This window comes from Paramormyrops kingsleyae, chromosome 13, assembly GCF_048594095.1.
Source record: "Paramormyrops kingsleyae isolate MSU_618 chromosome 13, PKINGS_0.4, whole genome shotgun sequence".
In the NCBI taxonomy this organism is placed as follows: domain Eukaryota; kingdom Metazoa; phylum Chordata; class Actinopteri; order Osteoglossiformes; family Mormyridae; genus Paramormyrops; species Paramormyrops kingsleyae.
This window is the reverse complement of record NC_132809.1, coordinates 504,346-576,434: the sequence shown is the minus strand read 5'-3', so window position 1 is coordinate 576,434 and position 72,089 is coordinate 504,346. Positions and strand designations below refer to the sequence as shown.

The following is a 72,089-nucleotide window of genomic DNA, read 5'->3' as shown; positions in this document are numbered from 1 at the left end:
GCCTAGACGGTGTGTTCAGATGCCCATGCTGCACTTATGCAACTGACCAACAATTCAAATTTACAACACACATTCAGAGCCACGTGAGACATGCAGTACAGCATAGAGGTAATTCCTAATGATGTTTATTGGTCTATTGATTTTGGTGGTTTTAAAACATACACATGCTTAAATGTAGAATGCACTTCTTACAATCAAGATAGACAAAATGATGTGGAGTTCCTTAGTGGGAGTCCCTGAAGTCATGTGAATATTGGTAAGCTAATTTACCTATGTTTGTGTTTTGTTTGACACTGTAACTTTCTGATCAGCTACTCCTGACCTCACTCCCCCAGTCCCGTTCTGTGTATACCTTTCTTTTCTGTTGATAGCTTTGGTCTTCATGTTGCCGTCTTGCAGGTTTCTTCATCAGCAAATGCAACAATTATTGCAGACCCACAGGACACTTTCATTGTCTTTATTGCAGCCAAACAATAATACGCAAAGACCAGTTTAAACATCATGTATCCCAATGCATCAGTGAAACCAAGCCAACCACAACGGAAGCGCATCAGTCACCTCCCGCCTCTCCTGCTCCCTCCTTTACTGCTTCTGAAGCTGCATGTCCCCCTCCCCCAGTCCCCATCCTCCACCCCTCACTTTATTCATGTTCCTCTGATCCTGGCTCCTCAGCAGCACCAGCACTACCACCCTCTCACCCAAAGAAAGCAGAAAACAGTGAAGTGTACTAGCTGTGGCCTAATCCTTAATAGACGGAACCTACGGATACATCTTCGAAGACGTCACACTCCCATCAAAATGGACATTACGGCACAGAACCACCTCAGTGCTCAGTGTGTTGATTACACAAATGGAGTGTTTGCAGTAGCAAAGTCTTTTATAGCACCCAGCACACCAGTACGTGTCATTAAAAGGACATGGGGTCCTGAACAAAAAACAATGTGTGAGCTGGATATCTGCAGAATTAATGCAGAGTTTGCAGAGAGGTCAAACCTTCGTCCATTTGAGTGCCACCACATTCAGTCCCTCGTGTACTGCCCTCCAGCCAGAATGGACACTCCATCACTTACAGAGGATGTTTTGCAGGTGATGGTACATGACAAGTGGTTTGGGGAAGACAAAAAGGAAAGGTGTTTGGTACGTCAGAGAGAAGCAAATGATGCAGGAGTCCCGTTGTCCTGTCTGGTGACTGTGTGTGGACCCCCCTACAAAAAGCACATTTCTGTATACGAGTCAACTATCTCCTATTACAGCCGGCTTGGCAGAGTGGTGGTAAGGTACAATTCTAAAATCATTTCATGGCATTGTCCTTGCGCGAACCCAAGGCAGTCATGCATACCTAAATATGTTGCCAAGTGGCATTTATTTGAAACAGACCAGGCACTCTTCAGAAAAACCAGAAGTGTGGAGGAGAACATCACAGAACATTTTCCAATTGACATGGAAAGTTTTGACCTAGAAGAAGGAGCTCCATACTCACCTGAAGGCAAAAATCTGTCGCGGATGGTTCAATACATTTTTCATAAGAAGAAACTGCCTGCGATTTTCCCCTCAGACGTGGTCAAGACCATTCATTTCCCTGTGCACTTCATACCATCAGAAACCTTTTGCTCAGAATGTTTAGAGCCCACTCCTCTAAGCGAACCTGTGCTGATTACATCTAAGGCTAAAATCCTAACAATCACTGATGTCATAGAAGGTATGTTCTCTCTTTATTTAAATATTTATTATCGATATTTTAACATTTCATTACTCACTACATGTACTGTAAATGTCAGTGTAGCCATGACTTCCACTATCAGCAGCTTAGCCTCCTTCCCAGCAATTCACACTTGTATGCTTACTGAGATAATTTCATACACTGGCTTTTAGTACTGTGCAAAGTATAGAGACATGTCACAGTGTAAAATGGTGAAAGATAAATGTGTAACATTTACTGGTGCTTGTGTCCATTAGGAATTTCAGTGTACAGAAAATGGTGCTACAGGTGTGGTATGGCATATCGATACCAGGAGTGGACTGATGGTGTCCACAATTTCGATGACCACACACTTCTGTCCATATACATGTGCCATTTTCTACGCAATACACTTCAGGTAGGAACCATGTTCTGTTGTTTTAATCATTTAAAACAATTACGAATACTTTATCAAAATAATATATTGTAAAGCCTTTAAATGTCATACATCAATTTCACAGACTCATCAGGCAGTAGGGAGTGCCATGGATGTGTTGGAGAAGACCTCTGGTAAAACCTATCCATCCAGGGAAAGGGTCCTGCAGGCTTATTTAAGCTTTGAAGCACTGTCAGACCTCGGTTACACATATGCTTGTGTATCGTGTGGTTATCATCCAGTATCTGTTGTGATGGACCTTCATGAGAAGGGCGTTTTTAGCATGCCTGGTAAGTGAACACATTTATTCATTTTCTTAGTCTTACATTGTTTCAAGCACCACATATCCAGCTATGACTGTTTGGAACATGCTTACTTAAGTCTTGCTTTCCTTAGTGAGCAGCATTGAGGAACCATCTCAGACTTTTGATGGAAAGGTAAGTGTTGAAAATTTCTGGGAGATGGTTTCCCTTGAAATGATCAGCCGTGGGTTGGTCCCAAGTAAGTACAGTCCGCACAATGTTCTAGGTGGGATGACAGTATTCTAGCATTTACTTTGTTTATCGTGGAATAATGTACTGTTATGTTAATAATATTTTCTAACATCATTTAAAGGCAACAAGTCAAACCCATTTGTCGTCCATCCCAGTTACCATAGTTGGGCTCCGTGGATTGGTCCTCACACAAGAGATAGGGATGTTGTACTCAACACTGAATACAAAGAAGTGTATTCTGCTTGTAGTGCAAAGGAGGAATCTGAGTTTAACCTCACAGAGGACCGACTGACTGATGAACTTCTTAAGCTCAAGGTACTGAACTTAAGTCAATTTTTGTCAGTTTTGTCAAAGATGTGTGTTTTTGAACCACGCCAGACCAACTATACTAATGTTCATTATAGATGGAAGCTGTGCGTGCTCTGTGCCGACAGTGTGGCATAGACCCCAAAGGCTCACGGATGGACCTGGTAACGAGACTTCAACAAGAAATGAAGAACAGAGCGAGCTATGATAAGGTGTTTTCACAGATCTGGGGAGCTTCTGGTAAGTTGTGTTCTATTACTGAGAGACCGTTTTTACAGACAGTTCTTAGTTTCATTACTTGGAATGGTTGCACTCTGATTTACAGTTTCCTTAAACAGGTGGATGGGCTGTGGTCACCTGTCCTTGTGCTGTGGTGTATGGTGTTAAGTTCAACATAAGGGCTGAGAGCCCCCGGGACTTTGCTGACCTTTTATTGTCGATGAAACATTTTCCAAACATTGTATTATATGATTTTGCGAGAGGGTTGGCAACACATACCAACCTAAGAGATCCAGAATCATTACCCTTCAAACCTCATGGGGGTAGGTTACTTGAGCCTACTGAAGATAACATCAGATGTGCCACTACTGGACAGATAAAAGTGAGCTTGCCATGGCTAGTCACCAAGAAGCCAGTTCCTGATGAAAATGGCCACCCTATAACTGGATCGTCTGAGCATTATGCTCTTTATGATAGATTTCATGAGGCAAACTCAAAAGATGCCAGGGATGTCTTGCGAAAGGTGGAACTGGTCCCAGAGTTACGTGGTTGGATCAACAGCCCGTGTGCTGAACAGCTCTTTGCTGGAATGAGGAAAAACAATCATTTTCTCAACATGATGACTCCCTCATCGCATGTCTTTTTGATGCGAAATATTTTGTGTCACTACAACAATGCTAGAAATTCAAGAACCATAGAAAGCATGAAGAAGAGATTGGGCAAAGGAGTGGACATACAGTTAAATTCCAATGGTCAGACAGTTTTGGGTATGTATTCCACCCTCATTCTAAATTATTAGTGGTAATGTCATGTTTATGTCATGTTTATGTAATTTTGCTGTCCGGTGCCGTGAAGTTATATTTGTCTTTTAATTGTAGGTGATTCCTCATGTTTATTTTGCAATTTGAAAGATCATAAAGCTATAACTTACAAATCTGTCAGAAATGCTAGACAGCATAGCGTTGATGAGAAATGCATGCAGTACAACCGATTTAACTCATTCTAAATCATTTGGTTTAAAATGTGCTTTTTTGCAGCACCAGCTGAAGCACCAGCCGAACAAGCACAAACAACAACAGCAGCACCAGCTCATGGTATGACAACTGCAGCATCCCCTGGTATGAAGACAATATATATTTTTTGAGGGCCTGGTTGTACAACTTAATAAAAACCTTAACACATCCATGTTTTTTAGAATATGTATACTTATGTATGTTTGCAGTGGGTACTTGATCTGCAGCTAAATGTATACCAACCTTCAGCCACCCTAAGAAAGTGTTATATGCTTCATAAGATGGCTCAGTATCACAGAAATGTGGTGAAACACTTATTTGGTTAATATTTTCATGCATGGTCTGATATGTATGACAGGAGATCTACCAGTGTGCAGTGATGACTGCTGGGGACTACCACATCTGGAGCACACAAGTGCCCGATCGGAAATCAGAGACTCAGAGGTGCATGTTTTATGTTTTGTTCCTCCGTATTTGTTTGTTTGTTTATATATTGATTGACTCATTTGATTGATTGCCGCATGGGCTCTCTTAGTCGCAAATTTGGAAACCATTTAACAATTGGCAACCATTTCATGTAATACAGTTGTCATTGTTTATGGGTGTTATAACTTTTAACATCTAATGTATCGGTTATTATATTATTTATAACTTGGAAACAAACTATTCATTAATCAGTAATACAATTCCTTTTGTGTCATACTTTTTAAATATTTTCTGTGATGCCTCGTAGTGCATGGCATATAAGTGAAGTGATTAGTTGTCATTGACACACCACAGCACACAGTGCACAACAACAAAATGTGTACTCTGCATTTAACCTATATGACACCATGACATTGCAGAGGAGAGCAGTGCTTGGGGGTGGTACCTTGCTCAGGGTACTTCAGTGGCACCTTTCGATTACAAGTGCACTTCCCTATCCATTAGGCCACCACTGACCCTATTACAAACAGCAGCATAATTTAATGGAGTCAGATTAATTGGTCTTAGTGATCTGATCTGAAGGTGGGGATTAGGGTTGTAACGGTATGAGATTTTCACGGTATGATAATCGTCTCAGAAAATATCACGGTTTCGTGGTATACGGTATTAAACTATCATTATTATTAGTATAATCATCAGCTACAATGACCCTTAAATGAATAAAAAGAGATATGGTTTTTGGATGAACATGGTTTATTGTAACAAACTTTTTTTTAATGAAAATAAAAAAAACTTATGGAAGTATGAGTCTAACTTTTGGGGGAAAAATAAATAAAATAAAGCTGCGCATCTCCCATTTGAACAAAATAAGGAATAAGTTATTTCTCTTTATATTAGACAAGAATAAATCAAACTGTCCTTCCTCTTTAACAGCATATATGGGAGAGCAATATGTGCAGGGTCATGTTTGTTAATATTTTCCTGAGATTATCATAGCAGCATGCATTTCTTTGCTTTTTTTCAGGTCAGATTATGATGAAGAAATGTAAGCATGTTGAGATTTTCAGGGCTCAATCTTGACCGCTGAGGTGAGAGAATGTGTCCACTTGTACTAAACACCTATGAGTTTTCAGTTAGTGTATTTGATGATTATTCTTTTAAATAAAATTATAAAATGATCATTAAGTGTTCTCTTGAGAGTAGCTCTGGATATGTTCATGTGTTCACGTCTTCACATAGTGAATGAGACAGCAGACGCTTTAAAAACCATGACCATCATGCAGTGGCGGTTTTAGGCATGGGCGAACGGGGCAGCCGCCCGGGGCGGCACTTTTTCATGTCACGTGGGGGGCGGCACACGAACTTGGAGGAAAACAAAAATAATCTAAATAAAGCGTTTTTCTAGAGGATGGGCGAGCGGGGACGATAAGGGATGAAGTTGGGAGGGCGCCGGGAGGGATTCTATGGGGGGCGGCACACGAACCTGGAGGACAAAATAATCATCTGTGCCGCTGTGTGTGTGTGTGTGTGTGTGTGGTGGGGGGGGGGGGGTAGTTGGTTAATGAGCAAGCGGCAGCCTTTTTGCGCTGTATATTCACAGACGCACATCGCGATTTAATTTGCTGCACAGCTATATTTTGATTTATTCATCCATCTATCTATCAAATCGGACATTTTACGTGGCATCTGAATTATACTGTAATTGACTCCAATTACATGACTGGATTCCGGGATTCCCTCTGCATCACAGAAATAATACGGCTTTAAGTTATAAATGGAACTTACCTTTATCTTCACGGAGGGATGGTGTTCGCGAATATGGGAGAACATGTTCGACGTATTTCCTCCTTTTGCGGCCACTGTTCGTCCACATTTCTTGCAAACTGGATATCCACCCCACGATCATTTTTCGGATACCCAAAATATTCCCATACTGCAGATTTTAATTTTTTTTTCGGCGGGAAATAGAGATTAGAATTTGCAGCCACTATCGGACATTTTCGCCGCTGTGCATTTATGGGTGGAGTCTAAGCAGTAAAGCGGAAAGAAGTTGCATATACACAGCAGCGCAGGTGAGATCTGGTTTCTTTTTTTTTTTTCCAAACCGCGGATAGGCAAATGTGCATGATATGATAATCGTACATGTCAATATCACAATAAACCGCCATACCGGTATACCGTTACAACCCTAGTGGGGATTGATACACCTTACAAAGTTGATGCTGTAATATTTATCACTCTGATGCATTGTTCTGACCCATATGCATATAAGCCTTTCAGTCTGACAAGCTGGTAGTATCATGACTGCCTTTTTCCAGGTCTGGTGCCCAACGTGATCAAATTGTTTTACACCTGTGCCCTCAGGTGGAGTCAACTCTATGTGATACCATTACAATATGTCATAGTTTTACAATAGTTGTGACAATATAATTTCTTTTAGGAAAATTCAATGTGTTGAAAGCACAGATGGTAGAGGAGGAGGAATGGGTTCCATCTCCATTGAACAGGTATTTATGTAGCTGATCTTACAGCTGAACCTGCTGTTTTTCTCTTTTTTTCTCTGTGCTTACTGTGCTGTACCCTACAAAAATGTGAAAACAATGAGCTTCATTTTAAGCAGTTGGAGTTGGAATGTAGAAGTCATGCTATTTTTGTCTGTTTTTGTTATATTACAGAACTATTGTAAAATAATATTTGCGTGCTTGTATGATTTCTTTCACAGATCCCCCTCGACGTCCTGGAGGATATCCTTTTAGAAGTAGTCCTGTTCGAGGGTGACAAAGCTTTTTTAAAGCTGTCACTTGTTTGTCACCTTTTTTTGGGACTTAGTCGGAAGGGAAACATTCCGTGCCCGAGCGCATTTTCAGTGGCTTGACAGTAGGTATAAAACATATTATGATATTTGAATACCCTTTGAGTTAGGATGTTTGTATTCCCATTAACAAGGGATTTTACTCTAATGAATCATTCTTAAATTTGAAACCTACAGGTGTAGTCCCATGGAAACTGTACAGTGCGGCCTATCAAGCACAATTCCGACGATTGTATCGCCTGGAATGCTGCCAGCACTGTCTAGAGACTTATAAGAACAGCTTACCAGGTATGCATACTGTGTAAGAATGTTGACAATTGTTGCTGAAGTCAGTGGTTGCAAAAAGAAAGTCACCAGAACAATTTATTGTGTGTCAGGTCCTGAATATTTTCTTGAAAGTATGCAATGAAAAACATTGTTGCTCTGTTTTGATACTAAGTATGCTTGCTTATTATTTATTGTCCCATAGGCTACATTGGGCGTGGAAGACGAGGGGAACTTCACACAGCCTGGGTTCTGCAGCGAGTTCTGCAAACACCTTACGGAAGACTTGGGTGTGTGAATGGGTGGGTGGGTCAGTGAGTGAGTGAGTGAATGGGTGGGTATGTAAGGAAAATAGCAAATTGGATGACTTTGGAATAAAAAAATAACAGCTACTATGCCTCTGTTTCCTTGTCTACACACAGACTACACACATGACCGAACCACATTTTAAGTTTTATCAGCTTTTCATTAAAAAGCACAGTGGCACCCAATTGTGATGAGTTACTGTATGTGGAAATGAGTGGCACCTCTGTATCATTTGTGAATAATTTGTCATCTCATATCGACATTAAATCATAAGTTTATTTAATTTTAATGTTGGCACAGAAATAAGTTACAGTGCCTTTGGAAATGCAATAAAATGCTCATTTGGAAAACGTTTAACTATCCTTTGTAATTGAGTAAAATTATGATAACTGAATACTTTTATAAGGCACTGTATACTTGATTGCAATGGGTTTTATTACTTTCCGGCTATATTAATACACCAATCAATATGTTAACCAATCATCACAGACAAGCATTACATCGATATCGGATTGAAACTATATTATGGCCATCCTACAGCTACATAAACAAGGGTAAATAGTCCTACTTTCACTGTCCTGGAGAGAGAGAGCGAGAGAGACAGAGATGTAAACATGTAAGCAGCAGCAGAATAAAATAGAAATATGATTTCAGAATGTTTTACTTACTGTATGCAAATGTCATTTTCGAGAAATGTTTGGCTCGCATTATCACCAAATTGATGACAATATCACCATTTACTACAAAACTTTGAACTCAATAATTAACAAAATAATATATAAGAAATAAATTGAGAAACTAAATTTCCTGTTACAGACAATTTATCTTAAAATAGTTTGATGTTCAGAATGCTCCTCACTCCACTTCACGCAACTTTAAAACACGCAAGGACCATGTTAGGCCAAAAGCTGAACAATGTTTGTGGGCAACACTCTTGATTTCCCCAGGAGATCTAGACATAGCATATATGCTCACCTAAAGGATTATTAGGAACACCTGTTCAATTTCTCATTAATGCAATTATCTAATCAACCAATCACATGGCAGTTGCTTCAATGCATTTAGGGGTGTGGTCCTGGTCAAGACAATCTCCTGAACTCCAAACTGAATGTCAGAATGGGAAAGAAAGGTGATTTAAGCAATTTTGAGCGTGGCATAGTTGTTGGTGCCAGACGGGCCGGTCTGAGTATTTCACAATCTGCTCAGTTACTGGGATTTTCACGCACAACCATTTCTAGGGTTTACAAAGAATGGTGTGCAAAGGGAAAAACATCCAGTATGCGGCAGTCCCGTTGGGCGAAAATGCCTTGTTGATGCTAGAGGTCAGAGGAGAATGGTCCGACTGATTCAAGCTGATAGAAGAGCAACTTTGGCTGAAATAACCACTCGTTACAACCGAGGTATGCAGCAAAGCATTTGTGAAGCCACAACACGCACAACCTTGCGGCGGATGGGCTACAACAGCAGAAGACCCCACCGGGTACCACTCATCTCCACTACAAATAGGAAAAAGAGGCTACAATTTGCACGAGCTCACCAAAATTGGACAGTTGAAGACTGGAAAAATGTTGCCTGGTCTGATGAGTCTCGATTTCTGTTGAGACATTCAAATGGTAGAGTCAGAATTTGGCGTAAACAGAATGAGAACATGGATCCATCATGCCTTGTTACCACTGTGCAGGCTGCTGGTGGTGGTGTAATGGTGTGGGGGATGTTTTCTTGGCACACTTTAGGCCCCTTAGTGCCAATTGGGCATCGTTTAAATGCCACGGCCTACCTGAGCATTGTTTCTGACCATGTCCATCCCTTTATGACCACCATGTACCCATCCTCTGATGGCTACTTCCAGCAGGATAATGCACCATGTCACAAAGCTCGAATCATTTCAAATTGATTTCTTGAACATGACAATGAGTTCACTGTACTACAATGGCCCCAACAGTCACCAGATCTCAACCCAATAGAGCATCTTCGGGATGTGGTGGAACGGGAGCTTCGTGCCCTGGATGTGCATCCCACAAATCTCCATCAACTGCAAGATGCTATCCTATCAATATGGGCCAACATTTCTAAAGAATGCTTTCAGCACCTTGTTGAATCAATGCCACGTAGAATTAAGGCAGTTCTGAAGGCGAAAGGGGGTCAAACACCATATTAGTATGGTGTTCCTAATAATCCTTTAGGTGAGTGTATGTGTGTATGTGCACAATGAATGAATGGAATAAGCTGCTACAGTTACATTGAACCATGTGCTTGTGCTCATGTGCACAAGCACACACACACACACACACACACACGCCGATGGGCTTTAGAGTTTAACTTTAGGTCTGTGAAAGCAGACATAATTATTTCTGTCAGGACCTCGATGTGTATCCAAGCCCCCAAAACACACTAACTCAGGCGTTCACGCAACTTATCGCGAAAAACCAGACAGAAATAGACTTGAAAATTTTAAAGAAAAGACATTAGCGGTTTTTGTTAATGTTTAAAGGTATAAAAAACCTTTGCTGCCTTTCTTAAATGGCTAGAGAACATTGGCTCAACACTATTAATAGTTTATATGAGGATGGGGTCTTTGCAACAGTCACAATCCTATCAGTCAAGTATAGCCTGCCAAAGAAACATCTGTTTCATTTATTTCAAAGCAGACACTTTGTGCAAAAGCTGTTTCCTCATTTCCCTAACGGCAACCAGAATTGGAGGGTCCTTAAAGACCTTTCATAAGACTTGGGGCCCTATCCTGAGGTTTATCAAAGACCAGGTTCTAACACTAGCGGAGACTGTTGCTGTTTAAGTACTAGATGGGAAGACCCCAGCAATGAAATTCGTAACATTTCAAGATGTATAGGTCGTAAAACTGCTTGTATTTTATACTTTTAAAGACTATTGACCAGCTTTGGTGCCTCCTTTAAAATGTACATGTGGTGAGCCAATTTTTGCCCATTTATGAATGGCAGCTAAAGTTTTTTATACCCATAAATATTTACAAAATCAGTTAATATCTTTTCTTTAAAATTTACAAGTCTATTTCTGTCTGGTTTTTCGCGATAAGTTGCGTGAACGCCTGAGTTAGTGTGTTATGGGGCTTGGACATACATCGCGGTCCTGTACTTTCACAGACCTGAAGTTAAACTCTAAAGCCCTGATAACAAAATACAACTAAATACGTCTTTTAAGTTATTTACTCGTTTTGATTAGCTATCCGTTGGTGAAATTAGCTAAATGTTGCTAAACAGTCGGGAGTTGTGGTGTGAGTCTGACTTTTATTTAAATTAGAAATTGCCATCATTAAAATGATGGTCCTGCCTAAAATCAATTACTTGTTCTCAATGATCCCTAATAAACCCTCTATGGCTTGGTTTAAATCACTAGACTCAAGCATCTCGTCATTTTTATGGAAGAACAAACCATCATGGATAAGCTTGAAAACTCTGCAAAAAGCCAAAGGTAATGGTGGTCTAGAACTACCAAGTTTCTATCACTACTTCTTAGCCAACAGACTGCAGTATATATCAAATTGGATCAAATCAAGCCCGGTAGATAGTCCATGGATGGACTTAGATCAAGCAATCTGCAGAGAAGTAAAATTGTCTGATTTGCCTTTTATAAGTCCTACTATTAAGCGGTATAAATGTTTTAAGAGCCTTAGTATTACCACCTCATTAATAGCCTGGTGGGAATTTTTAAAAATTACTAGGTCTCCACTTATTCCCTGCAAACTAACACCCATTTGGAACAATCCAGATATTTGCCAAAAAAAGATAACATTGAACTTTCCCTTATGGCATGATAAAGGGATTAGAAATCTTGAACATGATATTCAAAACAGGAAATTTATTTCATTCGACGAACTAGTCTCAAAATACGGAATTAGCAACAGTAAATTTCTTGAGTACCAGCAACTGAAGTCCATTATTCAGGCAAGGTTCAATCTTAATCAGTTTAACTTAGAAATACCTCCATGGCTGCTAGAATTTTTAAATCTTTCTAGCCCCAAATTATTGACAAAAATGTATAAGTTATTGTCAAAAATGGATGACTCAATTTCCCTTCCAATCTCAAAATGGGAGAAAGATCTATCCATCGATTCAGATCAAAACTTTTGGAAAGAAATATGTTTAAACACCTTCAAAATGACTAAAAACCCAAACTTACAGCTTATACAATACAAAACTCTGCATAGAACTCATTATACAGGACAAAGGATGTTCCAAATGGGCCTTATCCACTCAAACCTATGCACCCACTGCTCAGGTGAATTTGCGGAGAACTACATGCATGCCATATGGTACTGCACCCCAGTTCAGAAGTTCTGGCAAAGGATATGTGAGGATCTATCAATTTGGTTTAATTGCTATATCCCAACCTCACCTACATTGTGCATTTTAGGTGATGCAAGTGTATTAGATATGGAAGAAAATAAAGTGCACATGATCCTTACTGCCTTAGGCATTGCAAAGAAAACTATCTTCATGAACTGGAAATCAAAAAATAATTTATGTGTTACTCAGTATAGAAATTTAATTCTAGACCACATAAGTCTGCAGAGAATGTCTGATTCCCTCCAAAAAAATCAATTGGGCAAATTGGATTCTCTCTGGTCCATTCTGACCAATTCCATTACATAGGGGGGGTGGTCGGCTGTGGTCTCGTCTCCTCGGGGTTCTGGCGGGTGGCGGGGTTGGGCCCCCGGGCTATGGGCGGCTAGTGGCTTCTTGGAGCTGGGGGGGCTGTGGCTGCCGTCCTGTGATGTCTGGTTGTCTGCCCTGGCTGGTGGTGGTGGGGGGGGCTTGGACGGGTGCTGCTCGGCAGTCATGGGGCGTGGGGTCTGGGGCGCCGGTGGTAGCGGGGGCTGGCCCTGGGATGGGTGGTTGGCCTCTTCGGTGCGGGCTTGGGTGGGGGGGTCTGGGGCTCTGGTGCCTGGGGCCTGGCCGTTTCCTCGGTGGGTGCCTTCCTGCGCGGGGGTGGCCTGTGGTCCCTCCGGGGCGCTGCCAGGGGGGGTGGGTCGGTCCATGTCTGGGGGGCCAGCCTGCGCTGTTTGGGGGGTGGCATGTCTCGAGCCCGGGCTGGTCTGCCACTTTTTTGTCGTCGAATGAGTGGGTGACTGAGTGCGGGCTGCCCTTCGGGGTGGGGGTGGGGGGGGGCTAGCTCTTGGCGTCGGCACTGCTCCGGGGCATTGTCGCCGGGGGCTCCGGGTCCGCTCCATCCCATGCCGCGGTGGGGGGCTGGGGTGCCTAATGAGCCAGCTGGTTAGCTGGCTCTCTTCTGCCAGGGGGTAGTAAGCTCCCCCCTGGTATCATGAATCCCAGCCCCTCTCCCCCCTCACTCACATAACATGCCACGCACACATGTAGGATCTCGGGGTGGGAATGTGCCGCGCACGCTGCGGTGAGGGGGCCATCCACATGGCCTTACTCGCTGTGCTGTGCGGCCCTCTGCCTCCCCTTGTTTTAATTGTACTTTAGTCACCACATATCAGTATACACACAGGGCCTTGGGGGGTGGGGGCACTACTCAGAGGTTGGTGGGTGGGGCCGCTTAGGTGGTCTCACTTACCTCTTCACTGCTGCCCGCCCCTCAATTTTACTTACACCATATACATTGAGGGTCTTGGCGGGTGGGGGGGGGGTAATGGGGAGGAGAGCTGTGTGCAAGCAGCGCTCCTCCTCGCTTCCCCCGTCAATTTTAAATCCATCTTAAGTTTCTCAACAGTCATACTCATCCGGTACACCACATACACTCACAATCACCAACACATGCATCCAACACTTCACCTCTCACACAGGGGAGGAGAGTGGGCGGGTCTTCCTACACCCCTGCTCCCTGCCCGCGATGGTGGGGGGGCACTCGGGTAGTCGTCCGGCTGGCGGCGCCCTGGGGTTGCGGCTGGCGCTGGGGGGTGGCATCCGTTCCCCCGCATGGCGGAGGGCGGTCCAGAGTGGATGGGCTTATGTCTTTTTGTCTCTGTGTATGTGTCTGTTGTGTGAGTGGGTGTATGGTCTATGTGTATGGCTGAGAAGTGTGTCTGCGAGGTGTCTGTGTGGGCGGTGTGGGCCTGGGTCCGGGGCTAGCTGCTCCTTCCTGGGCGCGGCTGCCTCCTTGGCATGGTTGCTGTCCCTCCTCCCCGGGTGGTGGCCTGGGGGGGGCTCGGGCCTCTCCGGCGCGGGTGGGGCTCTCTGCCGGGGGCCGGTCGGCTCCCAGCCGCCTGGGGTCCTGGCCCGTGCGGGAGCGGCCGTCACCCTCGCGGGGTCGGCTGCCTGTTGCCTATGGTTCTCTGGGGCTCGTGCCCTTTTGGCTGCGGGGGCTGTGCCTGGGTCCTCCCTCCTCCTCCTGCTGGGGTGGGGACCCGGATGTCGTGGGCACGTGGGGCCTTGGCTCTTCCGTGCTCATGGGGGGCTGCGGACGCCTTGGGTCTCCTGGGCCTGTCTCCGCCGGCCTCTGGTTCTTGTGGGGTGTGGTTGCGGCCCCCCACCCTCGCTATCAAGTGCATTCCATGGAGAATTTCACATGCACCCAACACACGAATACATGTTCAAACACCTCCCCAAAACAGATGAACACACATGCTCCCTTCCAAGCACATGCTACAATTTTGTATGTCTGTATATCTGTTTTATTTTCTTTATTTCTGGTTGTGTCTTTGTATTTATGCTTTTTTGGTTGTATTTCAAATGCGTTTTTTTTTCTTTCTTTTTTTTCTTGCCTTATGTGCTTTTTACGTTACTCCTGTCTTTCTTAGCCTCTCTGTCCCACTGTTGTCTCCGCCTTTGTTCGTGTTTGTTCGTCCTTATGTTTTTTTTTTTGTTTTTTTTCTCTCTCTCTCTCTCTCTCTCTTTCCTTCTTTCTCTTTCATTTCTCTCCCTACCCCTTTTCTTCACTCATTTTCCTAATCTATCACTTCCTTCCGGGCAGCACGGCAACTGTAATATTTTACATGTATTAAATAAGATACAATGAAATATACGAATAAAAAGAAATTGACCAACATGAAGGGCCTATACAGAGTTTATAGAGCCCCTCATGGTAAAGCAAATATGTCTGACACAGCAGTGCATTCAGACCATTATTCTGCTTGCAAAAGCTGCCGGACAGGACACATTAAAAAAAAAAAAAAACATTTAATTATTATAATATATTTGCTTTACATGGTAAAGTCTAAATATGACCTCACTAAATAAGTCAATTCTGAAAGGGTTGCATGAAGAAATCAGATAACATTGCAGTAGAGTATTATAGAAAAAAATGATAATTTAGACATATTCAAAAAACAGTAAGGATAACAAGGTGTGCAACTCTAAACCCAAAAACCTTACCACATAATAACCACATCCTCTTGCCAGATTGATTAATTAAAAAGAACACGACGACAATATTGTTTCTGGAACCTTACTGGGTATTACTAATAGACGGAATCTGAGACCGAAGACTTGAAAAATACTCCAGGAAGGGCCCCCATACCTTCTGAAATTCTTTGGTGGTATCACTAATCGAGTAGCGTATCTTTTCGAGGCTTAAACAGGACATAAGGTCCCTCATCCATTGAGCATGGGTGGGTGGAGCAGCACCTTTCCATCTGAGTAAGACTGCACGTCTGGCTAGAAGGGAAGCAAATGATAGTGTCCGGCGTTTCACCGGGGTCAGACATGTATCAGCATCACTGAGGCCAAAGAGCGCGATCAAAGGGTCGGGGTGTATAGGCTGTTTGAGGACTAAGGACAGGGTTTGAAATATCCCCCTCCAGTATTCTTCAAGACTAGGACATGGCCAGTACATGTGAATAAGCGAAGCATCCTCATTTCCACACTTGTCACAGCGGGGATCCAGATTCGGGTAAATACGCGATAGTTTGACTTTGGACATATGAACTCTGTGCACAACTTTAAACTGTAAAAGACAATGGCGGGCACATAAAGATGTTGAATTAACCAACTTAAATATTGAGTCCCAAGTGTCCTCACTCAATGAGCAGTTTTGATTCTATTAATAGAAGGACATTTCATACCAGCCAGTTTGTCATAAATAACGGATATTAACCCTTTGCGCGTTGGTTGCAAAGTAAGAAACATATCAGCTGCATTCATAACTGGTGACTCAGGGAAAGTCCGAATTAGAGATTTGAGAAAGTGTCTAATCTGCATATATCTAAAAAAAATGAGTATTTGGGAGATCAAATTTATCAGAAAGTTGAGTAAAAGATGCGAAGCTATTGTTGAAAAACAAATCATTAAAACACACAATTCCCTTTCTATGCCAGTCATAAAATACAGGGTCGGATAAAGAGGGCTGAAAAAGATGATTTGATAAAATTGGACTCAAAAGAGAAAAACCAGTTAAATTGAAGTGTTTTCTCATCTGAGCCCATACTCTCACAGTATGCCAGACAACCGGATTATCAATTGACTTGTTTCGGGCTAAAGGAAGTGAGGATCCAAGAAGTGCCAAAACAGAAGATTCTTTAGCTGAATTCAATTCCAATGACACCCAGGATGGACAATTATCTTTGTTTTGGGAATAGAACCAAAACGCAATACAGTGTATATTAGCTGCCCAATAGTAATAACAGAAATTAGGCAAAGCCAGGCCTCCATAACGCCTAGATTTCTGGAGATGAGCTTTATTCAAACGGGGATGCCTTCCTCTCCATATATAAGAGGATATATCTGAATCTAAAGAAACAAAAAAAGATTTAGGGAATAAAGGTAGGTATTGACTGGAACAGATACAAAAATTAAGGTAGTACGTTCATTTTAACAGAATTTATTCTCCCCACTAAAGATACTTTAAAATGTTTTTAAATGAAAAATTCATACAAATTCATAAGATGACAGGCAGACTACAGTCACTCAGTGTCTCCACCCTCCGTTACTGCTTTTCCGCTACAGGATGTTGGGGAGCCTGTAACTGGGAACTGTGTATGTTTGCGCTGAAACTGGGCACTGTGTGTGTCTATGTGTGTGCGCTGAAACTGGGCACTGTAACAAACACTGGTTTGTTACCAGATGTCTGCAATTATACTCCTGTCCTCTAAGGGTCAGTATAATTTAATAGAGGACTATAAGGACCAAGAGCCTATATAAGGGCAAGGGCAGCCATGTTTGTTGAGGCTCAGAATAAAGGAAGTAAGTCCTTATTTGAGGAACGGGAAGCGTTCATGGCTCAATGTAAGATGATTTTCTGAATGATATGGATGTATTGTTTGTTAAATTTAGTAACAATTATTTGAATGATATACATGTGTATTTGTTGGGTTTAGCAAAAAGTGGGATGTATGATTTTTTATTTTCAGAAAGGCCTTTTTTTCCCCCCCTGATTTACTTGCAACTGCCAACCTTCTCTTTCCGACTTCACATCCTACCATTGTTTGGACCATCCTCACCTGGAAGAGGACGTTTGGTGTCCACTTTGGACTGTGCTATTCATTTCAGTTGTATGGTTATCCATCTCAACACCAGTTTTCTTGAGTTATTGTTAATTCATTATTTACATGTACATTTGCTGCTCACCTTTGTTAGTAAATATTCTTTGGTCTGTGAACTGATGGTGTATTTCTCTTTACGCCACCCTGAAATGTCCCTCCCTACGTATAGTGTGTAATAGGTTGGTTCTGAGGCAGGAATCAGCAGTGTTACATAAGTGGTGCCTGAACAGGGACCAGGGTTTAACAATTCATTGTATCTTGCATTAGTAGTGGTGTTGCCATGACTAGCAGCAGCCCTCAAGTAGAACATAAGAAAGAACATAAGAAATTTACAAACGAGAGGAGGCCATTCGGTCCATCAAGCTCGTTTGAGGATAACTTAACTAATAGCTCAGAGTTATTAAAATCTTATCTAGCTCAGATTTAAAGGAGCCCAGGGTTTTAGCTTCCGCTACACTAGCAGGAAGACTATTACATACTCTAACTACACGCTGTGTAAAGTAGGGCTGTCGCGATAACCGCAATATTGTAATATCGCGCTATTGACAAGCCAACCGCAGAGGAAGGAAAGCAACCGCAGAAACCGCGGCAACCGCAGGGACAAGGTTAATTTTTTTTTCTTCTTCTTCATGAGGCTGTGGCCTTATTGTTTTACAATTCATCACCTGTATTGAATGTTAAATAAATTAATAATGATACCAGAGTGTTACGAGTGTCATTTTCCCGCGAACTGTTAATATCCGGGGTTTCGTTGATTTTGAATATTGAAACGATGGCAGGCGCTCTCATCCCAAAACCTAATGTCACGTCGCCAGTTTGGGAACATTTCGGCTTTCAACCCAATGAAAAGGGTGAGCCGGCAAATTTAGATGAACCGATTTGCAAAATTTGTGGCAAAAAGGTCCCTGTGACACGCGGCAATACATCTAATTTGCGGTGTCATCTCGCTAACTGTCATCCAGCCATTGAAGCGCAGCTGCCTCTTCCAGCATCAGGTCGCGGAGCAACATCAAAAAGAACAGCTGAGGCCGGTACTAGCCGACAGTTAGGAGTAGCTGAAGCCTTTGCGAAATCGGTCAAATACAACCGTGAAAGTAACCGGTATAAATGTCTTACAGCCGCTGTTACACAGTATCTAGTTGAGGAGATGGTTCCATTCAATACAGTGGAGAAACCTTTTTTCGTTTTTCAAATTGGAAAAAATAATTTCTTATTGTTTGTTTATTGTTAGCCTACTATAGAATGATTTGATTTCGTTTTTTAAATTGGAAAAGGCATGTTCTTATTGCTGTTTGGCATTAAAAAAATAAACAAAAAATGTTTTGTCTCTCTGTCAGTTAAAAAGCAACAATATATGCTACATAACTCAGCAATAGAGCTTTGTATGCAGTAAAATCAAGATTTTTATTTATTTATTTATTTTTAAACGGCGGTAATACCGCATACCGCGCTATTGAGCCACCCATAAAAACCGCAAGGGAAATTTCCTAACCGCGACAGCCCTAGTGTAAAGAAGTGCTTCCTCAAATTTAATTTAAAATGTTCTCCCGCTAATTTCCACTTATGGCCACGAGTTCTAGTATTTAAACAAATATTGAAGTAGCCATTCGGCTGAACAGCATCCAGACCCGTTAGAATCTTATAGACCTGGATCATGTCCCCCCCTTAGTCTCCTTTGCTCAAGGCTAAACAGATTCAGCTCAGCTAACCTCTCCTCATAAGACATTCCTCTAAGACCAGGAATCATTCCCGTAGCCCTCCATTGCACCTTTTCTAAGGCAGCAATGTCCTTCTTAAGGTATGGTGACCAAACCTGTACACAATATTCTAGGTGGGGTCTTACCAAGGAATTATATAAATGTGACATCACCTTCCTTGACTTAAACTCCACACACCTAGATATATAACCCAACATTCTGTTTATCTGTGTTAGAGACACGGGATCAGTTCCATGACTCAGACTTCACAGCTGGTCCATTTGTGACTCGACGAGAACCTTTGCAGAGGAGCATGCACAAGTGCCTCCTAAGGGAAAAGCACCTCTTGCTCCTTTTTCTCCAGAGCAGTTACAGGAGATGTTAACCCGGTTGCAGGTAGTGGAATCGTTGGTGGAGAAAATCAACTCTGACTTCAGCACTTTTCAAACTTCTCTAGACACTTGCCAGGTATATGTACAAGGAGTGGAGGACAAGGCAAAGGCAATGGAAGAAAGATTTCAGTAGAGATTGAGTACAGAGGTAGATAGAATAAAACAACTTGTGGACTTACAGATGCAAGAGCTAGGTCAGTCAGTCTATGGATTGTTTGCAGAGGAGAGATGGACAATTGAAGGCTTTAATACAGACACGTGTTCTGCCATCTTCTACACCTGTCCAGGTTTACCCATCTTTTTGTCATTCCCATCCATCTGGCTGCCAAGGGCGTCATTTTAAAACGGCCATTAAGATTGAGTTTCCACATTTTGGCCAGGAATCAGATGAAGATCCAGTGGCATATATTAAGAGGTGTGAAGAATTCTTAGCTGTTAGACCAATGAGCGATGTGGAAGTACTAGCTACAATGTCATCTGTTCTGTCAGGTACTGCTAAAGATTGGTGGTTGGCAGAGAGAAGAGCCATTGGAACATGGAGTCAATTTAAGGATGCTTTCCTAAGATCTTTTCTTTCTGAGGATTATGAAGCAGAAGCAGAGAGAAGAATCCATGAGAGGAAACAAGGACCCCAAGAGACCATCCATAACTTTGCTTTCCAGTACAGGGCACTGTGTCTGCGATGGAAGAATGACATGACAGAGAAGGATGTGGTACATGCTATTCTGCGTAATTATAATCCCTGTCTGGCAAGCCTACTGAGAGGTACTGCTAAAACTGTGGAAGAGTTAGTGAGAGTGGGAACACTGATTGAACAGGATTGGCAGGAAGTCAAATGCTATCTTAATCAGTTCAACCACCCAAGAGCTGACCAACAACATAAACAAACTTCGAGTAAGGTTAGCCATACAAACACCTTACAGATGCAAGGAAGGGTGTCCATTACTTTCAAAGCACTCACATTACCAATCACCATCAGGGGGCAGCAGTTTTTGGCAATGGTAGATACAGGCAGTTCTCTTTCATTAATACAGTGTGTGTGTTTGTGTGTGTGTGTGTGCGCGCTGTAACTGGGCACTGGGTGTGTGTGTGCTGTAATGGGGCACTGTGTTAGTGTGCGTGAGCTCTAACCGGGGGCTCTGTGTGTTTGTGTGTGTATGCTGTAATGGGGCTCTGTGTCAGTGTGTGTGAGCTCTGACCGGGGGCTCTGTGTATGTGTGTGTGCTCTAAGTGGGCGCTGTGTGTGTGTGTGTGTGTGTGTGTGTGTGTGTTCGTGTTCTAAGTGGGCGCTGTGTGCATGTATGTGCTGTAACAGGGCTCTATGTGGGTAGTGTGTGTTTGTGTGTGCTGTAACAGGGCACTGTGTGTGTATGTGTGCACGCTCTGTAACAGGGCACTGTGTGTGTGTGTGTACTACATGTGGGGACTGTGTGTGTGTGCACGCGCTGTAACTGGGCACTCTGTGTGTGTGTGGGTTTGCATAGGTCGCATTTGATAAAATTGTCCCCAAAGTGTAGTGAAACACACACATACACACAGACAAACAAATACACAATAAATTTACCTTGTGAATTATCCTGGCCGAATATAAGTATTGCAATTACCAGAAAATATCATTTTGATGTTTTTAAATGGTAGTACTCAATTTTGGCCACCAGACGGCAGCATAAAATGTGCCTGTGCTGTAACAGGGCACTGTGTCTGTGTGTATGCACTATAACAGGGCACTGTGTGTGCGTGCGTGCGTGCGTGCGCTAGCTGGGGGCTCTGTGTGTGTGTGTGTGTGTGCTGTAACAGGGCACTGTGTGAATGTGTGTGAGCTCTGACCGGGGACTGTGTGTGTAACTGGGCACTGTGTGTGTGCTGTAACTGAGTCCTGTATGTGTGTGTGTGCTGTAACAGGGCACTGTGTGTGTGTGTGTGTGTGCGCGTGAGCTGTGACCGGGGGCGTTCTGTTTGTTTGTGTGTGTGTGCGTGCATGTGTGTGCTGTAACAGGCCTCTGTGTCTGTGTGTGTGGGCTGTAACAGTGCACAGTGTGTGTGTGTGCGCTGTAACTTGGCACAGTGTGTGTGTGTGTGTGCGCTGTAACTTGGCACAGTGTGTGTGTGTGTGCGCGTGAGCTGTGACCGGGGGCGTTCTGTTTGTTTGTGTGTGTGTGTGTGCGTGCATGTGTGTGCTGTAACAGGCCTCTGTGTCTGTGTGTGTGGGCTGTAACAGTGCACAGTTTGTGTGTGTGCGCTGTAACTGGGCACTGTGTGTGTGTGTGTGTGTGTTTGTGTGTGTGTGTGTGTGCTGTAACAGGGCACTGTGTGAATGTGTGTGAGCTCTGACCGGGGGCTCTGTGTGTGTGTGTGTGTGTGTGTGCTCTAAGTGGGCGTTGTGTGTGTGTGTGCTGTAACTGGGCACTGTGTGTGTGTGTGGGTTTGCATAGATCACATTTGATAAAATTGTCCACTATGTGCAGTAAAACACACACATAAACACACACACATACACAATAAATGTGCCTTGTGAATTATCATAATAACCGTGGGAAAATTATTTTTCTATTTTCTTGCTGCCATCTCCTGGCCGAATGCAAGTATTGCAATTACCAGAAAATATCATTTTAATGTTTTTAAATGGTAGTACTCAATTTTGGCCACCAGACGGCAGCATAATATGTGTGTGTGCAGTAACAGGGCACTGTGTCTGTGTGTGTGAGCTCTAGCCGGGGGCTGTGTGTGTGTGTGTGTGTGTGCTGTAACAGGGAACTGTGTGAATGTGTGTGAGCGCTGACCGGGGGCTCTGTGTGTGTGTGTGTGTGTGTGCTCTAACTGGGCGCTGTGTGTGTGTGCGTGTGTGTGTGCTGTAACAGGGCACTGTGTCTGTGTGTGTGTGTGTGTGGGCTGTATCAGCACACAGTGTGTCAGTGTGTGTGCTGTAACTCAGTCCTGTATGTGTGTATGTGTGTGTTCCCTGTAACTGGGCATTGTCTGTGTGTGTGTGTGTGTGTGTGTTTGTGTGTGTGTGTGTGTGTGAGCTCTAGCCGGGGGCTGTGTGTGCTGTAACAGGGCACTGTGTGAATGTGTGTGAGCTCTGACCGGGGGCTCTGTGTGTATGTGTGTGTGTGTGTGTGTGCTCTAAGTAGGCGTTGTGTGTGTGTGCGCTGTAACTGGGCACTGTGTGTGTGTGTGGGTTTGCATAGATCACATTTGATAAAATTGTCCCCAAAGTGCAGTAAAACACACACATACACACACACACAATAAATGTACCTTGTGAATTATCGTAATAACCGTGGGAAAATTATTTTTCTATTTTCTTGCTGCCATCTCCTGGCCGAATGCAAGTATTGCAATTACCAGAAATGATCATTTTTAATGTTTTTAAATGGTAGTACTCAATTTTGGCCACCAGACGGCAGCATAAAATGTGTGTGTGCAGTAACAGGGCACTGTGTCTGTGTGTGTGAGCTCTAGCCGGGGGCTGTGTGTGTGTGTGTGTGTGTGCTGTAACAGGGAACTGTGTGAATGTGTGTGAGCTCTGACCGGGGGCTCTGTGTGTGTGTGTGTGTGTGTGTGTGTGCTGTAACAGGGCACTGTGTGTGTGTGCGTGCCGTAAGTAGGCGCTGTGTGTGTGTGTGTGTGTGCTGTAACAGGGAACTGTGTGAATGTGTGTGAGCTCTGACCGGGGGCTCTGTGTGTGTGTGTGTGTGTGCTCTAAGTAGGCGTTGTGTGTGTGTGCGCTGTAACTGGGCACTGTGTGTGTGTGTGGGTTTGCATAGATCACATTTGATAAAATTGTCCCCAAAGTGCAGTAAAACACACACATACACACACACACAATAAATGTACCTTGTGAATTATCGTAATAACCGTGGGAAAATTATTTTTCTATTTTCTTGCTGCCATCTCCTGGCCGAATGCAAGTATTGCAATTACCAGAAATGATCATTTTTAATGTTTTTAAATGGTAGTACTCAATTTTGGCCACCAGACGGCAGCATAAAATGTGTGTGTGCAGTAACAGGGCACTGTGACTGTGTGTGTGAGCTCTAGCCGGGGGCTGTGTGTGCTGTAACAGGGAACTGTGTGAATGTGTGTCAGCTCTGACCGGGGGCTCTGTGTGTGTGTGTGCTGTAACAGGGAACTGTGTGAATGTGTGTGAGCTCTGACCGGGGGCTCTGTGTGTATGTGTGTGTGTGTGTGTGCTCTAAGTAGGCGTTGTGTGTGTGTGCGCTGTAACTGGGCACTGTGTGTGTGTGTGGGTTTGCATAGATCACATTTGATAAAATTGTCCCCAAAGTGCAGTAAAACACACACATACACACACACACAATAAATGTACCTTGTGAATTATCGTAATAACCGTGGGAAAATTATTTTTCTATTTTCTTGCTGCCATCTCCTGGCCGAATGCAAGTATTGCAATTACCAGAAATGATCATTTTTAATGTTTTTAAATGGTAGTACTCAATTTTGGCCACCAGACGGCAGCATAAAATGTGTGTGTGCAGTAACAGGGCACTGTGTCTGTGTGTGTGAGCTCTAGCCGGGGGCTGTGTGTGTGTGTGTGTGTGTGTGTGTGTGCTGTAACAGGGAACTGTGTGAATGTGTGTGAGCTCTGACCGGGGGCTCTGTGTGTGTGTGTGTGTGTGCTGTAACAGGGCACTGTGTGTGTGTGCGTGCCGTAAGTAGGCGCTGTGTGTGTGTGTGTGTGTGTGCTGTAACAGGGAACTGTGTGAATGTGTGTGAGCTCTGACCGGGGGCTCTGTGTGTGTGTGTGTGTGTGTGTGCTCTAAGTAGGCGTTGTGTGTGTGTGCGCTGTAACTGGGCACTGTGTGTGTGTGTGGGTTTGCATAGATCACATTTGATAAAATTGTCCCCAAAGTGCAGTAAAACACAAACATACACACACACACAATAAATGTACCTTGTGAATTATCGTAATAACCGTGGGAAAATTATTTTTCTATTTTCTTGCTGCCATCTCCTGGCCGAATGCAAGTATTGCAATTACCAGAAATGATCATTTTTAATGTTTTTAAATGGTAGTACTCAATTTTGGCCACCAGACGGCAGCATAAAATGTGTGTGTGCAGTAACAGGGCACTGTGACTGTGTGTGTGAGCTCTAGCCGGGGGCTGTGTGTGCTGTAACAGGGAACTGTGTGAATGTGTGTGAGCTCTGACCGGGGGCTCTGTGTGTGTGTGTGCTGTAACAGGGAACTGTGTGAATGTGTGTGAGCTCTGACCGGGGGCTCTGTGTGTATGTGTGTGTGTGTGTGTGTGTGTGCTCTAAGTAGGCGTTGTGTGTGTGTGCGCTGTAACTGGGCACTGTGTGTGTGTGTGGGTTTGCATAGATCACATTTGATAAAATTGTCCCCAAAGTGCAGTAAAACACACACATACACACACACACAATAAATGTACCTTGTGAATTATCGTAATAACCGTGGGAAAATTATTTTTCTATTTTCTTGCTGCCATCTCCTGGCCGAATGCAAGTATTGCAATTACCAGAAATTATCATTTTTAATGTTTTTAAATGGTAGTACTCAATTTTGGCCACCAGACGGCAGCATAAAATGTGTGTGTGCAGTAACAGGGCACTGTGTCTGTGTGTGTGAGCTCTAGCCGGGGGCTGTGTGTGTGTGTGTGTGTGTGTGTGTGTGCTGTAACAGGGAACTGTGTGAATGTGTGTGAGCTCTGACCGGGGGCTCTGTGTGTGTGTGTGTGTGTGTGTGTGCTGTAACTGGGCACTGTGTGTGTGTGCGTGCCGTAAGTAGGCGCTGTGTGTGTGTGTGTGTGTGTGTGCGTGCCGTAAGTAGGCGCTGTGTGTGTGTGTGTGTGTGTGTGCCGTAAGTAGGCGCTGTGTGTGTGTGTGTGTGTGCGTGCCGTAAGTAGGCGCTGTGTGTGTGTGTGTGTGTGCGTGCCGTAAGTAGGCGCTGTGTGTGTGTGTGTGTGTGTGTGCACTGTAACAGTGCCCTGAGTGTGTGTGAGCTCTAACCGGGGACTCTGTGTCTGTGCTGTAACTGGGCACTGTGTGTGTGTGTGGGTTTGCATAGGTCGCATTTGATAAAATTGTCCCCAAAGTGCAGTAAAACACACACATACACAGACATACACAATAAATTTACCTTGTGAATTATAATAACCGTGGGGAAATTATTGTTCTATTTTCTTGCTGCCATCTCCTGGCCGAATGTAAGTATTGCAATTACCAGGCATTACTTAAAGCTTCTGCAACCTGAGAAATGCTTCCACAGGTGGCTGGGGCTTGAGTGTGGACCAATACGGGGGTGAGGTTCAGCTAGGGTAGCATAATGCAGGTAGGTAACTATCACAGAAGTGTAACAGGACCGTTGCAAAACCATAACACACCGGTTAGAGGTCAGTCTTCCTCCTCTGTTGTGGCAGTCATTGTATTTGTATTTCTGTGAGGCATTTCTATGGATCAGCTGAGAAACAATAGACTTTGAGGTGTATCACAGGGACTGACTAATAGCAGTGCCCCAAAGCCCTAGGTTGTTTTTACGGTTGACAAGATTGAAAACGTTCCTGTTCTCTATCCATGAATGTAATGACTTCCTGCATGGTGACACAGGAGAAGAAGACTGAAAGGGAAGCTAGGAGAAGGAGGGTGTGTGCGGTGTCGCTCTGTTAAGATCTACGAGGTCTTTGCTCCAGGAGGCCTGGACATTGCAGGCAGGCAGCTATTTACCTTTAATCAGCTGTGCCAATTATGCAGAATCAATGACTTATTGTGGTGTCCTTTGTTCCCCTTGATATGGCCTTCAGGATGCTGCAGGCAAGGTTCTGGACCACTGGACTATCATGTCCCGGGAGGAGGAGATCTGTCCATCTAGGAGAAAGAAGGCCAGGCCATCGCAGTGCCCTCATCAAAGACTGACTCTGACATCAGGACTTTCATCGAGAGCAACAACTGCTCTCGTAGCCCCAGCCTGCTGACGCACCTCGAGAACAGCAGTCTCTCCACTATACACCACTTTCAGAACATCCCCAACAGCCTGGCCTTCCTGCTTCCTTTCCAGTACATCAACCCAGTGTCTGCCCCCATGCTGGGTCTGCCCCAAAATGGGCTCATGCTGGAGCAGCCAGGTCACAGGCCACGGGAGTCCAGTCTGCCAAACCTGAGTGACCCCAACGAGAGCAGTGAGTCGGAGGTGTCTCTCTCACCGTTCCGCTATGGGCAAAGCCCAGGCCTGGGGGGCACCGGTGTCACCGTGGCGATCGAGCCTAAGCCTGAGCCTGCTAGCGTAACAACCATCTCCCCGACCCCCACCTCCCAGCAGCCTCAACAGCAGCAAGCACCAATGCAGCAGCAGCAGCTGGCTGGACTGAGTGAGCAACATGCATTTGTTAAGAGTGAGCAAGCCAAGAGCATCGTTACCTCGTCCTTCTCCTCCAAGATGCATCGCATGCGGCGCATGGGTTCTATCTCACGCAAGGGCCGAGTGTGCTGCAACGCATGCGGCAAGACCTTCTATGACAAGGGCACCCAGAGGATCCACTACAATGCTGTGCACCTGAAGATCAAGCACCGCTGCACTATCGAGGGCTGCAACATGGTGTTCAGCTCCCTGCGCAGCCTCAACCGGCACAGCGCCAACCCTAACCCCCGACTACACATGCCCATGCTGAGGAACAACCGTGACAAGGACCTCATCCGCTCCAGCGTTGGCTCTGGCACATCTGTCATCTCCAGCACCAAAAGCAGTTTGACTCTGACCAGCCTGGGACGGCCACCTCTTGGCTTCACTACCCCACCGCTCGAGCCCATGCTGCAGTCTCCCCTGCAAAGTTCTCTGATCTTCCCATCCTTGAAATCAGTCCAGCCAGTACAACCGATACCCCCATTCTATTGTGCGCTGTTGTCCCCTGGGGATCTTGTCAGTTCATCGGTCTCCCTGCCCACCAGCTCCATACTCCCTCCGGCCTCTAACAACATGTCTCTCATGGAGCAGCAGGCCTCGGCCTCTGGCTCCCGCAATCCTCTAGTGGCCGAGGCAGGGCTTGTCAGCCACAAGCTGCCTGGTACTGGCATCCAGGAACATTTTGTTGACCCCACACCCAAGAAGAAGCCCCGCAAATCCAGCATGCCAGTGAAAATTGAGAAGGAGGTCATCAGCGTGGCTGATGTGTTCGACGACAAAGAGGAGGAGGAGGAGGATGAGGAAGGGGTCAGGGTCCTGAATGGAATGACTAGCACCCAGGGATGCCACCATCCACATTCCCACCTTTACAACAACAGCAACCACAGTGGGGGCAGCAGCCAAGCATCTCCCAGCCGGGATGAGGTGAGCCCTGGGCTGGCACTGAGGAGCATTCTCCAGCTGGAGCAGGATGAAGCTCGGACTACCAGCAAGAGGTGGAGGGGGCCAGCGAAGGGGAGGGTGGCTCAAACAGGGCAGACTGGGTGAGGGGTGGTGCCAGGGAGGGGTTCCCAGAGCTGCCGGGCCAGGGGGTCGACCCGAGTGCTGTCCTGTGCATGCTGTGCCACAAACCATACAGCTGCAAGGGCACTCGCTTCAAGACGGTACATCTGCACCAGATGCAGCGCCGCAAGGTTCCGGGCTGCAGCCTCACATTCTCCTCGACGCGGAGCTGCAACCAGCAGAGCAGAACCCCAGCCTGCGCCGGCATGTGGCCAAATGACTGCCCCCCACCCCCAGGCCTCCTACTTTCACACTGTACTTGTGGAAGTCTCTAGACGCGCTTGGATGGGTAGCTCTGCTGCTGCTGCATCCCTGTGGCCCCAACACGTCCTGTCACTTCCATGGAAACCCTCGTCCATCTCCAAAGAAACTGTTCGGACACTTCTTTTGTGACTGTTGCTCGCAGAAATGGTAGTAATAAGAAGAGAGCCTTCTCGGTGTATTATTAGTGTAATAATAGCTTTTAAATGACCCATTAAGAGAGCATGACAGCCTCATCTGTAAATAACATCCCAGAGGGTTCTTTATGTAAAAAATGTACTGAGGGTGTCAGTGCCCATGCTTGTTTCATTTCATGGCACCTCCAGCTCTCAGACTGAAGGAAAATGTAGCCTCTAGCTCATTTGATTTCTTTATTTTCACTTTGATGCACACTTCAGACTTAAAAAAAAAGCTCAAATTCTTTTATAAATGTACCAATGCAGAGAAGGCCTGCATGCTTTTGGCTTCTGAACATAGGATTTGTTCTTTGTGTTGCCACATTTGTATGTTGACCCAGTCTTGCACTTTTCAAGTCTACAAGGGCAGACTGGGTGAGGGTGTAATATTATGTGTGTCTTGAGGTCACATGCCTCTAAGGTGTTTTAAGAAAATGCTGATGACATGATTTTCTGCTTTCCATTTGAAACTACCATTGAGTCTTAGCGCAATAGCAGATAAGCAGAGTAATATTAATCTCTGCTTTTAGCTCTCATAAGAGCAGCCCAAGTGCTGTTCAAGGTATTGTTCAGAGAAAGATCTCTGAGGTGTTCCCAGGGAGTGATCTCTGAGGTATCATCCAGAGTGTGATATCCAAGCTTACTGTAGTTGTTACTTCATTAATGTTCCTTCCAGAAGTTGACAAGATTTCTGTATCTCTATATTATTTACATTTTAATGCTTCATTTAAGGTGATCCAGGTGCTTTCTGAAGACTGCATAAATCAAGCATGTATTTGAACTTAACTGTGACGAAAAACAAATGAAGTGTTTTCATATTTCAGGCTGGGGACACAAGCGTAAGACACGAGTTTTAAGTTTGCTCTCCAGAAAATCTGGCCACAAGTCACTTTGGGTCCTCACTTAGTGTTCTGATGTGCTGTACCGTCACTAGTGGTGCATAAGTATAGGTAGCCACTGGAGACAAACTTCACCAGATCATTCAGCATTTGGATATACACTCACCTAAAGGATTATTAGGAACACCTGTTCAATTTCTCATTAATGCAATTATCTAATCAACCAATCACATGGCAGTTGCTTCAATGCATTTAGGGGTGTGGTCCTGGTCAAGACAATCTCCTGCGGTCTGTTTCACAAAGCAGGATTACTTGCTTAGCCGGATAACTTGCCAGATTTAAGGTAGTCTGAGCTAAATAGACCTTATTTTCATCAACTTACATTTAGCCCAGGCTACCTTACCTTAGTATTTCACAATCTGCTCAGTTACTGGGATTTTCACGCACAACCATTTCTAGGGTTTACAAAGAATGGTGTGCAAAGGGAAAAACATCCAGTATGCGGCAGTCCTGTGGGCGAAAATGCCTTGTTGATGCTAGAGGTCAGAGGAGAATGGGCCGACTGATTCAAGCTGATAGAAGAGCAACTTTGGCTGAAATAACCACTCGTTACAACCGAGGTATGCAGCAAAGCATTTGTGAAGCCACAACACGCACAACCTTGAGGCGGATGGGCTACAACAGCAGAAGACCCCACCGGGTACCACTCATCTCCACTACAAATAGGAAAAAGAGGCTACAATTTGCACGAGCTCACCAAAATTGGACAGTTGAAGACTGGAAAAATGTTGCCTGGTCTGATGAGTCTCAATTTCTGTTGAGACATTCAAATGGTAGAGTCAGAATTTGGCGTAAACAGAATGAGAATCCATCATGCCTTGTTACCACTGTGCAGGCTGGTGGTGGTGGTGTAATGGTGTGGGGGATGTTTTCTTGGCACACTTTAGGCCCCTTAGTGCCAATTGGGCATCGTTTAAATGCCACGGCCTACCTGAGCATTGTTTCTGACCATGTCCATCCCTTTATGACCACCATGTACCCATCCTCTGATGGCTACTTCCAGCAGGATAACGCACCATGTCACAAAGCTCGAATCATTTCAAATTGGTTTCTTGAACATGACAATGAGTTCACTGTACTAAAATGGCCCCCACAGTCACCAGATCTCAACCCAATATAGCATCTTTGGGATGTGGTGCACAGCAAATTCAAAAGTGTTGAAATCATGGTGTTAGAGCTTTTAGAGTTAAAGTGTTCAGGTTTCAGAGTTAAATGTGGCTGCACTAACGTCACATAGTGTTACTACACTGTTAAACACGGCGTTCTATTCCGGTGATCCCGGTTTCTGACACACTACGTCGTCAGTCTCTACATCCGGGAATTTTTCCCGCTTACTCGGCTTTTCAGTTTGAAGGCGCCAAGTTCATATGTCGTGAAGCGAAGCGTAGCGAAATTGGTGAGTATTACTTACTTAAATAGTTCATCTTTTGGTATTTAGCTTGCCATTTCGTCATATACAGTATGTTTATTATACTCATATAGGCTATCAAAATACATATGGTTGACGGGTTTTTGCTTTTTTTTTTTTTTTTACCAACTAATATATTAGAAAACGTAGCCGAGTAAGCGGTTAGCCTGTTCGTCTCTGGCACATGAGGCAATGTTAATAGACTCGAATATTTTAGTAGACTATGCGATTTTACAGTGTTTCAGTTGTTTTTTTTTTCCAAACTACGGTTAGATTCCCGTTATCTATACTGTTGTGCGATATCTGTTTAGCCTCTGCAATTTGCCTTATACAGTAAGTTTTTTTCTTGATTGGCGGGTTTTCTCCGCAGCGTTCACTTGCATAGCTTAAAACGTTTAAAAGTAAGGGAATTTACTATTTAAATTACGAAGGTTTTACCTTTTTACTGGTGCATACAGTTACTTTTAACATTAAGGTAGATATTACGTTTAAGATTAAGGTACATATTTTAGCTTGGCTTTAATGACATGGGCCATTTTTGGCCACGCTTGAATTGCTCCTAGCGCCTGATTCACAATATGGCTAAAGGTCCTGTCCACGCGGGCGTTTGAGTCTAGGATAAATGAAATCACTCTGAGCGACCTATGCATTTTATTTGCGTTTTGTAGTGGTGCCTGGCTGACGTTCTTTTCCCTCTGTTCAAGGCCAACCTGCAGCCCATATCGTAGTTTCCAGATTGTAGTTTTGTGTGTTGACCAGTAATCATGCATTCAACCATGTTTAAAGCGTCAAAAAGCAGCTGTCGCTATTCTGCGTTTTCTTTTGCCAAAACACTAGCAATCATTATATCATAGGGCATATTCGGTCCGTCAGATGCTATGTACAGTAAACGCAATATGGCACATCTGACCGAAGGCAGGTCATGAGAGTGTATACATTCACTTGAAACAGGAGCTACGAAGTTAATATTTTGTGTTGTATACTGTGATTCTTTTTTCTAGGGAGCAGTGTCCACGGCAGTTGTTTTGCCTTTACAGCTTATAATGATTGTAAAAGTGCAATACCAGACGATCAGAAAATACATCAAAATCCCCAAAGCTTCCTTTGAGGACTTTATCACAGAAGGTATTTTTTTTTGCAAAGTAATTTTGAAATGTAAATGTGAAGTAAATAATACTTAAATATGTAATCATTTTCTTTTTTAGTCAAAGTAAAATTCACTATACCATCTAACAAAGTGGTAAAAGTTACTGATGACACTGGGACAGAAGTTGATGAAGATGTATTTGCTGATCTTCTGACGTCAAAGGACATATGCTTTGTCATCTTGGATGACAGTGATGGTAACCAATTTATCTTTGTGTTGCACAGGCTTGTAAAATTAGTTGTGTATTTATTTAAATAGTTGTGTGAACAGAGGTCACATATGCTCTACTGTATTAGGCAATTCAGCTAAACGTGCGTTTATGTATTCAGGTATTTCCACTAGCAATTCCTCAACCACCTTGACAGACACAACGTCCTTGTCCTCCTCAAGCAGAGAGAGTGACAGTGAAAGTTGTAACCCACAGAAACGGGTAAGAAGAGAGGAGGAGGTGTTGCAGTGTTCAGCAGCCAAAGACGTAAGATCATGTTTTGCACCTATCAGATTGATGCACTTTGTCTGTACTAGAGCCATCACAATACTTAAGGAAATACTTTACCATTTTGATACCAATGATAAATGTAGGAGAATTTTTTAGAATAAAACAATTAAAAATGTCATTATCACTATTTTTCAAGTTATCTGACATAGTGCATAGCAATATGTTCTTTTTGCAGAGCTTTAGAGTACATTTGTACAGTACATTAAGTACATTTACCATAAATTGAGAGAAATTATAAACCGTGAGTAAACTGTTGGTTAGAAAGTTTTTCATTTTAAAAAGTTAAAACAGATCGTCTGACCCAAGTATTTTGATTAAATGTAATGCATGCTTTTTTTGTTTATTTTTAGTTTTACAACAAAAATGGCATACTCTTTGTTAAACATCAAGATATGACAAACTTGTTCTTGGCTTTGCATTTTAGACACACTGTCAGGACAGCATGGATAGCTTAAAACAGGCAAAGCCAGTACTGATGATGATATGGTATTGGTACTGTTGCAAATCTAATGTGATAGTAATTTTGTTAATATCTAAGGCACCATAACCTAGTTTTTGGTCTATAACTCGTCTTTTACTTATGTTTAGATGGTGTACAAGATTCTCCTCTCAAAACCTGGAGGGATAGCAGTGCTTACAGAATATGAGGAGACAGGAACAATTTGTGACAGCTCAAGAAGGCAAATGGTGAACATCCTTGCTGCACAAATGACAGAATCAGAAGGGTACGTGCTTATGTATTATCATGTATTATCTGTGCTTATGTATTATCATGCATGGTCTAATATGTAAGTGGAGTATATAATTTAGATATTTTTTTCTTAGGAGGATTCCACAGCGAATTACAAAGGAAAAATATGCTCTTGGAATAATCACTTTGTTTCCAGCACTTAAAGATCCTTTTTCAAAAAAAGGATATGTAAGTTAAAGTTTGTTGCTTTATCCATGTTTTATTTCTGCTCAACAGCTGTATTAAAATCTTAGAGTTAATATTTCTATAGGGTTTAGCTACTTTTTGGCAATTTTGATATTCAGGCAGACTTTTCTCTGTCAGGAGCATTTCTATGACAGTCAAAGTGGATCTGGCTTCTTGGCGTGGCGCATAAAAACCATTCAGCGAAAGACAAAGCTTCCTGTGAAGTCATCTCAACCACCAGTTGAAACAACTGGAGGCGCCACTCTTGATAGGAACATCCACCACCTTCAGTCGTCAGAAGAGTCCTTCCAGGAGGCAATAGCATTAATGAACCACATCAGTGACAGAGAGACTATATTGCTGAAAATGCGCGAGACGTTTGAATATAGGCAGCGGCTTGTCCATAATCCTGAGACATCTGGTACAGTACTCTCAGTGTTCCCTCGGCTGTTAGATACACAGGGATTGGTAAGTTAAATGTTAAAGCTAAATTGTTGGTATGTCTTGTGTAATGTAGCCTTGAATGTTGATGTTTAGTGAATTTGTTTGTACAATCAAATTTACTTGATTTGTATCTCAGATACTTCAAGACTTCAGTCTTCTCTTTGGTGATGAAATAGCAGTCAGACTCCTGGAGAAATGGCATACTTCATTCAAGGCAAAGGTGATTAAAGAAGCAGAGACCCTTACATGCACCCCCCTCATACAACGGCTACTGAGATCAGCCAAGGACCAGCAAGGAGAGCAAACAGTCGATTCAGGTACTTGAAGTAGCTGAATTAATTTTAAACATTGAAGTTCATTATGAGCTTGCAAGCTAAGAATTGTCTGTTTTTTATCCTATTTCTTAGAGTGGGATAGTGACATGGCATCACTCCTTCTCTTGTTGCACATCTCCCCCATCTTGTTGCACCACCCCCATCTCATGGGAGGAAGAAAATGCAGAGGATCAGTGCATGCCAAGCTGTGGACCATGTGGTGATGTTTCACAAAGTATGTGGCATATCTTCCCTAAGCTTTCATATATGGCTTTTATTGGTGGAAACATCACTAATTTACAGTGCCTGTCTTTTTAGACAAGTCTAGATCAACAGATTGATTAGTTTCTTACTTTTACCTACAGTCCTGCAGAAGTTTGGATGAACACCTGAGGATGGAAGGACCTCGTCAGCCATATCTGCTTGCTTCAGGAACCAACAAACGGGCAATTAGCAACTTCTACATCGTTGTGGACAAGAAGCTTGTACCTTGTGAGGGAAGGACCACATTGGCGGCCTTTGATGAACTTTTCAAGGTTCATTTTGTTTTTGGTGTAAAATATGATGAGTCGCTCAGCAGTTTGTACACTTTCCTCCAGACAACTGTGTACAATATTGATGTCGGTGTTACAAAAGAGAGCCCAAAAGTTAAAGAATTGAGAGCAAAATTTATGAACAATGTATAAATGTTACATTTGCCATTCATTGCATGATATGCCTGGCACTTTGGTTCGACATCTTAAGCTGTTGCATGGTCTGTATCCTGGGAAGAAGTTTAATTTGGTATGTGCTCAGGATGGTTGTTTTTTACAGTTCAAAAGTTTTGCTGGTTTCAGGAAGCACTTGAAAGTTGTTCATAAACCAGGCACTGTCTGTGCCACATTAGGTGATAGGGATTCTGTTGATGCCACCTTAGACAATAATAACAGCCCCCAGCAGTCTGATAGCTTGGCTTTAAATGCAGGAAACGAGGTGCTCCAGCTTAAAACATATCAACAGCCAGCTAAGGAAATGTGTGCTTCCGTATTTGCCAAACTACAGGGTAGTGGGGTTGCCAACAGTGTAATTTTGTCTGTAGTGGAAAGCATGGAAGAATTAGTTAATGATGTTCACACATCTATTAAAAACCAGGTATTGCAGGTGGTCCCCTCTGAAAGTCCCAGCAGAAAGGCTGTAGAAGATGTTTTTGGAAATCTTTATAATCCTTTCTGTGACCTAAATACAGATTCTAAGTGGAGGAAATACTTTGGTGAGAAGTGGGGCGTTGTGGAACCCATTGAAATTAATTTAGGTGTGAGATATGATTCAAGAAAAGACAGAGTTTCTGGAATGTATGAACAGGTACCAGTCAATGACACTTTCATTTATATACCACTAATGAAGACTTTAGAGTTCATTTTTAAGAATGAGGATGTTTGCAATCACATTGTGTCATCCAGTGAGAGAGATTGCTACCATGATTTTTGTGATGGAAACTACTACAAAAAGCACCCAAGAGAGAGATAGAATACCGCTTCTTTCAAAAAGATTTATGACCCAAAGGTCATAAAGGTCACGGGTCAAAAGTTCACTGGATGGGCGGTTCTGGGGCGTGACGTCACCTGGCTGTGACGTTGGGATAGGGGTTTATTTGTATATAGTTTATTTATTTATTATAATTATTATAATTTAATTATTTATTATAATTTAATTATTTATTATAATGTAATTATTATTATTTTAATTTGAGTAGAGTGCTTATGAGTGTGTTGTTTTGTCTGCATCCACCGGGTGCCGAGCAGGGGACTGAGCAGGGGGGGTTGTTGCGTTAAGGTCTCAAACACTGGGTCTGAGTGGGGGTGGGTTACCTGATGGAGTGTGAGCGTACGCTGTACCACCGTGGTAAGGTCCGTGGCTTTGGAGAATCTGTAGAAAAGGGCTCTGAGAGAGCGATGCTGTGTCTGGTGCGGTACCGTGGTAAGGTCCCGTGGCTTTGGATAATCCGCAAAGGACTCGGAGAGAGCGATGCCGGAGAGCTGAGAGTTGTGCTGCGCGAGACTGAAAGAAATCCTGTGAGAATGACCAAGTTGGAGCTAAGAATGAGAGGAGGAGCTGGGTCTGACGTCCAGTAAAAAACGCTTAGCAGTAGTTTGACCATCTGTGTGTGTGTGTGTGTGTGTGTGTGAAAGCCGACACCCCCCTGCAGCAGTAGCAGTTTGGCCTTGTGTTTTTCCTCATGCAACCTATGTACATCCCGATAGGTCAAATCCCGGTCAAACTGTAATTTGGGGCACAGATCAAGTTTGACACTTTGTATTTCAGTAAATTTTGTTAAAGTTTTGTCTTTTCCCCCCGACTCCCCGCCACACATCAAGTTTGACATTTTGTATTTCAGTAAATTTTGTCTTTTCCCCCCGACTCCCCCCATACCGTCTACGCAGTTAAAACGTACATCGAAATAGACAACAGATAAAACTTGACAGGACGTATATTTCTCCTTAAAGAATCCTAAAAAGTAACCAACCACAGATATTTTTAGTATGCCGAGAAGGGTTTCACTCCTTTGGTAAAGAGACACAAGTACCCCACACCCAGTATCATCATCAAGGCCTTGCCCTACTGGAAAGAGAAAACTACTCGGGACCTGCATAGAGTGAGTATATTATTTCTTTTATGCGTGTTTTATGATAAACACCATACAATAAAATAACTTAAAATAATTATTTTATTTTTAGAGATTCAGCTATTTTGGGTTTGTTTTTTTTTCTCTACGGGAGACACTGCGGATAGAAAACTCCATATAGTGAGTATATTATTTCTTTTATACGTGTGATAAAAACGCTATTCATTAAAAATAACTTATTCTAATAATAGGTATTCTCTATTATTTTATGTACAAGAGAGACGGGGCGGACCGGTCAAGAGAAAATCTACGCAAGACCTGAATCAGCAGATATGGACGGAGCAACACCCCCTCCTCTACCCGAAGCGCTATTAAATGAAATGGACAACATCAACAACGGTAATAATGATGAAAATGATGCGGTTTATCAACACGACTCGTCAGCACCACCACCACCAGCGCCTATACCCGAAGCGTTATTAAATGAAATAGACATCATCAACAACGCTAATAATGATGAAAATGATGCGGTTTATCAACACGACTCGCCACCCGCGGCATCTGGTGAATCCAGGGTCCAAGAGCCCTGTTTCCTACCGTCCTTAGAGACATTAATAAGCATGTTAAATGAAAGGGGCTCTGAAGCAGAAGCGGTGCTGCCCGACGACGAGGTCGCGTGGTCCCCCGCGGATTCTGAATTGTGGGAAGTCTTGTCAGACGTAGAATTTCTTCTCGATGCCGAGGAGATTGAAAATGACTTGGGACTGGGGCAATTTGAAAATGTTGAACAGGACGGTGGCGGTGGTGACTTGGATCACCAGCCTGACGGGGTCGTGCATCGCCGCAGATTCAATAATGTACAGATTAGGCGGATTCTAAATATTCCGCGACCTAGAAACGAAGCCAATTTCCGCGAGTACTATGAAAATGTAATCGAGGGGTTTCAAAATATTGTGAATGAGGCGATACCTTACGCCGCATGGGGAGCTTATATTCAGGTCACCCTGCGCGGTGACTTTTTAAACGACGAGTTGTCGCAAATTGTACGGTATGGGGAAGGGGAGCTGACAGATTTCCAGCAATTGTTGGATCGCCTGGTTCAGTCTAATCAAGAGATTTTAAACGATTCCAACCTAGAAGTAATAGTAGACGTAATAAATATCCCACGCGGCGGTGGAAACAAACGTAAACTACAGACCATGTTAGCTTCAGAAATAATTTCTAAAAAAGCCAAACACATGTTTATTATTAAACAAAACGACAGCAGAGCGTGTTTCGCTATAAACTTGGCGCATATGCTCCACGGAAACCTCACTGACGCCGAGGGTGAAAAGCTCGGCCTGGAGTTACAGGAGAAAGCGGGTTTCACCCCCGACTACGCAGTCGCTTTGAATGACATTATCAATTTTGAGAAAATCATTGATTGCAAAGCAGTGGTGTATTATCAACAACATTATTCAAACAATCTCCAAATTTACCAGACACCCACACCTACCGACGATAGACGGGTGGTGTATTTCTTTTTACACAAGGAGCATTTTTACGGCATTAAAAGCGCCAAGGGCTTCTTAGGGGCCGGCTACGTTTGCACTAGCTGTTTCAAAGGGTACGACTCGCCTCATTCTCATCGCTGTAGAAAATTTTGCAGCGTCTGTCAGACTAATTGTAAAGAAGGTGAAATCACACCGGGGATAGTGTGTGAGCGGTGTAATCTCAGATGCTTAAATAACATGTGCTTCGAGCGTCACCGTACGCCGAGGGTCTGCCCCATTAGGGGTGAGATTGCTAGCCCCTGTGACAAGTTCAAAAAATGCAAAGCTTGCGGGGTCAACTACTACCAAAGTCCCGAGAACCCAAAACCGCACTCGTGTAAAACAGTAAAATGTAATATATGCGACGCTAAGTTGCAGTCAGCAGAATCAGACATATCCACCCCACATCTCTGCTATTTAAATCCAATCGAGAAATCTAACAAAGGGAAAGCGGTCGCCCAAAGCGGCGAGGGCAGTAAAAAGCCCCCCAAATATGTGTTTTTTGACTTTGAAACATCCCAGAGCTCGGGTACCCATATCCCGGTTTACGTGTGCGCCATCTCCGATCAGAATGAGACAATGACCGCCGAGGGGCCAGACTGCGCGCTGCACTTTCTCAGACATTTCAGGACGCCCTACTATACAGGGACGTGTTTCATTAGTCACTATGGAAAGGCGTTCGATAATTACATAATACTGAACGCTATGGTGAAGGAAGGAGTGGAACCGCGTGTGGTGTCACAGGGGAATAAAATCATTCTCATCCTGGACAGCGTGTTTGAGCAAAGGTACATCGACAGTCACTGCTTTCTAAGCATGCCGTTGAGAAAAATCCCCGATGCAATGGGGTGCTCGACTCAGATGCGAAAAGGCTATTTTCCGCATCATTTCACAGACATGGAAAAGTTTAGTTACGTGGGGCCCTACCCTCCTCCCGATCAGTATGGGCCCGAGCAAATGCCCTGCAAAGAACGCGACAAGTTTTATCAATGGTACGACGGTGTAAAGCACCAGACCTTTAATTTTCACAAAGAGATGATCGCTTACTGTAAGAACGACGTGGAGATTCTGAGAGAGGGCTGCTTGCGCTTCCTGCAGGAGTTTGAAACGCTCACGGGTTGCGACCCCTTCTCCACGGCGACCATCGCTTCGGCCGCGTTGCTGGTTTACAGGACAAATTTCCTGCCCAGAGATACGATCGCGATCCCGGACGTCTGGGATTACAGGAGGCAATACAAAAGTTATTCCAACGTCTCGATCCAGTGGCTGGAATTCGTGGGCCGCACGCGCGGCATAGAAATTCGACACGCGCTGCGCGGGGGTGAAGTGCGCGTGGGGCGCTTTCACCTAGACGGATACGCTGAGATAGAGGGAGAGAAATGGGCTTTCGAGTTTCTAGGCTGCCAGTTTCACGGCTGTCCAAAGTGCAACAATGAACACGATGTCTGCCCCCTGACCCGCGAGAGCTTCGGTGCCCTGTACGTTAAAACAAGGGAAAAACTGGAGGTGTTGCGCCAAGAGTTTAATATGAACGTAGAATCCATCTGGGAACACGAATGGGCTCATGCTAAAACTCACGACCCACAAGTGCAGAGTTTCCTGTCAGACTTTCAGCCCCCTGACCCCCTTAGGCCGCGAGAAGCGCTGTTTGGGGGTCGGACGTCGGCGATTCGCCTGCGTTACGACGTCACGGGGGAAGAGCGCGTCCACTACGTGGATTTCACGTCGCTGTACCCGTACACTCTGGCTAAATGTGAATTCCCCGTGGGGCACCCGGAAATCATTCATTCAAATTTTAAACCTCTGAATGAATACTTTGGCCTGATCAAAGCCACTGTGAACACCCCGCGCGAGCTGTTTTTCCCCGTCCTACCCAGCAGACTGCCAAATGGGAAACTCGTGTTTACACTGTGCAGGACGTGCGCGATCGACAACAGGCAAGAGGGGAGCTGTGGTCATTCTGACGCAGAGCGTGCGCTGACCGGCGTGTGGGTCTCTGCGGAGCTCAATCAGGCTTTAGACAGGGGCTATACTGTCGTGAAGGTGCACGAAGTGTGGCATTTTCCCCAGACCAGCGGCGACCTGTTTAGAGAATACATTAAAACCTTTCTCAAAGTGAAGCAGCAGGCTTCGGGCTACCCCGACGACGCGACCGATGACGCGGGTCGCAGGGACTACATTGAAAACTATCTCGAGCGCGAGGGGATCCAATTGGAGCCCGATAAGATCGTGTCTAACGGTGGCAAGAGGCAGGTGGCCAAGCTTCTGCTTAACTCTCTGTGGGGTAAACTGGCGCAGAGGAACAACATGCTCCAGACATGTATAGTGTCTGACCCGGGGGAGTTTTTTAATTTTTTATGCTCGGAGCTGTACGAGATTTCCAGCTTCGCGTTTGTCAACGACGAGGTCGCCCTCATCCGCTGGCGATACAGGTCTTCCTACAAAGTGCCGCCGGGAAAGACCAACATATTCATAGCGTGTCAAACTACCGCGTGGGGGCGGCTGACGCTTTACAAAGAACTGGAAAAATTGGGGCGTAGGGTGCTGTATCACGACACAGACAGCATCGTGTACATAAGCAGGCCGGGTGAATATGAGCCGACCTTAGGCAATTACCTGGGGGAGCTCACGTCCGAATTAGCCCCCGACGAATACATTGCTTCGTGGGGTGCGCTGGGACCAAAAAGTTACTGTTACCGACTCAACAACGGGAAAACACAGTTGAAATGTAAGGGTATAACTCTAAATTATGAAGCCTGTCAAAAGGTAAACCTTGACAGTATGATTGGATTGATTGAAAACTACATCGGTGGATGTAGGAATGATCCCCCTATAATGACGCACTACAACAAAATCGAACGCGACATGAAAAGTTTTCGACTGTTTAATAGGCCTCTAGACAAAAAGGTCAGGGTCGTCTACGACAAACGCAGATTGTTGACTAGCGGGGAAACTCTGCCTTTTGGTTACTGAAATGTAAAATGTTCAAAGATGTTTTAAAATGAAAAGCTTTTCCAAAGATGTTCATTTGTTTTAAAATGAAAAATGTTCATAGTATGATGTTTTAAAAGTTTTTCCAAAGATGTTTTTTTAAAATGTTCATAGTAAGATGTTTTTTGAAAATGAAAAGTTTTTCAAAGTAAGATGTACATTTGTTTTTTAAAATGAAAGTTTTTCTAAAGATGTTTTTTTAAAATGTATCATGAAAGTAAGATGTTTTAAAGTGAAAGTTTTTTAAAATGTATCATGAAAGTAAGATGTTTTTTAAAGTTGTTTTTTTCAAAGATGTTCATTTGTTTTAAAATGTAACTTGTGTACGAAAATGTTTTGTACATTTATCACAAGATTTTATAAAAACTTTTATACACGCATTTTGGGTTTGTGTGTGTGTGTGTGTGTGTGTCTGTGTGTGTGTGTGTGTGTGTGTGTGTATGTGTGTGTGTGTGTGTGGAAAGGATTTAAAACAATAGGGTAGTGTTTACCGTTTCATCAGTGTTTTTTTGGAAGATGATGGGTAGCGACGTGAGAGAGGTCGACTTTGATCACCGTTTAGAATTGCCGTTTACGGCGATAATCGCCGGGGCGAGTTCTTCGGGGAAAACCTATTTTACTAAAGAATTGCTGTTAAATCAGAGTCACTGTTTCATAGGGGGACCCGTTAAAAAAATTGTGTGGTGTTACGCTTCCCATCAGCCGCTTTATGATGAATTGCGTGATCGGATCAGCGAAATTGAATTTATACAAGGGCTGCCTAAAAGCTGGGAAGATGAGGAGCGTTTCCCCTCCGGCTCCTTGATAATCATCGATGATTTGATGGACAGCGCGTCCGAAAATAAACTCGTGGCAGAAGCGTTCACGAGATTCAGACATCACCGTCAAATCTCGGTCATATACCTAGTGCAGAACGTATTTCACCAGGGCAAGTACAGTAGGACTATAGGCCTAAATACTACTTATTATTGTCTGTTTAAGAATGTGCGGGACAGAATGCAAATCAAAGTTTTAGCTCAGCAAATGTTTCCTTGGCAGAAAAAGTTTTTTCTAGATGCCTATGAAGAGGCCACTCGACCCGCGCACGGGTATTTATTGGTCGATTTAAGAGCCACGTGCCCAGAAGAGTTCCGACTCAGGACCGGTTTATTACCGGGGACGCTTCCCGTCCTCTTTCTACCAGCGAGCCATTGATTGCTTGATTTAACATTACTGAGCCATGTCCGAGCATCTCAGGAAACAACTGCCGACCCTTAAAGTTTTACAGAGGATGAGGGGGGTGAAACGTAAAAAGATTCTTTCGGACCCATCTAATAACATAATTTTGGCTCTCTCCGAAATCTGTCTCAATCTTATAAGAGGCCGTATACCTTTATCCGTAGCTCAATTTAACAAGCTTAAGAAGCAGAAAAGGCTGATTAAGCTTTTCGCCTGTAAGAAAAACAGCGTCGCGAGGAAACGCAAGGCCGTGCTTCAGAAAGGAGGATTTTTGTTACCGCTGCTGTCAGTGGCTCTGCCATTCATCACAAGCCTGTTCACCAGTAAGACGGCTAACTAGCTTTTGTGTGTTTGTTTTTTCCACCACCGGCATGAGCGAGGTAAAAAAAATGTTCCTGTTGAGCCCCCAACAACTCCGTGTGCTGACCCAGAGGGCGACCCCGCATACCACCACCATCGGGGAATCGGCCCTGGGTGAACTTGAAACCCAGATGCACGGTTTATTAAATCAGCCGGGTATGAACTCGCACGAAAAAGTAAAGAGATACAACCAATTGCTACAGAGGTATCTGAATTTAGTCCGAAAAGAGGAAAATCAGGGGCGAGAAATTATCCTTACCGAGCGGAAAGAAAAAACGGATGAGGAAAAGAGAGATGTGCCGGGGGAGGAGGAGGAGGAGGAGGAGAGACAGCCCGGCGGCGCGACTAGGGACAAATCTGTACAGGAAGTTGTCCAGCAAGTGGCGCCCAGGGCTAGAAAGAACGTGGGGTACATCATGCAGAAACTGCTCGATTCCGACGGGGCAGTACGTTGGACCCAGTCGGGTGAACTCATCATCAGAGATAGTCCCATTAAAGGTTCCCATATTTTGGATTTGATGAAAACTTTATCCCAGCCGAAATCCCAGGCCGTCGGATATCCTAAAGGCTGGGAACCCTTTTTAAACGTAATATCCGAATTAAACATCCCCCTCACGACCGTCGGTAACATTCAAGCTAGGAAAGCCCTAAGCCATCTTAAAGATTACGGCGCTGGAAACGCCACGGCGAGGGGTCCCCCGCCACCCTCCTCGCCCCCTCCTGCGAAAAAGAAGCGCAAGAGACGTGCAAAATTTAGTACGGACGACTCTCCGCTTGTGGGTACCCCTCACACACCGCGTGATTCCTCCCCTGAATATCGTTTATGGCCTTTAAAGGGTACCCCTTATTCTCCGTGGATAGATTACAGCGATTAAGTGTTTTATGCGTGTGGGAAAAAAAAGACGCCTGTAACAACGAAAAAAGATGGTTAATAAAATGTTGATTTTATTGAATAAATGGTGTCACAGTGTTTTTTTTTATTTTTCTCTACAATAATCTAACAACTATAACAATCTTTAAATAGTTTTAAGGAACATACATTTTGCGGCTTTGAAAGTTTATCGGCATTAACACGGCTAATACAGTTTGAATATTTCTTGATAAACTTGGATACTAGAGCGTCGTTTTTCCTCAAGTCATCAGAGTACAGCATCATAGTCTCTTGAAATGAAAGTCCCTTGAAGCGCTGGTAGAGGAAAAAGGAGACGTGGGCCCCGCACGTGGAGGAAAAGTCGTGTTGAACTTGACGCGTATTATACCTTATTTCGCTAGCGTGCCTCCCCAAGAAGCGCATAAAACTTTTAGGATAGTAAGGGGAATCGGGGGGATAACCGTAAGAATCAAAGAAGGAGGCTTTCCCCTCTTGGGGCTCCAAAATTATCCCGATCCAGTGTTCACCCTCTCTATTGCTGTCGTGCGTGTTTGCGACCAGAAAAGTGGGCCTCGTCTGTACGCTGGTGGGTAATAAATCGCTAGCCCACACACCTCCAAAAGCATCCCCCAGCAGGGGTTGTAAAAGGCATTCCAGCTGGTGAGTGTTCATGATTAAAAGTCCACCAAAACCTGTCTCTTGGAGTTTATTTCAATCACGGTGTCGAAGCAGGCGTAGACGATGAGACTCATTGTTCGAGGTAGCGGGGCTCTGAACCTTAAATCCAGACGGCACGTGCCGCTGATGACGGGTGACAGGGCACCTCCGTCCAGCTCGTCGTCTCGGGAGAGATTGAGAGCAAATAGCGAGTATCCGTTTTCAAAATCCTCACGGTTAATGCATAGCGCCGAATCCCTTAAATGCCTGTTTGTAGCCAGGAAAAGGTTGTAAAACTCTCTGACCGACTGCCTCGCGTTAAAATCGGGCTGGAACGGTTTGCTGGGTATGTGTCGACCGTTTACAGAGAGACTCAGAAATTCCAGGTCACAATGCTGAAACCTGAATGGGTTTCTGTTTCGCGTGCCCACGAACGCGGCGTGGTCCACGATCCCCAAAACGATGTAGCGCGGTAAGTTGCCCAGGAAAAGATTGTCCTGCGGGCAGACCCGCGACTGCGCGGGCAGCGTGTAATTTTTAACGACTACCCTGCTTATAGGGTACAGGGCGTTTGCTTTCATGAGAGCGGCCGAGTGACCCAGTGACACCGCCGGGGAGACGTCCACTTTTTTCACAAACAGGCTGGCCCTCAGTATTTTCAGCTCATAATCGGCGTCATTTCTACACATGAGACTAAAATCGCTTTTAGCCTTTACAAACTTTAAGCGTATATCCACATTGTTTAACAGCATTCGTTCGCTGAAAAAAATATCAGCGTGTACAGGGCCTATCAGAGAGAATTCCCGAGAGTTTCTACAGAAGGCAGCTCGCTTCTGCAACCCCACGTTAGGGCCCTGGGGGGTGATGTCCACGCTATCCAAGTCGGCTCCGCCGTCTTTGTACCAGAGCCCTGCCGAAAACTGACTCTCTAGCGTATCCGTAGAAAAATTGAGCAGGGTCTCTATGAATGACCTATAGGGGTGCGTGGCCGATGAGGAACTGATCAGGACGTCGTTCAGACTCACGTCCAGCTGAGAGAATATACAGTTTAGTGGGTACTGTATAATACCGCAGGGGTCAGCGTCAACCAGGGGGGCGCCGTCCGCCCTAACGATCTTGAGCCTTAGATATAGCAGTGTAGAGTTGAGGTCCAGATAGAAATTGCCCGACCCCGGTATTAGGAAATCCAAAACATCCTGATCGGTAATGGAATTTAATGGGTTGATTTCTACATAATTGGTCTGATCTATGGATAATTGCGTCATAGGGGCCGCAAACAGGTCCAGCTCAGATTTGGTGCATTCGGCCGAGAGGCGGTGAGCTAGAGCCATTCTTCCTTATGCTCTTAAAATATGTCCCCGGGGGGTTTCCTGTTTCTCTTTGAAGGTCGAGACTTGGGAATCCTGACAGCTCTGCCGCTGCGAGGTTTTTTATGACCGTGCTGCCTGGGTAAAGGCGCTGGGGCTCTCTTCCTACCCCTCTGAGATAGCAACAGCAGACCAGAGCCTTCCTGCTTGGGGTCACCGGTGTTTGTAAAACGGCCGCTGATTACAGAGCTGGCGAGATCCGAAGCTATTCCTTTGGCCGCCGATTTCAAATGAGGTTTCGCTAAATCAACTCCACGCTTAAGAAAGGGTAAAACGAATCTAAAAGCCCTACTGAGCATGGAGCCCAACCCACGCCCGTACATCACGGGGCTCCCCGCAAAACCGGGGAGCCCATGTCCCGCCTGACTGGTGTAATACTGAATAAATCTCTGCGAATTGTGGTACGCCATGCTCTCCCACCCCCCTCAGCTTTCTCTCTTTTTTTTTTTTAAACGGGGATCTTTGGCACTGGGCGAAAGTGCAGCTTGATGATCGTTTTTCCGTAGGAGAAATTAATCAGAGTATTCTGATCGTTCTTTATCTCAATATGCAAATTCTGGAGGCTCTGCTTGTTCACCGGTACGTAGTGCAGCTTGTGGAACGGCAAAGTGACTACGTCGCCGAACCCACCGTCTATTTTAACGGTTCTCAGGAGCGGCACTACAAATTCCCCCACGTGCTGCGGATCCACAATGTTACAGTAGACGTACAAATTATAGAATCCCGCGTGAATGTCGGACGGGTAGGGTGAGGTTGGCATGGTACCTCCTACGTTATACCAGGCACCGGGCTCAAAGCCCAGCATGTAGGCCAAAGTAGGTTTAAATTTGATCTTGTATTTCTGATTTCCGGTTATATTAACCCTTCGCGTAATCTCGTTGTATGCAAAGAAAACTTCCGTACCTAACTTTTTTAACGAAGCGTTGATTTCTGACACAATCTGTGAAACGGATTCATAATATCCGACTTTAATTTTCCGAGGGTACAGGTAAGGCAAATCCACTAGAGGATCGGCGTCTCTTCTTGCCTGCACCTCCGTATCCCGCAATTCAAAAGTATTTTCGGGGTGTGTAATATTACGCCACGTGTAACAATACATGATTTCAGCCAGTCCTACTTCGTAAGGCCCCCGTAGCTCTATAGGTCGCGAGAGCATCACGGTGTAATCCGAACTCTGGTTATCGGGGAAGATGGAGAGACAAGAGTTTGACGGTAGCGTGAGGTAAAAAGAGGGGCGATCCTCCATTTTTTCCCCTTTTCTTTTAAAAATTAAATCCGTATCAAGTCCGACCGCGGTATCCACGAATCAAACCTCGAGGGCCAACCCTGCCAGCGTACTAAAATCCACTTTTTCCCCTTTTCGTCGGTCTTTGAGCCTATAACCTTCTCGACCTTGAACGCGCGTTTCGGAGATATTTTGACTTTCTGCAGCTCAGCTTCATAGAATGTCCCCTTGAGTATTTCACCGCGCACGTCCCTCAATTTATACACCGGCGGGGATCTGGGTACACGTTCGCATATGACAAAGTACTCGTCAGTAAATGTCTGCTCGTACTTTTTGTCAAATATCTGACTGTGCTTGGAGACTCTCACAGTGTCCCCTATGTTAAACTTAAAACGTGGCCGTCTGCTTTTCTTCTTCTTCTTCAGAGGACCGTATAGATTATCAAATACTAGATGAGCATTATCGGTCGTGACCTCAGAAGGTTTCATTTTAATAGCGCTGTGAAATGACTGGTTGTACCCCTTTATTAGATCGTCCAACACATCCACGTATCGTCGAGTGTTTTTAGCCGTAAAGTACCTGTACATCCTCTCTTTTAACGTTCGGTTAAATCTCTCTACGACTGAAGCTTTAAGTTCACTACCCGTGGTGAAATGGGTGATTTTATGACTTTTTAAAAGTTTCTGAAAAGTCCCATTTAAAAACTCCTTACCGGCATCCGTCTGTAACTTGAGGGGCACACCCCCCTCAGTTAAAATAGAATCAAAGGCCTCCGTTACGGCCACCCCCGTCTTGTTTCTTATGGCACGCGCGTAGGCCTTTTTAGAAAAAACATCAATCACCGTAAGGAGGTATTTTAACCCGTCGTTGTACGTGGCCAGCCCTTGCATGTCGCATAAATCGGCCTGCCACTGATACATGGCTCTCGGTACAAACACTCTGTTCCTGGGGAAATTCTTTTTAGCCGGCTTATGTAAAGTATAACTGTCTTGCGTAGACAGCCACTCTCTGATATCATCGGTAGCCACTTTTTTCCCAGTATCATCCTCCACAGCTCTCTGCAGTCTGGAGACACCCCCGTATGACCCCGGCTGGCTGGGGTCATAGTACGAGCGGCTCAAGACACGAGCTGTAGTCTTGGCAACAGACATGCTTTTCACACAGCGAGAGTGTGGGGGGGGGTGAGAGCAGGGATGCGGCGTTTTATAGCTGTCTGGGGAGGGGGGGGGTGAGTGAACACATTAATGAAATTGTGTGTAGAGTTTAGAAAAGAGTTTTAGCTGGGGCGGGATTCGAACCCACGCGGACATACGTCCATTGGATCTTAAGTCCAACGCCTTAAACCACTCGGCCACCCTGCCAAACATGTATATACAAAGACTATTGCAATGTTGTTCAACTCAATTTTATTGCAAGGGCATACATTTTAGTGAAAGATACATTTTCAAAATGCTGGTATACATTTTCTTTGTGAAAGATATAGTTTTAAAAATGCTATTACAAGGGGTACACATTTAGTGAAAGATATAGTTTTAAAAACGTTATTACAAGGGCATACAATTAGTTACAGCCGTGACAGTTGTTGAGGTAGATATAGTTTAAAAACATTATTACAAGGGTACACAATTACAGGTAGTTACAGCCGTGACAGTTGTTGAGGTAGATTAGCGATGTCACATGCAGTAAGGTCCGTATAGAGGCCTTTTCAGCGATGCATGTATGCAGAGTAGAAAGCATCTGATTAACATCGAAAGGCTGCTTATTATGAAATTTAAAGGCAACTACATCTACGATTAAAGCATAAAATATAAAAATGTGATTACAGTCAAATTCATCGTCGGGAATACAAGATAGACACGCGTGTATGAGACTTTCTGACGATTGTCCTTCTCTCTCTGCCATCGGCTGAGTAAGTAAAACTATTCCCCGCTGATAATGTTCTCCGACTTGAGCAATCTCAAATATCAGTCTATGAAAGCAGCAACAAGTATAATCATCCCGACAATCGCTTTTCTTTTTATCGATAGCATGCAACAACAGTGGGCTAACTTTTTCTAAAAAAACATTTAACATAAACCCCCGTAAAACGCTGCCGATACCGTTCCCCATTACAAATTGCGTTTTGTTTTAGTCTTGGGCCTCCCAACGACTCAGAAACTCTTCTTCCAGGATCTGCTTAAGCGCGGGGGTCTGTTCAAACAGATCCTGTTCCAGGCGAGTGATTTCCAGCATTCCGTCGCGGGCCTCGCGTAGATCATACAGGATAGCTTCCACGGCCCCCTCCAACCTGCCGATGGAAGCTTGGATGCCCAGGGTCGTCAGAACGTGAATCAAGGCGGGTGTCAGCCGGCTGGTCCACAGGTCACTCAGCACAGAGTCAAAGTGTATGTAAAAGTAATTCCTGCCGGCGGGAAACAGGCAAGGGTGCTGTCTTTGACTGGGATGATCCACCTCGCAGCCGTAGCAGTTTTTCTGCTGATGCTTCCTGATGACTGAGGCTAAAAGCCCCACTATCATGGCTTTTATGCAGCTGAGCATCCCTATGCACAAAGCCGGTCTGGAGCGAAGCGTGCAGGGGGTCGGAGGGACCTCTCCAGGAACAGAGGCCGGTGTCGGTGGAGGGGTCGGAGGGAGCTCTCCGGCATCAGAGGCCTGTGATGCTGCTGGTGAAGGGGGTGAAAAGGCCTCATCCTCCCCGCTTTCGTCGTCGGAGAACAGTTTGTCGCTGTAATTTGCTGCTGCTGCCATGATGATGATGATGATGATGTTTGTGAAAGGGGGTTGTAAAGGCGTCCAGTTATATACAGGCGGAGGGTGAGGGGAGGGGGGTGATCCTTAAGGCGTAGGTTTTTGCATCTCCTTACTGTATCCGACTCTCCTTGAACAGCGCTTGGAAGTAATCGCTCTTTTCTTCAATCAGCCGCATCCAAATCATGAACGGAATTCTCATTCCACAACAGTCGCATTTAGGCAGCTGCCATATATTCAGCATTCTCTTGTCCAGCTCCCCGGTCGCGTCCCACTTCATAAAGGTGCTCCGTTGTTTACCAGTGTCAGCATCCCTATAGTGCATCTCCATTCTAGCAGTCTCTGTCTCAAAGTCGGGGTCGGTGCTCTCCTTCATCAACGGGATAACGACAGTCTTCAAGTTTCCCCATTACATTTCAGAAAAACATGCCAGATGCGGGTCATCTTTCCCCGGGTCTGCGGCATCTCCGGTGACCTGAAAGATGCGTAGTTCCTCCGCAACATTGTCAAAGAGGCAGACCAATTTATCCCCGTTGGGCAGCTCCCAGGTACCTCTCAGGTCTCCAGACGGCTGCATCAAAAGTACCCGTCTTCGCCTCGTAGGAATCTGCTTCTTGGGAGCCCCCGGAGGCCGCATAACAGCCTCCTCCTGCTCCTGCTGAGTCTTAGGTGGTGGTGAGGCTGAATCGTTCATTTCCATAGTGCCAGACATGTCTGTGTTTCTTAAAAAATCAGTGTTGGCCCTACAGCGCAAAGCTCCCTATATTCTCCACGGCCTGATGGTGGGGGGCGTGGCACGCATGGTAAGGCCATGATGATGATACTGGGTGGGGGGTACTTGTGTCTCTTTACCAAAGGAGTGAAACCCTGATCAAGGTAATAAAAATTTCAGCGGTTGCTTACTTTTTAGGATTTATTTAAGGAGAAATATACGGCCTGTCAAGTTTTATCTGTTGTCTATTTCGATGTACGTTTTAACTGCGTAGACGGTATGGGGGGAGTCGGGGGGAAAAGACAAAATTTACTGAAATACAAAATGTCAAACTTGATGTGTGGCGGGGAGTCGGGGGGAAAAGACAAAACTTTAACAAAATTTACTGAAATACAAAGTGTCAAACTTGATCTGTGCCCCAAATTACAGTTTGACCGGGATTTGACCTATCGGGATGTACATAGGTTGCATGAGGAAAAACACAAGGCCAAACTGCTACTGCTGCAGGGGGGTGTCGGCTTTCACACACACACACACACACACACACAGATGGTCAAACTACTGCTAAGCGTTTTTTACTGGACGTCAGACCCAGCTCCTCCTCTCATTCTTAGCTCCAACTTGGTCATTCTCACAGGATTTCTTTCAGTCTCGCGCAGCACAACTCTCAGCTCTCCGGCATCGCTCTCTCCGAGTCCTTTGCGGATTATCCAAAGCCACGGGACCTTACCACGGTACCGCACCAGACACAGCATCGCTCTCTCAGAGCCCTTTTCTACAGATTCTCCAAAGCCACGGACCTTACCACGGTGGTACAGCGTACGCTCACACTCCATCAGGTAACCCACCCCCACTCAGACCCAGTGTTTGAGACCTTAACGCAACAACCCCCCCTGCTCAGTCCCCTGCTCGGCACCCGGTGGATGCAGACAAAACAACACACTCATAAGCACTCTACTCAAATTAAAATAATAATAATTACATTATAATAAATAATTAAATTATAATAAATAATTAAATTATAATAATTATAATAAATAAATAAACTATATACAAATAAACCCCTATCCCAACGTCACAGCCAGGTGACGTCACGCCCCAGAACCGCCCATCCAGTGAACTTTTGACCCGTGACCTTTATGACCTTTGGGTCATAAATCTTTTTGAAAGAAGCGGTATTCTATCTCTCTCTCACCCACTATATTCTCGATATAAGAATGCGCTGCAAATTCAACTTTATTATGATGATTTTGAAATGGGAAATCCTTTGGGATCTAAACTAGGGATTCATAAACTTGGATGTTTATATTTTACACTCAGAAACCTCCCACCAAACCTGAATTCTTCTTTGATGAATATTCATCTCATTTCCTTGTTTCACTCACAAGATGTGAAAAAGTATACGATCGACGCAATATTAAGCCCCTTTATTAAAGATATAAAAATGTTGGAAAGCGATGGAATGAAAGTGTCATTCTCTGAGCAACCTATTTATGGCACTATTTCACAGATTACAGGAGACAATTTGGGGTTAAATGGTATTCTTGGCTATGTGGAATCATTCAGTGCTAGCTATTACTGCAGAAGGTGTCTTACAGACAAAGTCACTGCTCAGACAGTGTTTAGTTCGGATGATCCACGTGTTATTTTGCGGACCCAAGAAACAAATGAACAGCATTATAGCATCCTTAATCAGAATGCTGGAGAAGGTTCATGCTATGGAATCAAACGAAGCAGCATTCTCAATAGTTTGACTTATTTCAATGTGGCAGATAATTTCGTTTTTTAACATTATGCATGATATCTTGGAGGGGGTGGGACAATATCAAATCAAACTGCTTTTTGAGTATTTGGGCCAAAACTTCATTTCAATGGAAAACATTCTTTTACGTGTTTATGCATTCAACTATGGCTATTTGGACAAAAAAAACAGACCAACTAAGATAACTCTTCATGGCAATAGTGTGGGACTCAGTGCCAGTCAAACAATGTGCCTTATTAAGAACATTCCACTCATATTTGGTGATGTTGTCCCAGAAGGAAACAGACACTGGCATTTGTTGTTACTCCTGTCAAACATAATTAATATTGTGTTTTCTCCTGCAATTACAGATGGAATGACTGTCTATTTAAAGCATCTTATAGCAGAGCACCATTCGTTATTCACAAAGCTATACCCTCAAAATAATCTCATTCCAAAACACCACTTCATGATTCATTACCCAGAATGTATTCGCCAGATTGGTCCTTTGGTTCACGCATGGACTATGAGATATGAAGCCAAGCATAAATTTTTTAAATCCAGTGTAAAAAACTTCAAGAATCTGACAAAGTCCCTTGCACGAAAACACCAAGTAGCCATTGCTTATCACTGGGAATCATTGGCTATCAAAGGCATTGAATCTGGACCGGTTAAAACACAAACGCTGAATGAGACAGAAAACGGTCCATTGATTTCAGAGTATTTTCAGTTGGATATGTCCACTGAAATAAGTCAAACAAATTGGGTCAAATGTGTTGGCACTGAGTTTCGCACTGGTCTTATTGTTTGCACTGATGTAGTAGATGAGATGCCAGTGTTCTGTAAAGTTGTTCATATACTTTTGAGAAGTGATGTATATTTTGTTGTGTCAAAGATGGAAGCAACATTTACTGAGCACCTTCATGCATATTGTATAACTGAACAAGACCTGCAGCTCTCTATAGTCAAACAGGTAGAATTGAGGCATTTTAAACCTTTTGACTTTCAAATGGCATATGGCAGTGACAACTTTTTTTATATCGTCACTGACTGTTGTATTTTTTAAGTCCAGGTATACATGCAGATGTGGATGATATGGATTTGTTGCACTGATAATTTTGTGAAAGTCTGAATAAAGGGCTTTTGTTACAATTTATTGTGTTTATTAAGTCATTAGTTCAATGTATCTGTGTTTATAGCACTAACATATATATATATATATATATATATATATATATTATACATATATGATCTTAACTTCAGTTAACTAGTAACACTAAGGAGGACTAAAGCAGCACCTTAAGCAGTGTAAAAATGTTATACTTTATGGGTGTTATATAGGACAGCACTTTGGAAAGTGTTAAATCAACACTTTTGTGGTGGTTCCCATATGTACACTTGGAAAGTGTTAGATTTAACTCTAATAGTGTTAATTCTGATAATGGAAATTTGCTGTGTGGAACGGGAGCTTTGTGCCCTGGATGTGCATCCCACAAATCTCCATCAACTGCAAGATGCTATCCTATCAATATGGGCCAACATTTCTAAAGAATGCTTTCAGCACCTTGTTGAATCAATGCCACGTAGAATTAAGGCAGTTCTGAAGGCGAAAGGGGGTCAAACACCATATTAGTATGGTGTTCCTAATAATCCTTTAGGTGAGTGTATGTTGTATCTGTATGAATTTTGGTGTCGGACTGCAGCAGTAACTTGATGCCAGTCATTATCATGGCCACCTGCTTGCTGCGTATGAAGGTGTAGGTGCCGCATGAGGCTGCTGCAGTGGCGTCCCCGCTGTTATGAGTGCAGCTGTGCAAAGTGGAAATGAAGCCCAGCCCCCCCCACATATAATACTCCTGTCTTATGAAATAAAACGATTCTTACAAAAACCAGGGGCAGTGACCATGGCAATCATAGGAGGCAGTCACATGATCATGCTAACCACAGAGCTGACACTGAAAAGACTCCCTGTCAAATATTTATTTAAAGGATTGAGGACACCAACAGTGATTCTACTTAAACTTTAATTCACTTACTTTAATTAAAGTGTGGTATAAATCAACCTCTCTGATAACACATTGACGTATTGTCCCTGAATCACTGAAAATACTTGGTTAACATATGATTAGTATGATTAACATGATTACTTATGCCATAAATTGCGTAACAACAACTACTTTATTAAGCTATAACTTTTTGTGCAGCAGTTGGGGCGGCTTCGAGTCTCTTCCTGCAAGTGGTTTCTCCCCCCCTTTGCTCCACTGTCTGCCTCTCCAAGGTCCGAGCTTCACACAGTATTCAAAACAATCTCTTCTTGCCTAAGGCATAAAACATAACAGACCCAATATGCCTCCCCTCCCGGGCCTACTAATGTCCAATTTTACTTCCACACTCCCCCCTTTTGAACACGCAAAATCCACACTGTTCACACAGAATCAGAGTTCACAGCAAAGTAATACTGCGGACAAAAGCGCAGTGGGGCGATGGGCGCTGGCAGCGGTTGGATGGACCACGAGTCATTAGTAGCAACACTACAAGCAAAATCAATATACTAAAAACTAAAGGTTTAAACACCCCGGATAAACCCGGAATCAGTGAGGAGAACCAATTGTCCCAGCTGTACTCAAACAGGCCATGCTCCTTATGTATCGCAGACATCCGTTTGTGCACCACGTCCTCCAGATCTTGCACAACCTCAGAGGAATCAGGGATGTACGTGCAACATTCTCTCCCCACTATAGCACAAACACCGCCTTTCTCAGCCAATAGAATATGCAATGCCATACGGTTTTGCAGAGCCACCTGCTTAACCGCGGATAATTCACCCTGAACGGCCTTTACAGTATCAAGTGTCTGATTGGCCAGTTTCTCCACTGCAGTCTGCAGGGCAGCCACCTCAGTCTGAAGGTCTGACACTCCATGGGATGGAATAAACACCCCAAACCATTGTTCAGTCCAACTTAGCGACCGCTTGCTGCGCGAATATGCACGCACAGCCAAAGATATCTGCTCCTTGGGCACTACGCGAATAGGAGGAACAAGATAAGCCAGATAACAATACCAATCAACCTCCGCCGCCGAAAGAGACAAAACAATGTAACCCTTAAGAGAGTCTGTGTGGCCACAGATAAAAGCAGAACGTGGTGGTGCCACTAGCAAGACATCACCAAGGACAGAGAAGTTGACATAAGCCCTACAGTGCAGAGGTGGGGAGGAAGGGGATAGCGACTGGGCCGAATTAAACAGACGGAAACACACAGTCTCATTCACAGGGATGACAGCCAAGCCATCCTCAGGCAGGGTCTTCCCCTTCGCCCTCACATGTGTGTCCGATGGACAGGACACAGCAGAATAAGTACAGTTATCAGGGCTTCGTCGACACTGCAGAGCAGTTACAGTCAGTTCTTGCACCCGCGCCCCGTAGCGGTCAGGGTCCTCAGCCTCCCATGCTCTATCAGCAGCCCATGTGATAATTACCTGGGCCAAACAAACCCATCCCTCACCTGTACTATTCACGCCTACTAGCAAATGAACTGTAGTGAAACCTCAGTGATTGGACTCATCAGCCTGAGTCAGATAGAGGACTGGATTGTTCCCAGCAAACTCTTGTTGTAATCGGTCATGTGTGGCCTTAAGGGGCTCCTCCACTGCCCGCGACTTAACATGTATGTAATAGTTTGGGGTCTATTTCTTTTCTTTTTTGCTTAAAGGTTTTCTACCTGACTACGTTATCTGGTGGCAACATTGGTTACCTTGCTGAGATCCAAATAAAAGGAAAATAAGGATAAAAGAAATAGTGGGTTTGCTTAGTCTGTCGAGTGGAATCCAGTTATACCTCCAAGTGGATGTTGTTATTCCTTTCAAGTTGGGGAAATTGCACAAAAGGAAAAGGGACAACTTGACAAGCACTCAGGTGTGGTCATAAAGAGATGGACATGGTCAGCAGCAGCACTCAGGTAGACTGGTCATAAAGGGATGGACACGGTCAGCAGCAGAACACAGGTAGACTGGTCATAAAGGGATGGTCACGGTCAGCAGCAGAACACAGGTAGACTGGTCATAAAGGGATGGACACGGTCAGCAGCAGAACACAGGTAGACTGGTCATAAAGGGATGGTCACGGTCAGCAGCAGCACTCAGGTAGACTGCGGTCATAAAGGGATGGACACGGTCAGCAGCAGAACACAGGTAGACTGGTCATAAAGGGATGGACACGGTCAGCAGCAGAACACAGGTAGACTGGTCATAAAGGGATGGTCACGGTCAGCAGCAGCACTCAGGTAGACTGCGGTCATAAAGGGATGGTCACGGTCAGCAGCAGCACTCAGGTAGGCTGGGGTCATAATGTGATGGTCACGGTCAGCAGCAGCACTCAGGTAGACTGGTCATAAAGGGATGGACACGGTCAGCAGCAGAACACAGGTAGACTGGTCATAAAGGGATGGACACAGTCAGCGGCAGCACTCAGGTAGACTGGTCATAAAGGGATGGACACGGTCAGCGGCAGCACTCAGGTAGACTGTGGTCATAAAGAGATGGACATGGTCAGCAGCAGAACTCAGGCAGACTGTGGTCATAATGGGATGGACACGGTCAGCAGCAGCACTCAGGTAGGCTGTGGTCATAAAGGGATGGACACGGTCAGCGGCAGCACTCAGGTAGACTGGTCATAAAGGGATGGTCACGGTCAGCGGCAGCACTAAGGTAGACTGGTCATAAAGGGATGGACACGGTCAGCGGCAGCACACAGGTAGGCTGCGGTCATAAAGAGATGGATACGGTCAGCAGCAGCACTCAGGTAGGCTGCTGTCATAAAGGGATGGACACGGTCAGCGGCAGCACACAGGTAGGCTGCGCTCATAAAAGGATGGACACGGTCAGCGGCAGCACTCAGGTAGGCTGCGGTCATAAAGGGATGGACACGGTCAGCGGCAGCAGCCAGGTAGACTGTGGTCATAAAGAGATTGACACGGTCAGCGGCAGCACTCAGGTAGACTGTGGTCATAAAGAGATTGACACGGTCAGCGGCAGCACTCAGGTAGACTGCGGTCATAAAGGGATGGACACGGTCAGCGGCAGCACTCAGGTAGGCTGCGGTCATAAAGGGATGGACACGGTCAGTGGCAGCACTCAGGTAGGCTGCGGTCATAAAGGGATGGACACGGTCAGCGGGAGCACTCAGGTAGGCTGCGGTCATAAAGGGATGGACACGGTCAGCGGCAGCACTCAGGTAGGCTGCGGTCATAAAGGGATGGACACGGTCAGCGGCAGAACTCAGGCAGGCTGTGGTCATAAAGGGATGGACACGGTCAGCGGCAGCACTCAGGTAGACTGCGGTCATAAAGGGATGGACACGGTCAGCGGCAGCACTCAGGTAGACTGTGGTCATAAAGAGATGGATACGGTCAGCAGCAGCACTCAGGTAGACTGGTCATAAAGGAATGGTCACGGTCAGCAGCAGCACTCAGGTAGGCTGGTCATAAAGGAATGGACACGGTCAGCGGCAGCACTAAGGTAGGCTGGGGTCATAATGTGATGGTCACGGTCAGCAGCAGCACTCAGGTAGACTGGTCATAAAGGGATGGACACGGTCAGCAGCAGAACACAGGTAGACTGGTCATAAAGGGATGGTCACGGTCAGCGGCAGCACTCAGGTAGACTGGTCATAAAGGGATGGACACAGTCAGCGGCAGCACTCAGGTAGACTGGTCATAAAGGGATGGACACGGTCAGCAGCAGAACACAGGTAGACTGGTCATAAAGGGATGGACACGGTCAGCGGCAGCACTCAGGTAGACTGGTCATAAAGGGATGGACACGGTCAGCGGCAGCACTCAGGTAGACTGTGGTCATAAAGAGATGGACATGGTCAGCAGCAGAACTCAGGCAGACTGTGGTCATAATGGGATGGACACGGTCAGCAGCAGCACTCAGGTAGGCTGTGGTCATAAAGGGATGGACACGGTCAGCGGCAGCACTCAGGTAGACTGGTCATAAAGGGATGGTCACGGTCAGCGGCAGCACTGAGGTAGACTGGTCATAAAGGGATGGTCACGGTCAGCGGCAGCACTCAGGTAGACTGGTCATAAAGGGATGGACACGGTCAGCGGCAGCACTCAGGTAGACTGGTCATAAAGGGATGGACACAGTCAGCGGCAGCACTCAGGTAGATTGTGGTCATAAAGCGATGGACACGGTCAGCAGCAGCACTCAGGTAGGCTGCGGTCATAATGTGATGGACATAGTCAGCAGCAGCACTCAGGTAGACTGCGGTCATAAAGGGATGGACACGGTCAGCAGCAGCACTCAGGTAGGCTGTGGTCATAAAGGGATGGACACGGTCAACAGCAGAACTCAGGAAGACTGCGGTCATAATGTGATGGACACGGTCAGCAGCAGCACTGAGGTAGACTGTGGTCATAAAGGGATGGACACGGTCAGCGGCAGCACTCAGGTAGACTGGTCATAAAGGGATGGTCACGGTCAGCGGCAGCACTCAGGTAGACTGGTCATAAAGGGATGGACACGGTCAGCGGCAGCACTCAGGTAGACTGGTCATAAAGGGATGGACACAGTCAGCGGCAGCACTCAGGTAGACTGGTCATAAAGGGATGGACACGGTCAGCAGCAGCAGTCAGGTAGATTGTGGTCATAAAGCGATGGACACGGTCAGCAGCAGCACTCAGGTAGGCTGCGGTCATAATGTGATGGACATAGTCAGCAGCAGCACTCAGGTAGACTGCGGTCATAAAGGGATGGACACGGTCAGCAGCAGCACTCAGGTAGGCTGTGGTCATAAAGGGATGGACACGGTCAACAGCAGAACTCAGGAAGACTGCGGTCATAATGTGATGGACACGGTCAGCAGCAGCACTGAGGTAGACTGTGGTCATAAAGGGATGGACACGGTCAGCGGCAGCACTCAGGTAGGCTGTGGTCATAAAGGGATGGACACGGTCAGCGGCAGCACTAAGGTAGACTGGTCATAAAGGGATGAACACGGTCAGCGGCAGCACTCAGGTACACTGGTCATAAAGGGATGGACACGGTCAGCGGCAGCACTCACGTAGGCTGTGGTCATAAAGGGATGGACACGGTCAGCGGCAGCACTCAGGTAGACTGTGGTCATAATGTGATGGACACGGTCAGCAGCAGCACTCAGGTAGGCTGGTCATAAAGGGATGGACACGGTCAGCGGCAGCACTCAGGTAGACTGTGGTCATAAAGGGATGGACACGGTCAGCGGCAGAACTCAGGTAGGCTGCGGTCATAATGTGATGGACACGGTCAGCGGCAGCACTCAGGTAGACTGTGGTCATAAAGAGATGGATACGGTCAGCAGCAGCACTCAGGTAGGCTGTGGTCATAAAGCGATGGACACGGTCAGCGGCAGCACTCAGGTAGACTGTGGTCATAATGGGATGGACACGGTTAGCAGCAGCACTCAGGTAGGCTGTGGTCATAAAGGGATGGTCACGGTCAGCGGCAGCACTGAGGTAGACTGGTCATAAAGGGATGGTCACGGTCAGCGGCAGCACTCAGGTAGACTGGTCATAAAGGGATGGACACGGTCAGCGGCAGCACTCAGGTAGACTGGTCATAAAGGGATGGACACAGTCAGCGGCAGCACTCAGGTAGACTGGTCATAAAGGGATGGACACGGTCAGCAGCAGCATTCAGGTAGATTGTGGTCATAAAGCGATGGACACGGTCAGCAGCAGCACTCAGGTAGGCTGCGGTCATAATGTGATGGACATAGTCAGCAGCAGCACTCAGGTAGACTGCGGTCATAAAGGGATGGACACGGTCAGCAGCAGCACTCAGGTAGGCTGTGGTCATAAAGGGATGGACACGGTCAACAGCAGAACTCAGGAAGACTGCGGTCATAATGTGATGGACACGGTCAGCAGCAGCACTGAGGTAGACTGTGGTCATAAAGGGATGGACACGGTCAGCGGCAGCACTCAGGTAGACTGGTCATAAAGGGATGGTCACGGTCAGCGGCAGCACTCAGGTAGACTGGTCATAAAGGGATGGACACGGTCAGCGGCAGCACTCAGGTAGACTGGTCATAAAGGGATGGACACAGTCAGCGGCAGCACTCAGGTAGACTGGTCATAAAGGGATGGACACGGTCAGCAGCAGCAGTCAGGTAGATTGTGGTCATAAAGCGATGGACACGGTCAGCAGCAGCACTCAGGTAGGCTGCGGTCATAATGTGATGGACATAGTCAGCAGCAGCACTCAGGTAGACTGCGGTCATAAAGGGATGGACACGGTCAGCAGCAGCACTCAGGTAGGCTGTGGTCATAAAGGGATGGACATGGTCAACAGCAGAACTCAGGAAGACTGCGGTCATAATGTGATGGACACGGTCAGCAGCAGCACTCAGGTAGGCTGTGGTCATAAAGGGATGGACACGGTCAGCGGCAGCACTAAGGTAGACTGGTCATAAAGGGATGAACACGGTCAGCGGCAGCACTCAGGTACACTGGTCATAAAGGGATGGACACGGTCAGCGGCAGCACTCACGTAGGCTGTGGTCATAAAGGGATGGACACGGTCAGCGGCAGCACTCAGGTAGACTGTGGTCATAATGTGATGGACACGGTCAGCAGCAGCACTCAGGTAGGCTGGTCATAAAGGGATGGACACGGTCAGCGGCAGCACTCAGGTAGACTGTGGTCATAAAGGGATGGACACGGTCAGCGGCAGAACTCAGGTAGGCTGCGGTCATAATGTGATGGACACGGTCAGCGGCAGCACTCAGGTAGACTGTGGTCATAAAGAGATGGATACGGTCAGCAGCAGCACTCAGGTAGGCTGTGGTCATAAAGGGATGGACACGGTCAGCGGCAGCACTCAGGTAGACTGTGGTCATAATGGGATGGACACGGTTAGCAGCAGCACTCAGGTAGGCTGTGGTCATAAAGGGATGGACACGGTCAGCGGCAGCACTCAGGTAGACTGCGGTCATAAAGGGATGGACACGGTCAGCGGCAGCACTCAGGTAGACTGTGGTCATAAAGGGATGGACACGGTCAGCGGCAGCAGCCAGGTAGACTGTGGTCATAAAGAGATGGATACGGTCAGCAGCAGCACTCAGGTAGACTGCTGTCATAAAGGGATGGACACGGTCAGCGGCAGAACTCAGGTAGGCTGCGGTCATAAAGGGATGGACACGGTCAGCGGCAGAACTCAGGTAGGCTGCGGTCATAATGTGATGGACACGGTCAGCGGCAGCACTCAGGTAGGCTGTGGTCATAAAGGGATGGACACGGTCAGCGGCAGCCGCCAGGTAGACTGTGGTCATAAAGAGATTGACACGGTCAGCGGCAGCACTCAGGTAGACTGTGGTCATAAAGAGATGGATACGGTCAGCAGCAGCACTCAGGTAGGCTGCTGTCATAAAGGGATGGACACGGTCAGCGGCAGCACTCAGGTAGGCTGCGGTTATAAAGGGATGGACACGGTCAGCGGCAGAACTCAGGTAGGCTGCGGTCATAATGTGATGGACACGGTCAGCAGCAGCACTCAGGTAGGCTGTGGTCATAAAGGGATGGACACGGTCAGCGGCAGCAGCCAGGTAGACTGTGGTCATAAAGAGATTGACACGGTCAGCGGCAGCACTCAGGTAGACTGTGGTCATAAAGAGATGGATACGGTCAGCGGCAGCACTCAGGTAGGCTGCTGTCATAAAGGGATGGACACGGTCAGCGGCAGCACTCAGGTAGGCTGCGGTCATAAAGGGATGGACACGGTCAGCGGCAGCACACAGGTGGACTGCTCATAAAGGGATGGACACGGTCAGGGGCAGCACTCAGGTAGGCTGCGGTCATAAAGGGATGGACACGGTCAGCGGCAGCAGCCAGGTAGACTGTGGTCATAAAGAGATTGACACGGTCAGCGGCAGCACTCAGGTAGACTGCGGTCATTAAGGGATGGACACGGTCAGCGGCAGCACTCAGGTAGGCTGCGGTCATTAAGGGATGGACACGGTCAGTGGCAGCACTCAGGTAGGCTGCGGTCATAAAGGGATTGACACGGTCAGCGGCAGCAGCCAGGTAGACTGTGGTCATAAAGAGATTGACACGGTCAGCGGTAACACTCAGGTAGACTGCGGTCATAAAGGGATGGACACGGTCAGCGGCAGCACTCAGGTAGGCTGCGGTCATAAAGGGATGGACACGGTCAGCGGCAGCACTCAGGTAGACTGGTCATAAAGGGATGGACACGGTCAGCGGCAGCACTCAGGTAGACTGGTCATAAAGGGATGGACACGGTCAGCGGCAGCACTCAGGTAGACTGCGGTCATAAAGGGATGGATACGGTCAGCAGCAGCACTCAGGTAGGCTGCGGTCATAAAGGGATGGACACGGTCAGCAGCAGAACTCAGGTACACTGTGGTCATAAAGGGAAGGACACGGTCAGCGGCAGCACTCACGTAGGCTGTGGTCATAAAGGGATGGACACGGTCAGCGGCAGCACTCAGGTAGACTGTGGTCATAATGGGATGGACACGGTCAGCAGCAGCACTCAGGTAGGCTGGTCATAAAGGGATGGACACGGTCAGCGGCAGCACTCAGGTAGACTGTGGTCATAAAGGGATGGACACGGTCAGCGGCAGAACTCAGGTAGGCTGCGGTCATAATGTGATGGACACGGTCAGCGGCAGCACTCAGGTAGACTGTGGTCATAAAGAGATGGATACGGTCAGCAGCAGCACTCAGGTAGGCTGTGGTCATAAAGGGATGGACACGGTCAGCGGCAGCACTCAGGTAGACTGTGGTCATAATGGGATGGACACGGTCAGCAGCAGCACTCAGGTAGGCTGTGGTCATAAAGGGATGGACACGGTCAGCGGCAGCACTCAGGTAGACTGCGGTCATAAAGGGATGGACATGGTCAGCGGCAGCACTCAGGTAGACTGTGGTCATAAAGGGATGGACATGGTCAGCGGCAGCAGCCAGGTAGACTGTGGTCATAAAGAGATGGATACGGTCAGCAGCAGCACTCAGGTTGACTGCTGTCATAAAGGGATGGACACGGTCAGTGGCAGAACTGAGGTAGGCTGCGGTCATAAAGGGATGGACACGGTCAGCGGCAGAACTCAGGTAGGCTGCGGTCATAATGTGATGGACACGGTCAGCAGCAGCACTCAGGTAGGCTGTGGTCATAAAGGGATGGACACGGTCAGCGGCAGCCGCCAGGTAGACTGTGGTCATAAAGAGATTGACACGGTCAGCGGCAGCACTCAGGTAGACTGTGGTCATAAAGAGATGGATACGGTCAGCAGCAGCACTCAGGTAGGCTGCTGTCATAAAGGGATGGACACGGTCAGCCGCAGCACTCAGGTAGGCTGCGGTTATAAAGGGATGGACACGGTCAGCGGCAGAACTCAGGTAGGCTGCGGTCATAATGTGATGGACACGGTCAGCAGCAGCACTCAGGTAGGCTGTGGTCATAAAGGGATGGACACGGTCAGCGGCAGCAGCCAGGTAGACTGTGGTCATAAAGAGATTGACACGGTCAGCGGCAGCACTCAGGTAGACTGTGGTCATAAAGAGATGGATACGGTCAGCAGCAGCACTCAGGTAGGCTGCTGTCATAAAGGGATGGACACGGTCAGCCGCAGCACTCAGGTAGGCTGCGGTTATAAAGGGATGGACACGGTCAGCGGCAGAACTCAGGTAGGCTGCGGTCATAATGTGATGGACACGGTCAGCAGCAGCACTCAGGTAGGCTGTGGTCATAAAGGGATGGACACGGTCAGCGGCAGCAGCCAGGTAGACTGTGGTCATAAAGAGATTGACACGGTCAGCGGCAGCACTCAGGTAGACTGTGGTCATAAAGAGATGGATACGGTCAGCGGCAGCACTCAGGTAGGCTGCTGTCATAAAGGGATGGACACGGTCAGCGGCAGCACTCAGGTAGGCTGCGGTCATAAAGGGATGGACACGGTCAGCGGCAGCACACAGGTGGACTGCTCATAAAGGGATGGACACGGTCAGGGGCAGCACTCAGGTAGGCTGCGGTCATAAAGGGATGGACACGGTCAGCGGCAGCAGCCAGGTAGACTGTGGTCATAAAGAGATTGACACGGTCAGCGGCAGCACTCAGGTAGACTGTGGTCATAAAGAGATTGACACGGTCAGCGGCAGCACTCAGGTAGACTGCGGTCATAAAGGGATGGACACGGTCAGCGGCAGCACTCAGGTAGGCTGCGGTCATAAAGGGATGGACACGGTCAGTGGCAGCACTCAGGTAGGCTGCGGTCATAAAGGGATGGACACGGTCAGTGGCAGCACTCAGGTAGGCTGAGGTCATAAAGGGATGGACACGGTCAGCGGCAGAACTCAGGCAGGCTGTGGTCATAAAGGGATGGACACGGTCAGCGGCAGCACTCAGGTAGACTGCGGTCATAAAGAGATTGACACGGTCAGCGGCAGCACTCAGGTAGACTGCGGTCATAAAGGGATGGACACGGTCAGCGGCAGCACTCATGTAGGCTGTGGTCATAAAGGGATGGACACGGTCAGCGGCAGAACTCAGGCAGACTGTGGTCATAATGGGATGGACACGGTCAGCGGCAGCACTCAGGTAGGCTGCGGTCATAATGTGATGGACACGGTCAGCAGCAGACCGGTAGACTGGTCATAAAGGGATGGTCACGGTCAGCGGCAGCACTGAGGTAGACTGGTCATAAAGGGATGGTCACGGTCAGCGGCAGCACTCAGGTAGACTGGTCATAAAGGGATGGACACGGTCAGCGGCAGCACTCAGGTAGACTGGTCATAAAGGGATGGACACAGTCAGCGGCAGCACTCAGGTAGACTGGTCATAAAGGGATGGACACGGTCAGCAGCAGCATTCAGGTAGATTGTGGTCATAAAGCGATGGACACGGTCAGGTAGACTGGTCATAAAGGGATGGACACGGTCAGCGGCAGCACTCAGGTAGACTGGTCATAAAGGGATGGACACGGTCAGCAGCAGCATTCAGGTAGATTGTGGTCATAAAGGGATGGACACGGTCAGCAGCAGCAGTCAGGTAGATTGTGGTCATAAAGCGATGGACACGGTCAGCAGCAGCACTCAGGTAGGCTGCGGTCATAATGTGATGGACATAGTCAGCAGCAGCACTCAGGTAGACTGCGGTCATAAAGGGATGGACACGGTCAGCAGCAGCACTCAGGTAGGCTGTGGTCATAAAGGGATGGACATGGTCAACAGCAGAACTCAGGAAGACTGCGGTCATAATGTGATGGACACGGTCAGCAGCAGCACTGAGGTAGACTGTGGTCATAAAGGGATTGACACGGTCAGCGGCAGCACTCAGGTAGGCTGTGGTCATAAAGGGATGGACACGGTCAACAGCAAAACTCAGGAAGACTGCGGTCATAATGTGATGGACACGGTCAGCGGCAGCACTCAGGTAGACTGTGGTCATAAAGAGATTGACACGGTCAGCGGCAGCACTCAGGTAGACTGCGGTCATAAAGGGATGGACACGGTCAGCGGCAGCACTCAGGTAGGCTGCGGTCATAAAGGGATGGACACGGTCAGTGGCAGCACTCAGGTAGGCTGCGGTCATAAAGGGATGGACACGGTCAGTGGCAGCACTCAGGTAGGCTGAGGTCATAAAGGGATGGACACGGTCAGCGGCAGAACTCAGGCAGGCTGTGGTCATAAAGGGATGGACACGGTCAGCGGCAGCACTCAGGTAGACTGCGGTCATAAAGAGATTGACACGGTCAGCGGCAGCACTCAGGTAGACTGCGGTCATAAAGGGATGGACACGGTCAGCGGCAGCACTCATGTAGGCTGTGGTCATAAAGGGATGGACACGGTCAGCGGCAGAACTCAGGCAGACTGTGGTCATAATGGGATGGACACGGTCAGCGGCAGCACTCAGGTAGGCTGCGGTCATAATGTGATGGACACGGTCAGCAGCAGCACTCAGGTAGACTGGTCATAAAGGGATGGACACGGTCAGCGGCAGCACTCAGGTAGGCTGCGGTCATAAAGGGATGGACACGGTCAGCGGCAGCACACAGGTAGGCTGCGGTCATAAAGGGATGGACACGGTCAGCGGCAGCACTCAGGTAGGCTGCGGTCATAAAGGGATGGACACGGTCAGCGGCAGCAGCCAGGTAGACTGTGGTCATAAAGAGATTGACACGGTCAGCGGCAGCACTCAGGTAGACTGCGGTCATAAAGGGATGGACACGGTCAGCGGCAGCACTCAGGTAGGCTGCGGTCATAAAGGGATGGACACGGTCAGTGGCAGCACTCAGGTAGGCTGCGGTCATAAAGGGATGGACACGGTCAGCGGCAGCAGCCAGGTAGACTGTGGTCATAAAGAGATTGACACGGTCAGCGGCAGCACTCAGGTAGGCTGCAGTCATAATGTGATGGTCACGGTCAGCAGCAGCACTCATGTAGGCTGCGGTCATAAAAGGATGGACACGGTCAGCAGCAGCACTCAGGTCGGCTGCGGTCATAAAGGGATGGACACGGTCAGCAGCAGCACTCAGGTAGGCTGCGGTCATAAAGGGATGGACACGGTCAGCAGCAGCACTCAGGTAGGCTGCGGTCATAAAGCGATGGACACGGTCAGCAGCAGCACTCAGGTAGGCTGCGGTCATAATGTGATGGACACGGTCAGCAGCACTCAGGTAGACTGTGGTCATAAAGTGATGGACAAGGTCAGCGGCAGCACTCAGGTAGGCTGGTCATAAAGGGATGGACACGGTCAGCGGCAGCACTCAGGTAGACTGTGGTCATAAAGAGATGGACATGGTCAGCAGCAGAACTCAGGCAGACTGTGGTCATAATGGGATGGACACGGTCAGCAGCAGCACTCAGGTAGGCTGTGGTCATAAAGGGATGGACACGGTCAGCGGCAGCACTCAGGTAGACTGGTCATAAAGGGATGGTCACGGTCAGCGGCAGCACTGAGGTAGACTGGTCATAAAGGGATGGTCACGGTCAGCGGCAGCACTCAGGTAGACTGGTCATAAAAGGATGGACACGGTCAGCGGCAGCACTCAGGTAGACTGTGGTCATAAAGGGATGGACACGGTCAGCGGCAGCACTCAGGTAGACTGGTCATAAAGGGATGGACACGGTCAGCGGCAGCACTCAGGTAGACTGTGGTCATAAAGGGATGGACACGGTCAGCAGCAGAACTCAGGTAGACTGCGGTCATAAAGGGATGGACACGGTCAGCGGCAGAACTCAGGTAGACTGTGGTCATAAAGGGATGGACATGGTCAGCAGCAGCACTCAGGTAGGCTGCGGTCATAAAGTGATGGACACGGTCAGCGGCAGAACTCAGGTAGGCTGCGGTCATGTGATGGACATGGTCAGCAGCAGCACTCAGGTAGGCTGCGGTCATAATGTGATGGACACGGTCAGCGGCAGCACTCAGGTAGACTGGTCGTAAAGGGATGGACACGGTCAGCGGCAGCACTCAGGTAGACTGTGGTCATAAAGGGATGGACACGGTCAGCGGCAGCACTCAGGTAGACTGGTCATAAAGGGATGGACACGGTCAGCGGCAGCACTCAGGTAGACTGTGGTCATAAAGGGATGGACACGGTCAGCAGCAGAACTCAGGTAGACTGCGGTCATAAAGGGATGGACACGGTCAGAGGCAGAACTCAGGTAGACTGTGGTCATAAAGGGATGGACATGGTCAGCAGCAGCACTCAGGTAGGCTGCGGTCATAAAGTGATGGACATGGTCAGCGGCAGCACTCAGGTAGACTGGTCATAAAGGGATGGACACGGTCAGCGGCAGAACTCAGGTAGACTGTGGTCATAAAGGGATGGACATGGTCAGCGGCAGCACTCAGGTAGACTGGTCATAAAGGGATGGACACGGTCAGCGGCAGCACTCAGGTAGACTGGTCATAAAGGGATGGACACGGTCAGCGGCAGCACTCAGGTAGACTGGTCATAAAGGGATGGACACGGTCAGCAGCAGCAGTCAGGTAGATTGTGGTCATAAAGCGATGGACACGGTCAGCAGCAGCACTCAGGTAGGCTGCGGTCATAATGTGATGGACATAGTCAGCAGCAGCACTCAGGTAGACTGCGGTCATAAAGGGATGGACACGGTCAGCAGCAGCACTCAGGTAGGCTGTGGTCATAAAGGGATGGACACGGTCAACAGCAGAACTCAGGAAGACTGCGGTCATAATGTGATGGACACGGTCAGCAGCAGCACTGAGGTAGACTGTGGTCATAAAGGGATGGACACGGTCAGCGGCAGCACTCAGGTAGGCTGTGGTCATAAAGGGATGGACACGGTCAGCGGCAGCACTAAGGTAGACTGGTCATAAAGGGATGAACACGGTCAGCGGCAGCACTCAGGTACACTGGTCATAAAGGGATGGACACGGTCAGCGGCAGCACTCAGGTAGACTGGGGTCATAAAGGGATGGACACGGTCAGCGGCAGCACTCAGGTAGACTGCGGTCATAAAGGGATGGACACGGTCAGCGGCAGCACTCAGGTAGACTGGTCATAAAGGGATGGACACGGTCAGCAGCAGCACGCAGGCAGGCTGTGGTCATAAAGCGATGGGCACGGTCAGCGGCAGCACTCAGGTAGACTGTGGTCAAAAAGAGATGGATACGGTCAGCAGCAGCACTCAGGTAGGCTGCGGTCATAAAGGGATGGACACGGTCAGCGGCAGCACACAGGTGGACTGTGGTCAAAAAGAGATGGATACGGTCAGCAGCAGCACTCAGGTAGGCTGGTCATAAAGGGATGGACACGGTCAGCGGCAGCACTAAGGTAGACTGGTCATAAAGGGATGAACACGGTCAGCGGCAGCACTCAGGTAGACTGTGGTCATAAAGAGATGGACACGGTCAGCAGCAGCACTCAGGTAGGCTGCGGTCATAATGTGATGGACACGGTCAGCGGCAGCACTCAGGTAGACTGCGGTCATAAAGGGATGGACACAGTCAGCAGCAGCACTCAGGTAGACTGCGGTCATAAAGGGATGGACACGGTCAGCAGCAGCACTCAGGTAGGCTGTGGTCATAAAGGGATGGACACGGTCAACAGCAGAACTCAGGAAGACTGCGGTCATAATGTGATGGACACGGTCAGCAGCAGCACTGAGGTAGACTGGTCATAAAGGGATGGACATGGTCAGCGGCAGCACTCAGGTAGACTGGGGTCATAAAGGGATGGACACGGTCAGCGGCAGCACTCAGGTAGACTGCGGTCATAAAGGGATGGACACGGTCAGCGGCAGCACTCAGGTAGACTGGTCATAAAGGGATGGACACGGTCAGCAGCAGCACGCAGGCAGGCTGTGGTCATAAAGCGATGGGCACGGTCAGCGGCAGCACTCAGGTAGACTGTGGTCAAAAAGAGATGGATATGGTCAGCAGCAGCACTCAGGTAGGCTGCGGTCATAAAGGGATGGACACGGTCAGCGGCAGCACACAGGTGGACTGTGGTCAAAAAGAGATGGATACGGTCAGCAGCAGCACTCAGGTAGGCTGGTCATAAAGGGATGGACACGGTCAGCGGCAGCACTAAGGTAGACTGGTCATAAAGGGATGAACACGGTCAGCGGCAGCACTCAGGTAGACTGTGGTCATAAAGAGATGGACACGGTCAGCAGCAGCACTCAGGTAGGCTGCGGTCATAATGTGATGGACAAGGTCAGCGGCAGCACTCAGGTAGACTGCGGTCATAAAGGGATGGACACAGTCAGCAGCAGCACTCAGGTAGACTGCGGTCATAAAGGGATGGACACGGTCAGCGGCAGCACTAAGGTAGACTGGTCATAAAGGGATGGACACGGTCAGCAGCAGCACTCAGGTAGGCTGCGGTCATAAAGGGATGGACACGGTCAGCGGCAGCACTCAGGTAGGCTGCGGTCATAAAGGGATGGACACGGTCAGCGGCAGCACTCAGGTACGCTGTGGTCATAAAGGGATGGACACGGTCAGCGGCAGCACTCAGGTAGGCTGTGGTCATGAAGGGATGGACACGGTCAGCGGCAGCACTCAGGTAGACTGGTCACAAAGGGATGGACACGGTCAGCGGCAGCACTCAGGTAGACTGTGTTCATAAAGGGATGGACACGGTCAGCGGCAGCACTCAGGTAGACTGTGGTCATAATGCGATGGACACGGTCAGCGGCAGAACTCAGGTAGGCTGCGGTCATAATGTGATGGACACGGTCAGCGGCAGCACTCAGGTAGACTGGTCGTAAAGGGATGGACACGGTCAGCGGCAGCACTCAGGTAGACTGGTCGTAAAGGGATGGACATGGTCAGCAGCAGCACTCAGGTAGACTGGTCGTAAAGGGATGGACATGGTCAGCAGCAGCACTCAGGTAGACTGTTCATAAAGGGATGGACACGGTCAGCAGCAGCACTCAGGTAGGCTGCGGTCATAAAGGGATGGACACGGTCAGCGGCAGCACTCAGGTAGACTGGTCATAAAGGGATGGACACGGTCAGCGGCAGCACTCAGGTAGACTGGTCATAAAGGGATGGACACGGTCAGCGGCAGCACTCAGGTAGGCTGCGGTCATAAAGGGATGGACACGGTCAGCGGCAGCACTCAGGTAGGCTGCGGTCATAAAGGGATGGACACGGTCAGCAGCAGCACTCAGGTAGACTGGTCATAAAGTAATGGACACGGTCAGCAGCAGCACTCAGGTAGACTGTTCATAAAGGGATGGACACGGTCAGCAGCAGCACTCAGGTAGACTGTTCATAAAGGGATGGACACGGTCAGCAGCAGCACTCAGGTAGGCTGCGGTCATAAAGGGATGGACACGGTCAGCGGCAGCACTCAGGTAGACTGGTCATAAAGGGATGGACACGGTCAGCGGCAGAACTCAGGTACACTGGGGTCATAAAGGGATGGATACGGTCAGCGGCAGCACTCAGGTAGACTGGTCATAAAGGGATGGACACGGTCAGCGGCAGAACTCAGGTACACTGGGGTCATAAAGGGATGGACACGGTCAGCGGCAGCACTCAGGTAGACTGCGGTCATAAAGAGATGGACACGGTCAGCGGCAGCACTCAGGTAGACTGGTCATAAAGGGATGGACACGGTCAGCGGCAGCACTCAGGTAGACTGTGGTCATAAAGGGATGGACACGGTCAGCGGCAGAACTCAGGTAGGCTGCGGTCATAATGTGATGGACATGGTCAGCAGCAGCACTCAGGTAGGCTGCGGTCATAATGTGATGGACACGGTCAGCGGCAGCACTCAGGTAGACTGCGGTCATAAAGGGATGGACACGGTCAGCGGCAGCACTCAGGTAGACTGTGGTCATAAAGGGATGGACACGGTCAGCGGCAGCACTCAGGTAGACTGGTCATAAAGGGATGGACACGGTCAGCGGCAGCACTCAGGTAGACTGTGGTCATAAAGGGATGGACACGGTCAGCGGCAGAACTCAGGTAGACTGCGGTCATAAAGGGATGGACACGGTCAGCGGCAGAACTCAGGTAGACTGTGGTCATAAAGGGATGGACATGGTCAGCAGCAGCACTCAGGTAGGCTGCGGTCATAAAGTGATGGACACGGTCAGCGGCAGAACTCAGGTAGGCTGCGGTCATGTGATGGACATGGTCAGCAGCAGCACTCAGGTAGGCTGCGGTCATAATGTGATGGACACGGTCAGCGGCAGCACTCAGGTAGACTGGTCGTAAAGGGATGGACACGGTCAGCGGCAGCACTCAGGTAGACTGTGGTCATAAAGGGATGGACACGGTCAGCGGCAGCACTCAGGTAGACTGGTCATAAAGGGATGGACACGGTCAGCGGCAGCACTCAGGTAGACTGTGGTCATAAAGGGATGGACACGGTCAGCAGCAGAACTCAGGTAGACTGCGGTCATAAAGGGATGGACACGGTCAGAGGCAGAACTCAGGTAGACTGTGGTCATAAAGGGATGGACATGGTCAGCAGCAGCACTCAGGTAGGCTGCGGTCATAAAGTGATGGACATGGTCAGCGGCAGCACTCAGGTAGACTGGTCATAAAGGGATGGACACGGTCAGCGGCAGAACTCAGGTAGACTGTGGTCATAAAGGGATGGACATGGTC

General features: G+C 46.8%; 1 protein-coding gene, 1 long non-coding RNA gene, 1 other non-coding gene and 1 pseudogene across 4 annotated transcripts; 3 read left to right on the top strand and 1 right to left on the bottom strand.

Moving 5' to 3' along the window:
- The first annotated feature begins 2,202 nt into the window (after nucleotides 1–2,202).
- LOC140578113 (uncharacterized) lies at nucleotides 2,203–7,980 on the top strand. Of its 2 annotated transcripts, none has more exons than XR_011982125.1 (11): nucleotides 2,203–2,404; nucleotides 2,511–2,923; nucleotides 3,013–3,154; nucleotides 3,815–3,900; nucleotides 4,171–4,251; nucleotides 4,505–4,590; nucleotides 5,597–5,660; nucleotides 7,013–7,079; nucleotides 7,295–7,449; nucleotides 7,562–7,672; nucleotides 7,854–7,980. It is a non-coding gene; the product is annotated as an uncharacterized lncRNA (long non-coding RNA). The 2 variants fall into 2 exon arrangements; XR_011982124.1 differs by having other exon boundaries at nucleotides 7,295–7,453.
- Nucleotides 7,981–25,768: 17,788 nt separating this feature from the next.
- Nucleotides 25,769–28,176, top strand: LOC140578275 (zinc finger protein basonuclin-2-like; annotated as a pseudogene).
- Nucleotides 28,177–30,421: 2,245 nt separating this feature from the next.
- On the top strand, nucleotides 30,422–33,976 carry LOC140577610 (uncharacterized). The gene is made up of 8 exons (XM_072698699.1): nucleotides 30,422–30,633; nucleotides 31,647–31,770; nucleotides 31,851–31,988; nucleotides 32,122–32,267; nucleotides 32,880–33,016; nucleotides 33,117–33,210; nucleotides 33,346–33,675; nucleotides 33,788–33,976. The coding sequence occupies exons 2-8, from the start codon at nucleotides 31,689–31,691 to the stop codon at nucleotides 33,974–33,976; spliced, it is 1,116 nt and encodes a 371-aa protein (XP_072554800.1). The 5' UTR covers nucleotides 30,422–30,633; nucleotides 31,647–31,688.
- A 14,089-nt stretch (nucleotides 33,977–48,065) lies between these two features.
- On the bottom strand, nucleotides 48,066–48,149 carry trnal-uaa (transfer RNA leucine (anticodon UAA)). The gene has a single exon. It is a non-coding gene; the product is annotated as a tRNA-Leu (tRNA).
- Between the last annotated feature and the right edge of the window lie 23,940 nt (nucleotides 48,150–72,089).

Coding starts and splice junctions, on each gene's coding strand:
- LOC140577610 (XM_072698699.1), top strand. CDS start 31,689: ATGATTGTAAAAGTGCAATACCAGACGATCAGAAAATACATCAAAATC. Junction 31,771..31,850: donor TGAGGACTTTATCACAGAAG/GTATTTTTTTTT, acceptor TTTCTTTTTTAG/TCAAAGTAAAATTCACTATA. Junction 33,676..33,787: donor TGTTAGATACACAGGGATTG/GTAAGTTAAATG, acceptor TTTGTATCTCAG/ATACTTCAAGACTTCAGTCT.